The sequence below is a fragment of the Carassius carassius genome, chromosome 1 (assembly GCF_963082965.1).
Source record: "Carassius carassius chromosome 1, fCarCar2.1, whole genome shotgun sequence".
NCBI classification, from domain to species: Eukaryota; Metazoa; Chordata; class Actinopteri; order Cypriniformes; family Cyprinidae; genus Carassius; species Carassius carassius.
This window is the reverse complement of record NC_081755.1, coordinates 9,110,073-9,182,161: the sequence shown is the minus strand read 5'-3', so window position 1 is coordinate 9,182,161 and position 72,089 is coordinate 9,110,073. Positions and strand designations below refer to the sequence as shown.

At 37.8% G+C, this 72,089-nt stretch overlaps 1 long non-coding RNA gene across 1 annotated transcript; it reads right to left on the bottom strand.

Moving 5' to 3' along the window:
- Positions 1-32,504: 32,504 nt before the first annotated feature.
- Positions 32,505-36,031, bottom strand: LOC132105864 (uncharacterized). Its single transcript, XR_009424006.1, has 4 exons — positions 35,900-36,031; positions 35,454-35,521; positions 35,315-35,358; positions 32,505-32,664 (listed from the first exon to the last, which is right to left on the bottom strand). It is a non-coding gene; the product is annotated as an uncharacterized LOC132105864 (long non-coding RNA).
- Between the last annotated feature and the right edge of the window lie 36,058 nt (positions 36,032-72,089).

Genomic DNA, 72,089 nt, shown 5'->3' with positions numbered 1-72,089 from the left:
CTGCAAACTATCTTCAGTAAAACTTTTCTTCTATTTTTTATAATTCTGACTCCGGGTCTTCTTTCAAACATCTGGTCCTTGGGTCCTAAACTGTTAACCCCTAACAATTCAGAGTTGGTTCATGTTCAATTTATTTTTCAGTAGGACAATGAATCACTGATAGGAAATAATTTTGTATTACTTTTCAATCTGATACAAAAATTTACTTTGAACAATTCCATTACATTTGTACAAATAAATGCAAATTCTTCCACCCACAATTCCTCTACTTAATATTATTTTAATTTCCAGGATATTCTTATAAATCAATTTCTCAGTTCATCACCCCTTTGACACAATTTAAGGTAATGACTGTGCTGTACATGTGAATTTATTCCATACCTTTCACAGTCTCCATGATATTTTCTATTTGTAAATTTTTTCCCCATTTCAGCAGTAACACACGATTGGAACAAGCAGCTAGGTTCCTAGAAATGGCCAATAATTTGCTGCTAAACCCTACCTCTACATCTTTGTCTCAAGTGCCATCTACTGCACAACCACTGGCTTCCACCCCAGCAACAACCAGATGTTTAACATCATCCCCATCTCCCATGTCCTTCTCTTCAAACCTTTGCACACCCTCTCTCTTCAGCCCCTCTTCTGTGCATACAGCATCCGCTCTCCAGTCAGCATCTCTATTACAAACTGGCACACCTGTAAACATGCGCACCAGGCCAGCCCTTAGTAGACTCTTTCAACCATATGTAAATATAAGGTCCTCAAGAGCCCATCACAGGTTAGGCCCTTCTGCATGGGAGCATGAATTCTATTGCATGGCAAGTCCATCATGCAATACTGTACCCACACCAGAGGAAAACATTATTTTAAAATTAAGCGGGCTTGGGAAAAAAAAAGTGAGATTTGAGGATATGAATGGATCCTTTGCAGATTTTACCAAAAAAATTGGAGAGGAGTTCCCTGCATTAAAGAGAGCAGGTCCATTTAAAATAATGCGTACAGCCAGGGGTCGTCAACTGGTTGACATACCAATGCCACCAGAAGGGTACAGTATCCCATATCTTAGACTGGAGAGTGGCCTAAACAAAGCGGTTGCTTATATTGTACCGATTCAAAACAGCATTCCTCTTGTACGTCAGGAAGATACGGCAGAGGTAACTGTAATAAAGTTTATTTTATTTAAAAAAAAATTTAGAGTGAAATAATGAATTTCTTTGTATAACAACATCACAAATTAAAGCTAATAATATTGTTTAATCTATGTTTTTTCCCCCTTTTTGTACAAATACAATTATTTGAAATGTGATCTGTTCTGTGTTTTCAGAATGTTGTAATGGAAAGGTGCAATATTTGTTGCTGTGAGGTGCCTCTGCATAGACTTGAAGAGCATGTTAATCTGTGCAGCAACAGGTGTGTATACCTGCTATTGGTTAACCAAGTAAAGTTGCCTATTCAACACTTACTGTAGTATCAACATTTAATTAGGCTGCTATAGATCAAGGCTGCTATATTTTATGTATAGGCAGAATGTTTTTTTTTTTTTTTTTACTTATTAACACCAAATAACACGTTTGCTTCTTTTTTAAGATCATCTGCTCAAGGCGATGCAAATGGAGGGTAATATGGAAGAAATTGACAGCCTCTGTACATTAAATTGTATTGCTTTATTAATGATATGTTTTGTTTCATAGGAAAGCAAGAAATGATCCTCGTCCAGCTTTTAAAATTCGTGTGGCTTTGTTGCTTGACCACAGTATGGTGACATTTAATAGCAATTTTGGTAAATTAACCTCATTTGATATTCACAAAATATTTTATTGGTAAGACTGTGGGATGCTTTATTAACATCATTATCATTTTTCAGCCACAGAAATGAAAAGGATAGACATTCCTTGTGACATGCCTGAGGCAGACCTAAAAGATCTGCTCTGGAAGACGTTTCCTAGACTGAATTATAGAGACTTTGAGTTGTGTAGAGTTGACCGATTCAGACGTGTGTTGGCTCTTACTTCAAACACTTCATCCCCAGTGTCAGTTCGTAAAGAGCTGGGCCGGTCCGCTCTTTACATACGGCCAAAGGTAATTAGTTATCAAGCATGCTTTTTTATCCTACATCTGTGGTTTTACATGCATCATACAAGTATATATATGAAGGACAATTACCCTTACAACAAGCAGATGTAAAACATTTGTTCATGTTTTTTACTTTATCAGTACACCCACTGGAACACTTAATTTCAAAACGTTAGTGTTAGCTAATTTACTTACAGAATGAGTTTATTTTCTGTATTGTATTCATATACATTTATTTTACAAGTATGATTTAATGACCATTTACTAGCATTAGTTTAAAGTTCCTGTGAACTGGAAGTTGCGTTTTTCTCCAATGTTGTGACGTATTTCCCAGTGAAAGGGAATATTGAACAGATGGCCGGGTTTACTTTAGCGCTCCTCCTCTCAGTCTCTCTGCTCATAGCAGACTAACGGTTTGAGGAGTGGTTTAGCGTTTTCTACCCAAGCCATCAAACTGACGTCATTAGAAAAGTACACATTCATCAGTATGAAATGTTGTGCTATAATGGCGACAGAAACTTTTATTTGTAAAAAACATGTTGTCTTTGTTAAATAGGAGCCCCTGGAATTGTCTGAGGACAGCGTCTCTTCAAATACATCAGTAAGCCATTTTTGTGCCTTAACGGATATCATGATGTGAGAGCAAATGCTTTCTTCTTTATGTTGGATGTATATTTCACTTAAGGTTGGTGACATTTCATCTGAGGGGTCTGAGGAAATAGAAAATCTGCAGGTGGATCCTGAGGAGGAGGAAGACATTATACCTGTAAGTTTTGTACATATGAAATGTGAATCAAATTACTTTGTCAATTTTGCAACTACATCATACTGAATGATTGTATATATCTTAAACCTAAAGCATTTAGATTAGGGACGTCAGATTGTCAGAGCCGGGATTAGAATTCATATCTCATCTCTCTAGTATGTTCCTGTTTAGTATCAACTATGTATTGCAGAAATCTCCAGTGGGAGGTTTTAGCAGTGCCATATCTTCCGTTTTGTATCTGCAATAAGGCTCTGTCCCAAAAACATAACTATGGTTTAAAATTGCCACTAGTCGCTGCTGAAGAAGTTACCTTCAAGAAATTCTTCTCACCAGAGGATCTGAAGCTTACCTGTTTTATTTATCAGAGAAATCTAATACATTGGCAAGCCACCCCAAAAAAATCCATCAATACAGTATTAACTATTTACTCTTTTGTGCACTTCACCTAAGGTTGTTGTCATTGCATCTGAGGAGGAGGAAGGACTAGAAAGTGTGCAGATGGATCCTGAGGAGGAGGAAGACATTTCCCCTGTACGTTTTATAAATATTAAACGTGATCCAAAGTATTATGAGAAATTTGCAACTACAGCATACAGTACTATTTACTCTTTTGTGCACTTCACCTAAGGTTGGTGACATTGCATCTGAGGAGGAGGAAGACATTTTCCCTGTAAGTTTTATAAATATTAAACGTGATCCAAAGTATTTTGAGAAATTTTCAAAAACTTGCTTTATCTGGACAATAACTTTATTCTAGAGCTGCTGTAAAGCCTAAACAATCTCTGTTACTTTAATTAAGTTGGCTTGAGAGAGCCAACTTACTGAAATCCTATTTAAACTTATTATTATTATTCTAACTCCTCCTAGAGCTTTAACTCTTTTTTTTTCTAGTTTCCTATTATCACTGTAAATCTGCTTTAAAACAATCTATATTGTTAAAAGTACTATATAAATGAAGGTGACTTGACTTATCGATTAACTATTCTCTTTTTGTACATCTCACCTAAGGTAGTTGAATTGTTGTGTCCCTGGCTTTACCACACCAAATTTTTCCTGACCTGTGTTTTTAATGGAGTCGTTACAGTTTTTTTATTTCTGTTTGTCTGCCTGTTCCTGTGAAGGTCATCAATGAAAGTGACATTTTGCTTCAAGGTCATCATGCTGGTGGTGAAACGGTAAGCATAGCATTGTAATCCTTAAGATAATCTTGCTAGCAATATGTATTTCACTTCACTTCAGTATATAACTATAATCTACAACTTAATTTATATACCTTTCTATGGATAGAATAGGTTGGTGGAGCACTAACCAGAACAAGTTATTCAATAACACACTGACAGTCAGTTTAAATATGTTATAGTGAAATTTTGTGCCTTTAAATGGTTGTCTGTTTGTTTGCCACCATGTTGGATTTGTACAAATTCTATAACTGTTTAACAGGAGAGTATAGAGGACAGGAGGCGACTCATTCAAGAGCAAGATTCAGCTTATGAAGAATCATTGCTCTTGGACCAACAGAAGGTCATTTCAGTTCCACAGAAACACAATAGAAGTTCCGGGGGCATAGTTATTTAACTACAGTAATGACATGTATTTTACAGCTGGAAAATGAGAGAAGAAGGGAAAGACTGGAGGAGAGACGACTACAGGCAAGTTCAGATAATCAACTGTGGTCCATGTTTGAGCAGCATTTCTTCTTCAGCATTCAAGTCGTTATGAAATAAAAATGTTCCCTAGTTACTTTGTTAGATCACATTACTAAGTCTTGTAGTGACCAATTAATCTGTGCAAGTTAATACATAGAGAAAAAAAATGTCTTTGTCGTGGTAGTCTTTAATTAAAATCAGAACATTTGCTTCCACTCTGGAATTGAATTCCTTCCCTGATGACATCAGTTTGAATATCCCTAACCAATCCTCTCGAACCGTCTGCTATGAGCGAGGGATGGAGAGTAGGTGGGGCAAAAATAAACCATTTCCTCTATTCAATATTCCATTTCAAATGGAAATATATCACAACACTGATTTGAAGTTGGTTGCAACTTCTGGTTCACAGGGATTTAAAATGGAGAGAAAAATATGGACAAAACCTAAAAGGATGCAGTCAGTGTAATTTCTTATGTTCTTCCTATTGTCGCGAGGCTACAAAAATGCCAAAGCCTAGAATGCGTTAATCTCTTCCTAATGGTGGTCCATCAAACAACACGGTATAATACCTCATATCTAAAAGTCATTGCTGTTCAAAATGAATAAAACTACTCAAAGAGACATAATGTTTGCTTTGCTGAATATAATTAATCACTGCTGTGATCAAGGCAATTATGACAGCAATAAATGGTCAATATCTCTAAATAAAATACCATGATAATTGAGGCTACAAATAAAAAGATGATGCTGTTTTGGCTGGAGTAGTGAACAGAGTGTCCATTTATTTGATTAATTGAAAATTATTTTCTAATGTGCCATCACATTAGAACAAGAAAGTAAGCTTAAATTTGTTTTGTATATAAAGAATTTCACTGAAGTAAATAATAAAGGCCTGTCGTTACACAGGTGATCAGTGAGAGGAGGGAACTAGTAGCAAGTTTCCCTTTGGAGTCTGGAATCACCTTCCAGTTCCATTACCCTGACGGCTCTCGAACACGGAGAGATTTTCAGCTGCAAAACAACATACAAGTAAGAAGAAAAGAAGACGTACCAGCCAGATATATATGCATCTTGTTGTGAGTTTTATGATTTACACAAGTTTTCAATTGTTTCTTGTCCCCCTTTCCTAGAATCTTATATGCTATGCAGGAGCTGTAGGGTCTGCCACTGAATTCCTCTGCCTGAGATCACATAATCCAGATTTGGCCATAACGGCCTCATAAACTGGTATTATTGCCGACTTCATCACCCAATCAACTACCTTTTTTGTTCAATGGGTTGGACCTGAAGAGGTAATTTCTACATTTGTTTCTTTTTGGACTGCAAACTGTGATTATTTAAAGGGGTGATGAACTGAGAAATAAAATTTTCCTTCAGCTTTTGACATTTAATATGTCATCATACTATAAGAATATCCTATAAATTTGAGAACTGAAAACATTCCTTGTTAGTCCAATAAAAGTTTTTATTGACACCAGGCACAGCAAACGACAGGTTTTTCACAGAGGGGATCTAGGAGGTCAAAGCAAGGGTATCAAACACCATCTCCGCAGAAGATCAACGCCTACTTCAACACGGCTGGTTTAGCCCCGCCCACTGATTCCAGCATTACATGAAACTCATAATAATATGCAAAACTGTTATCCAATCATAGCAGTGGGCGTTTACTTCCAAGTCTTCAATGCGGCACGCCCATAAAAGCGTTTCAGGAGCTAGGCTCAAAACTAGGGTAGAAAATAGCCTATTACTTGTTCATTTTGGTGTTTTTGAATGTAAAAACCAAGCGAACATCATAAGTTGACCTCAGACAACAATATAAAAAAATGAAAAAAGCCAGTTCATGACCCCTTTAACATTAACTTTGAAATAGCCAACACCCACAACTTTAATCTCCTTTAACTAATAAATGTTGTAATTGATTTAGACATGTCGAAGTCTTTTAGGAATGCCTTTGTAAACTTTTATAATTTGCATTGTAGACATAAAAGAGAGAATACTTTGAGATAAAGAATACAAGATGAGCACAAGCTCTATTAGAATTGATTTTAATTACATGGCCTGACAACATTAAAAAAACAGATTAAACATGCACTGTTCATAATGTTCAAAGATGGTTCAACATCTGTTTAGCACAAAAGGGTAATACATATATTAGTCTGTCTGCCTTTTTTTTTAGTTTTTTTCCAAACGTGAAATTGCTGAAGTTGAAGTTACATTAATTGTAAGTAGTGTTTGTGTAATGCACTCTAATTTACATAGTGCATATTGATATACCATTTACAGTTTGATGAAACTATGAGTTGCTTAAATCAAGCCCAAGTCTACAGGTCTATGATGTGAAGTCTAAGCTGTTATTCAAGAAAGCACAAAATGGTGACTTTATTACATTATCACTTTAAATAATGATGCTGCAATAGTGAATAATAGTGAAAAACAGGGATCCATTCAGTTCTCTCTACACAGCTCAATCACTTTTTCTATCACACACAGTTTTAAACTACCGCTTCAGAGTAAGCCAATGCAAGTACTTTATCCAGCCTCCACAGCTAACAATTTTTCGTCTGCATCCACCAGCACAACAGACACGGATACTAGGTAACATTTTTATTTTTTTATTATTAACATAACCATATTGTATGCCCTCTCTCTACTTATTGTATATATTTATTAGTAGTGCCAATTTTTACTTATGCATTCTTTTCCACTGTATAGTGCTTTATGAAGCCAAAAGCTTGAGTGTGTGTAGAAGTTTATGGCTATATCTCTGGCCTGATGCAAATTTAAATGTGCATAGCTGTCAAACTTTTTACAAATATAAAAGCGCCTGAGTGTGATTTACGTATTTAAGATGCTGATAATATGGCTATATCACCAGACAGGGATGGCTTCCCCCAAAATGCAGTATTTTTATTGTACATTTTTCGAATAACAAACCTCTTTTAATTAGAACAGTTGCATTGCCTTTCCCAACAACATGCCGTAAGTTAATTAGTATGTATTAGCATATGTATGCCAGCTTGGATATCATTGCTGTGATTATTTTGTTTTCCAGTCATGACTTGAGGGGATTGTTGTTAGATCTACAATCAGCGGCTGAACTGTCTGAGCCTGGACCCACGTCCAATTGTGTAAATGTGGTAAGGTCCAATGTTCTGGAAAGTGCCATGAGGACCTTCAGGAGGCGGGCCTTTAATCCATTAAAACGGTTGGACGTGGTGTTTGTTGACACTTGTGGAAGTGGGGAGGGCTCAGTCGATAATGGTGGACCTAACCGCGAGTTTATGAGGCTCCTAATGAAAGCAGTCCTGGCGTCACAGTACTTTGTGGGGCCCCAGAACTGCAAGAGCCTTGCTCTTGATTCTCTTGGTAGGTACATCTGTTGTGTAATAAATAAGTATAATTTTTTAGTATATAGTATATTTTATATATATATTTTATATATATATATATATATATATATAAGTATAATACACAATCACGACAAATGTGATTGTCACACTCCACAATTACATGTACAGGCAATTGCCAGTCCATATATACACTTCTGCATGCTGGCAATTGCCTGTACATGTAATTGTGGAGTGCACTGCATAATAAATTGCTGGGTAAAAAAAGAGTTTTCATGTAAAATGCTTTGCCTTTTACCACATGTAATTCAGACTTACTAGTATAGGACATAATTTAAATAAATCTTGGGGGACAATTCAGATATTTCAAAGCTTAAGTTAGTTACCACAAACTCTAAAACCCTTAATTGCAAGAGAGAAAAAATAAAGTATTTTCATGCCAATTGTTCTAGGCTTGTCCAGGGGAACTTACAAAGTCTTGGGTATGATGTCTGCCTTGTCCATGGTGGGGTGGGACCCCGTGTGCTATCCAAACGGCTGTATGCACAACTGGCAGGGCTCCCTGCTCCCCCAGTGGACATAACAGAAGTGGATGACAGAGAGCTGCATGATCAACTGGACAAGGTAATTTACAAATCTGTCTTTGGTCTTGTTGATGTAAAAGAGTATTGTTTTTTATTGCCATTAACAGTTCACATTGACATAAACAAAAAGACTATAATCTTAAGAGAACCTCTTATTCGACCAACTTCAACTTTTAGATCCAAAGGGCAGAGACCGTAGAAGAGGCCCGCACAGCCATGGTGGAGGCATCAAACAGCCTCCACATGCTTGGTGCATTGGGTAGGGTTTCGACTCTACAAGAGAGGGATGACCTGGTCCAGGCAGCCCTAAATTATTATGTGGAGGGACGGATGGAGATGCCCCTTAAACAGTAAGATGAACTGCTTGATCACTCATACATTATGAATATATTTATTGACAGATGAAAATTAAAGGTAAAAATAATAAACACTCACTGTAGGGGTTTCAGATATTTCCCTTAATTTGTTACTTGTATGTAAATTTGTCTTGCATGCCAAATATTGACATAACTCTTCTGTTGATTTTACAATTACTTTTTACATGTGTTATATAACCCTACATGTTTGCATCTGAGAACATATGTACTTCTTATTGAAAGATTGAAAGAAGGACTGGAGACGTTAGGGGTCCTAAATGCCTTAGAGGGGCACTCATCAATTCTGGAGGAGCTGTTTTGTGGTGGAGCACCCACCTTGTCGGCTGCCACTTTACTGGACCTCTTCAAAATTGAGTACTCTCAAAGAGGAAGCAGTAGGAGGGCTTTGGAGGAGGTCGCAATTGGCTACTGGCGGGACTGGGTAATTCAAGTTGAAGGTGAGTTCATATAATTATAAATTTGCTATATTATCTTGTTATTGAATATATTTGCAAGTTGTGCTATAGGAATGTGACTAAGTGTAAATATGAATATGAATAATGCATTCTACAGAGCAAATTATATAAAATGTAATTGCAGTGAACGGGAAAGACATTGAAATACTTCATTTTTTTTATTTTATTTTTTTCTCATATTTTACCTATCATGTAGGCGCTCTGTAGAATGCTTAATTGTCTTTTCTGAACATGGTATTTGAGCTTCAGGCTTCTACTATTAAGTCAGTGAACTTGTATTAAGGATTGCTCTAACACCTTTTAATTGAAAGTATCTATTGATACAAATCCAACTATAACGGGAAACCGGACTCTGAGACAGGGTCATTCATTGCAGAGAGTGAAGATGACAGCAAGCAGGCATGTAATGCATGTATTGTTATGGAGATGTTTGTAGATTCTACAAGCATGTACATGTATATGCTAACTTAAGAATTTGTCAATGGATTGTACTAGATGACATGTTTAATTGTCTATATGGTCAAATGTGTAAATGTGTCAAATGTCAGGTTACAACTGTAGTTGTTAATGAGTAAAATGTTTAGCAATCTGTTTTTTTGGTTTGTTTTTTAAGATTGTTTCTTTGGTTTGTATGTTACAGATGGAGATGCAGCAGTGGAGGTAGAAGGTGGAGGGACCCTTGATATCACCCTGGAAGATGTGCTTGTGTTTGCTTCTGGGGCATCTGCCATACCTGCATTTGGATTTCAAGAGAATCCTGCCATTACTTTTCTTCATGAGGAACTGAATGGCAAACGGCGGATGTTCCCAGAAGCAAACACTTGTGCCATCATCTTGAAGTTGCCCATTGGGCATACATATGAAGACTTTTGTCATTTTATGACAACTGGAATCATTCAGTCACCAGTATTTGGGGTAGCCTAAAACTTGGGGTAACTCCTGCATGGCTGTTCACTCCCCAGCTGTCCTGTTGTTGTTTTTACGTTGTTTATACTATGTATTGTGTATTGTTTGCTTGTGTTAAAGTAATAATCATATAAATATTACTTTGTATGCCCTAAACCTTGACTGTCTTTTATTCTTTATACCTTATTTATTTTAGTATGACATGATAAAAATAATTCATTACATTTATATAGCGCTTTTCTAGGAACTCAAATCGCTTTTACATATGGAAGGGGGGGAATCACCTCCACCACCAATGTGCAGGTCATTGGTTTTTAATGACCACAGAGAGTCAGGACCTCAGTTTAACGTCTCATCCGAAGGACGGTGCTCTTTGACAGTATAGTGTCCCCGTCACTACACTGAGGCATTAGGACCCACACAGACCACAGGGTGAGCGCCCCCTATTGGCCTCACTAACACCTCTTCCAGCAGTGACCTAGTTTTCCCAGGAGTCTCTCATCCAGGTACTGACCAGACTCAACCCTGCTGAGCTTCAGTGGGCAACCAGTCTTAGGCTACAGGGTGATATGGCTGCTTTTGGATATTGGATAATATTGGTTAATCATATAAGTAATATAAACATGATTATGCCATAGCATTTAGTCAGTTTTATACAATATAACTGCAGTGTTGACTACTAATTTGACTTTTAATTGATGTCAATCTGCTCTTACAAGAATTCCAGTGATGACAATACAGATTGTGCAAATGGAGCAATATGGAATGAAAAACATGTACTTCAATAACTGCAAAATTGTTAAGAAAATGCTTTTTACTGTTATTCTTATTTATGTAACAAACTTTATTTCCCATGATTTAAAGATTTAGTGTTGCATTTATGATTATTGTGTGTGCTTAAGAGCAGGGTAAAGGTATGGGTATCTCGTGTATCAATAAGTAGACAGGAATAGGACCAGCATGCAGACAATACCACAGAATAAATCAGTCATACTCTGACCATTTAAGTCTATTATTCTGTTATTAAAAGATGCTACAAATGACATTACAAACGCTTCGTTTTGACATAAAAATAAATTTAAAAAATCATTCAGTCATACATTTCACTCATTAATTATCTTGTGTTAGTGGAATATAACTTTTCCAAAGACGCAGAACCCCCATACAATACAAATCTGTAAGACATTTAAAGCACTGAAAATATTTTAGAAAAGCAAATGTATACTATATCGAACATTGCTCCTTTATGAAATTGTTAATGCACTGAGCCCTTAATGTACAGGAATAAATGACCCAAAACTTACTGAAACTTCCTTACAAATAGATCAAGGAGTGGACATGGCTAATGAGCAGATAAGTGTCCCTCTGCTGCCACCTACTGACTTTAGTGGTCATTTACTGTCATTTTTGTTTTAACTGTTTGTTTTTCCTGCAGGTGAAAACAAGATGCATCCGTTTAAGCCTGTTACAGTTTATTTATCAGGGCTCTTAACATAGTAGTAAAAAATGTGCAGTATGACTAGGCTCAATTTAATAGAGTGCTAGGCTTTATATTTAGTGTAGCTCTATTAAATAGTATTTATGTTAAACGATTTTAAATTGAATGATTGATAATTTATTTTAGTTTAAAATCCAATACGTTTCTGAATGGTTAATTAAAACTAAATGCAGCATCTATGAATGAACTTGAGGCATGCAGACCGGCTGCTGCAGGGCTTTAACAAATCTTAAACAAACAAATAATGATATGACCCACTTTTTCTGAATTTTACTAGCCCATTTTATTTGTCTCTCATAAGATCGTATATACATGACAATAGACTCGTATATCATTGGGATACCAAATGTATGTAGCCTACTTAACATTCAGCATTATAAAAATAAATAAATCCAATGTAGTTCTAAGTAAACTGCCAAAATAAGATTATCTAGAATGTCTATAACAGTAAAAGTATGAGAAAATAAGGAAAATTAGGCGGGCAGACGTTAAGACGTGCAGACGTACAGACGGGCAGACGTGCAGACGTTAAGACGTGCAGACGTTAAGACGTACAGACGTAATCCACACGTTAACTTCTAACGTGACGCCGCCGTCACGTCTGTAAAAATCAACAGCTACACGTTATTGACGTGTCTACGTGACGTGATATTTGCGTGTACGTCTCCATATAAAACAAATGGAGACGTACACGCACGTATACACGTGTGTTATCTGTCGTGCTTGTCAGTCTCGTCGCCGAATTACACAAAGCGAGCGCCATACGCACCTCTCTCTCTCTCTCTCTCTCTCTCTCTCTCTCTCTCTCTCTCGCTCGCTCTGCGTCTCGTGCGCGCACCTCTCTTGTTCTCTCTCTCTCTCTCGCTCGCTCTTCGTCTCGCGCGCACGCACCTCTCTGTCTCTCTCTCTCTCTCTCGCTCGCTCTGCGTCTCTTGCGCGCACCTCTCTTGTTCTCTCTGCGTATCGCGCGGCAGAGGAGCAGCGTTTTAATTTAGTTAAACACAGATATTATGTTGCTTTTCTAATTTTACATGCAAGTATGTAAAGTATATCATTCAGTCACTATTTCATATTTATGCCGTTGTTCTTTCTCCCTTTCCCCCCGTGATTTTGTCTATATCGCGAATATAAGACGACCCCACATTTTTTAGGACAAAAACGCCTATCTTTAGGACAAAAAAAACTTGTCTTATATTCGGGTATATACGGTAATTATATATTCAAAAGTCATAATATTTAACAATATTACTGTTTGTTGTTGTATTTTTCAAAACTTGAAACTGTGTGTGTGTGTGTGTGTGTGTGTGTGTGTGTGTGTGTGTGTGTGTGCGTGTGTGTGTGCCTATATCAAACAAGTAGCCCTCAAGACTATTTTATCCCTTCAGGGAGCCCTCACTCACAAAAAGGTTGGAGACCCCTGGTGTAGATGTTGCCCCGGGACACTCTGTGAAAGGCTCCATCAGTGTGCCTGTGTCACACGACACACTCCTGTTAGGCACTCTGGACTGGGTGGCTGCACAAATTAATAATAGAATATTTATTATTAAGCAGCGAAAGTACAAAACAAAATTATATAATCTTTACTATATGATGAAACATTCAAAAGCTCCATAGTATTTTGAAAAACACCTTTGCTTCTCCTCATTGGCTTTATGTTAGCCTGCACACCTGCAGACCTGGAGCTGACTGGTTCAGTCTGACACCCAATCTCTCTGGTCATAGGAAGCTTAAAAAAAATAAAAATAAAAAAATAAGGTGTTATGGTTTACAATTAAGTTACAGTGTTATATTAAGTCATTTTAGAGATTTTAAATTGTTTATAAATACTATTAGTTAATTAACTCACAAATTTCTGAGATAATTTTCTTCAGAATTATTACGATTATGTTATTATTATTTATCACACGGTTGAAAGACGACGTACATTACATGAATATGATTAGTTTTATCGAGTTAATGTCAATAGCGCGCGCTCTCTGTAGGGATATTCAAATTTTCCCGCTATGTGAAAAAAATCTAGCAAAATGTTTATTGACCCCAGAGGCTTAACTTTAGACAAATCATAAATTGTGTAAATGTATATATATATGATCACTCACCTCAAGATGCCTCTGCGATGCGATGGTGGAGTCCTTGCAAGAGGAGCAGCGTAAGGCACTGCGTCGATTTTCAGCGCGAGCTGTGTGGAGAAGCCCATTTCCACCTCCATTGCGTTGGAGAAGCAATCCCGCGTAAAATGCAGTTTGCACACTCCAGCTCTAGACGGGAACTCGCGGTCTTCCAGGCCAAGTGCATGCAACCACTGGCGCCTAATTTTCAAGTCTGCTGGAAAACTATGCAGTCCAGCAGTGCTGTCGCAACCAGCTACACTACACCTACGTACCATCCTGACCACTGTAAATAAATCTACGCTAATTTGAAGCTATCCTAACTGACGCAATACTATGTTACCAACTAACTATGCTTCTAACAATACTAATGTTACACTAACAACTATGCTAATTAACTAGGCTACACGAAATAATCTAAATAACTATATAAATGCTATGATAAATAGATGCTAAAATACTCTATCCTGATCGTTTTCAACACTCGCAAATCCAACTCCTGACTCGCTACAGTGATTTTGACGGAAGAAGATCGTTTTATACTGCCAAGGGCGTGGTTTTATACTTCCAAGGGCGTGGTAGCTCGTACCAAGGGGCGTGGTGAGCTGGAAACTGCTTACGTCACCTGCCACCGCTTACGTCACTTGCCACCGCAACATCCAATAGGAAAAATCAACTGCAGTAGCCACCGTTCAACCTGAAGAGGGCAGCACTCAGACGTTTTTATACCATATATTGTAGAAATAAAACACTTTATACTCAAATGTCAAAAAAGTTACTCGAATCAATGAACAGCACTGATAAAGCCCCATTCTTATAGATCATTAACTAAAAAAAGTTGGTTTAGGGTTTAGTTACTCTTTAACAAACAAAATATAGCCTACATTTTGCAAGGATTCAAATGGACATGATAATTCTGATGCTAGCAAACACTGATGCCACAAAGATACAAATGATAAACACTAAAGCAAATACAACATATATGTTTTTCAAGTACAGTAAGTCTGTTTAACAGCATTATTCAAGCAATAAAGAAAATAAAAAATCTAAATAAAACTTAGCATTTTAGTCTTGAAATAAACATGGATTCTCATTAGAGCTAACTTAATCTAATTCAGCACACATCTAATTCTTTTCCAACTGCTTACATTCACTTACATGACCTGACCTACTGTGTTCATTTGAATATAATAAACAGTACAGACAAGGTTGTAATTTTTTCCAGTTTATTGCACCCTTTTTAACATCAAACAGTTTCCACTATTTTCTCGTTTATGGATGTTCCTTTGTGGCTATATTTACACACTGCAGTGCAACAAATATAACAAATGATGCCTTTCATTTATCCATTTTGATCAACTTTCCATTTATATACCTTGTTTGATATAAACAAATTACTTATTTACATAAATGTGGTTTTAGCTGGTCTCCCAGCCTGGCCAGGCTGGTCAAGTTGGTCTCTGAACATGGCCAAGCTGGTGTCTATGGCTGCCTTTACACTTGGCATTAACATGCGATCACCGTGATCTGATAAAGCAGATCGGATCATCAATCAATCAGAACACAGCACGTTTACACTTGGCAACATCAACTGACTTTTCTATCTAGGTAACCGATCAGATCGGTCTTTCCTGCGCAATATTTAAATAAGTCTGCAGAGAATGGCCTGGTGCAATGTCAACCTGAAATGGTGGGTTTTCTTTTGAAAAGCATTTTCAGTCGAGGGACAATTTACAAATCAAAAAGATAAAGGTAGAAGTCTCAATAGACTCCATACAGGGGTTCTCCATCTTTTCGCTGACAGTTTGGGCGAGTGGATGCATGATGTCTTTTGCATGATGTCGACCTGCAAATGCAGACATGATGGCTGGATTGCGTTTACATTGCGCTGAAATTCGCTTCATGCTGATATCTTTTTTATGTATATTTATTTATTTATTTATTTAAATAGTTGTGTGGCTGATCTTCTATCTAAATGTATATGGTAGGGGTGTAACGGTACGCAAAAATCATGGTTCGGTACGTACCTCGGTTTTAAAGTCACGGTTCGGTTCAGTTTCGGTACAGTAAGGGAAAGAAATGTAAACTTTAAAATGCAGGTTGTTTATTAATATAAACTTTTTTTTAAATACTTTTTAATAAAATATATATAAAATAAAAAAAGAATAAGAAATAAAACACTGCTGCAAAGTTCTCCACTAAATAAAATACTCTCAGTCTCAAACCAATATCATATAATAAAATATAATGAAAAATATAAATAAATAACTATGATTACAGTGCAGCATTACCAATCCCAGCTTGTAGGCCTGTTTCACCAGAACCGTGCCGTGCCTGCAGCTGTAGGTGACAGGGAGACCGCCGAGGCGCCGACAGACCAGGATCTTGTCTTCATGACAACAATATCTATACTTCATGTTGAGCATAAATATAAAGCCTACTGATAAACGACACCGTCAACAGTATTGACGGCAAAATAGACTATGGTTGCGTCCGAAATCGCATACTTCCATACTATATAGTAGGCGAAAAACAGTATGCGAAGCCAGTAGTATGTCCGAATTCTTAGTATTCGAAAAACAGTAGGCGAAATGTACCCGGATGGCCTACTACTTCCGCCCGAATTCCGTAGTATGCATAGGATGGGCACTACTCTATCCCATGAGGCCACGGGAGAGGACTCGTCATACTCATATTCGAAAATAACGGAAAATCGTGACGCCGCTGTTTTGAAGTGTAAGTACCTTATGGATAAACGCTGTTCATTGTGGTTAAAGTGTACTTGTTTAACATAATCCAAGTAAACGACTGACTTGTTAAAGTTTTACACATTGTAAACTGATGAGACTATTTTGTAAATTGAGTTTAAAAATATCTGAAGACAAGAACTCCAAGGCACTCGAATATGTTATATATATTCGAGTGCCTTGGAGTTCTTGTCTTCAGAGAATTATTATCCCACAACCAAAGAGCACCGAGACTTTATACCCCATGCAGCACTTTTGTTTTTGCATTACTTTGAGTTTAAAAATATGTTTAATAATCATCATCGATCAAAGGCTGTGCCTCAGCTTGTCAATGCTGCTTTCTACAGATGACTCGTAAAGTAATTTAATGAGATAAAGTTACAAAATTTTAACGAGTTAATTGATATTTTACTAGTGTTGATATTTTGATAAAAAAATTGTTGGATAACTTACATGGCAAACTATTGTTAATAGGTGCCTCAGTTTGATCATAAATCATCAGTATTGTGTAAATCCTGTTCTGATGTTACAGATGAATACACTTTTGTTCTCATCCACTGATCAAACCCTACTCACTGGAAAGCATAATTCAGTAAGTATATAAATTAAAATTAATCTTAACTACACACACTCTTTACATGTATTTATGTTAGGATCATCACTGATTTATGCAGTTTTGTTTTTATTATAATACGAATTTCCAGGTATTTCCAGTTGCTATTTTGTCAGTTGCAAAGTGCTTAATAGCAAATAACTTTTGAAGCAGTTGTGTGCACACTTTGTAGCAGTTTCCAGTTGTTTTTTAAACAAGCAACATCTTAACATCTGAAGAATGTTGTCTTGAGAATGGGTGCCACACTTTAGAGAAATACCCATACACCAGGTCACATTTAAAATTATTCTCTTTATTTATTTTTCATTTCTACATGGATAAGAGCACAAAGCTTCAGACAAAACCACATTAACATTTTCATAAAGTAGTATAATAGAGCTTAAAGCAACACCAAAAGGGAATTTCTTAAGACGTTTCTATAATAATGTCAGGAAAATAAACTTCAGCAGCTTCAGTTCAGTAACTGTATGTGTACAAGATGAGGACTTTACATTTGGGTATCAAAAATGAGTGAAAAACTGTGGAAATCTAAAATTTACCCCAGGGATACAGTAATACATTTGTAAAATTAAACTTGTAAATATGTTGGTATGATATGTTATGTGATATGTTGCTAAATTTTCAAATAACTGTAATATTAATTCCCAGTTATGAGTGTATTATATTTATGTGTATGAAAATAAACTTCAGCAGCTTCAGTTCAGTAACTGTATGTGTACAAGATGAGGACTTTACATTTGGGTATCAAAAATTAGTGAAAAACTGTGGAAATCTAAAATTTACCCCAGGGATACAGTAATACATATTGTTAAATTAAACTTGTAAATATGTTGGTATGATATGTTATGTGATATGTTGCTAGATTTTCAAATAACTGTAATATTAATTCCCAGTTATGAGTGTAATATATTTATATGTATATAAATACACACACGTTTAAATTGAAATATTTACATGTGTATTTATACATATTTATGTGATTTTATAGTATATATTTATATGTATATTTCGAATTGACAGTCTTAAAATTACCTTCATAACTTACACAAGCTTAAACAATAGCACTATGAGAACATGTATTTTTTGCAGAGTCTTAACCTGTTCAACTGTCCTAATCCTGCTCTTGAAGAGCTGCACACGGTCGTCTGGTCAGATTGTCCTACACATGCTCTCCTGTGCTGATTTCTGTGTTTTGGGGTTCCAGTGTATAATCGTCATGATCCTCTACAATTTGTGGATCCGCAATGTCCTCATTCAGAAGATGGAGGTTGTGGAGCACTACACAGCATGCAACTACATCTGGCACAAAGACAGGACTCACTTCCAGGGCCTTGAAGAAGAAGAAGATGGAGCACAGCACAGGCTCTCTGTATGCTGTGATGAGACAGATGAACACTCACACAAGGACACACACTATCTCCCAGGATGTGTTTTCCTGCAGGTGGATACAGGCCTTCAGTGTAAATAGGGCTGTTCTTCAGCAACCTGGCATCATACACAGACCCGGGACACTCAACAAACATATCAAGGTACTTCCCCTGGTGGTGACCTGCAGCTGAACAGAATGAAACCGCTTCCTGTTGAAATAACATTGGGCTTCACTTGCTGGAGGTTCAATTTGTATGTGACAACCATCTATTGTGCCAGCTACCAGAAGAAAAGCTGCTTCCACTGCCTGTCATCTGTGGTGGAGAAGGCAATCAGCCTCCTCAAAATCCCCATGACTGACCTGCTCATTCTGTGCACAATGTTATGCAGCTCTTGGATGTCAAAGGCCAGTGACAGCAGCCTGTATGATGCTGTTCACAGTCTGTAAATATGTAGTTTTTGTTTTTTAGAATAAAATTTCAATAGGTTACACATTTTTGCTGATATCTATATCTATCTATCTATCTATATATGTGTGTGTTGGTATATTGTCTATAATGTATATATTATGTATGTATTTATGTTTATATTGTGATGTGTGTGTGTTTCTGTGTATATTTCTATGATGTATTTATGTGTATATGTGTGTGTATTTGTCTATGCATTCATTCAAGTTTATTAATTAAATCATGTTCCTTTTGTGTAATTTTATTTGTATTTATTTATTACAATAAATTACTTTACATCCTTACATCAGGCTGTCATTCTGTTCACAGAGGTAGCTGCTGTTATTCTGAGGTAGAAAATTAAAAGCTAAATTTATATTTAGTAAAGGATTTACAAGCTGTCAACGAAGGCGTGATCTGCGAACAGCTGACCGACGCTTGCTTTGAATTGTTAATTCAAACGACGTAAAAACGCAGACGAAAGCGGTAAGAATAACGAAAAACATCACCGATTTTATATCATGTTCGCTCAGTAGATTGGGCTCTTTAAATTTACGCGCTGTTGTGACGACGTATGTCACGTGACAATGTCAACATGGCGGATGTACTACCCACATTCATACTATATAGAACATATTTTTCTAACGGTCGAGTAGTACGTTTAAATTCAAATGTAGTACCCAGTACTCAGTATGCGATTTCGGACGCAGCTTTTGTTTGACAGGTGCAATATTTGAAAATTGATAATTATTAATTTATTTTTTAAATACATTTATATCTGAATTTATGTCAACCTATAGACTTTCAAACATCAAAGTATCATGAATTAATATGTATTTGTGTACAAAATGACATATAAAGATATTTTCCTATTCTATTTTGCCTGGAAACGCTTCCAACATGCTTGCGTGTCGCGTGAAAAATAGGCGTCGGTTCTATTTCTAGCATGCACGCGTTTTTCGTGTCACGTAGGCAGTCTGCAAGCTCTAACCTGTTAACATGGGAGCCGAATTAAAAACGGATACGCCACGCAGCTGAGACGCTTGCGCCACGCATCCAGTGTGTCGCCGGCCTTAGAATCAGCTGCAGGGCGGGATATGCGCTGAACGCGGAGACTTCCGCCACTTAATATGTTCGTTTGAAAACACGAAAATGTAATTATATTCCGCGCACAAAATATTTCATTCCGTCATTCGGTACACACGTGCACCGTACCGAAAGCCCTGTACCGAAACGGTCCGGTACGAATACATGTACCGTTACACCCGTAGTATATTGCTATATTTAGCAGCTAAAAACAGCTTACTGTCAGGATACTACCACTAAAGAATTTAACAAATTAGTTGGGTATTTAATTATTATAATTATGAAAAATGATGAATGCATAATTTGGCTACCTCTGAGTCTAAACTCAACTCATCTAGGACCAAAGAAGCTTCAGAAGTGTACCATACCATGGGATCTGGTATGAATGTGAGGTTTTTGCCCATGATGGATCTCCCGCCTATAAAACAAAAAGGGCTTTAGCAATATGTACTATTGTAACAGTTTACAATTTACATACATATGTTTATTTCATATGAAGTTGTTATTTGGATAATCTATAGAAACATCTATAGCTACCCAGGGCTTAATTTGTGCCGGAACAAGCCGGATCCGGACCCGGCACCTCTGAAATCGGAGCCGGCACCTTATTTGGGCGGATCCCCCTCCTCATACATCAATGAAAAATATTAGCTGACCTATAGCGTGCACATAATGATAATGCCAATAACGTTATCCCCTTTAAAAAATAAAACGATAATAAATGTAAAAAAAAAAATCAGGATTTGGAGGTTTTATCTCTACGGTAATAAACTTCTGTGATTGGAGGATGCTGATTTGTACGTGTCTGTGTCTGAGGGGGAAGGGAGGTTTCAGTGCTTAATTGGAAATGTGGAACAATGGTGAAAAGACTTAATTTACGGAATTATTTTAGGCAGGGCCCAACGTCTAAAACTAAACAGGCCAGAATTTTTACAGATACCGATAGCAAGGGTTCAAGTTAACCATCTGGTGTTAACACAAAAAAAAACTAAGAAACCTTAAATTTACGCGCTGTTGTGACGACGTATGTCACGTGACAATGTCAACATGGCGGATGTACTACGTCCGAATTCCATTCATACTACCCACATTCATACTATATAGAACATACTTTTCTAACGGTCGAGTAGTACGTTTAAATTCAAATGTAGTACCCAGTACTCAGTATGCGATTTCGGACGCAGCTTTTGTTTGACAGGTGCAATATTTGAAAATTGATAATTATTAATTTATTTTTTAAATACATTTATATCTGAATTTATGTCAACCTATAGACTTTCAAACATCAAAGTATCATGAATTAATATGTATTTGTGTACAAAATGACATATAAAGATATTTTCCTATTCTATTTTGCCTGGAAACGCTTCCAACATGCTTGCGTGTCGCGTGAAAAATAGGCGTCGGTTCTATTTCTAGCATGCACGCGTTTTCCGTGTCACGTAGGCAGTCTGCAAGCTCTAACCTGTTAACATGGGAGCCGAATTAAAAACGGATACGCCACGCAGCTGAGACGCTTGCGCCACGCATCCAGTGTGTCGCCGGCCTTAGAATCAGCTGCAGGGCGGGATATGCGCTGAACGCGGAGACTTCCGCCACTTAATATGTTCGTTTGAAAACACGAAAATGTAATTATATTCCGCGCACAAAATATTTCATTCCGTCATTCGGTACACACGTGCACCGTACCGAAAGCCCTGTACCGAAACGGTCCGGTACGAATACATGTACCGTTACACCCGTAGTATATTGCTATATTTAGCAGCTAAAAACAGCTTACTGTCAGGATACTACCACTAAAGAATTTAACAAATTAGTTGGGTATTTAATTATTATAATTATGAAAAATGATGAATGCATAATTTGGCTACCTCTGAGTCTAAACTCAACTCATCTAGGACCAAAGAAGCTTCAGAAGTGTACCATACCATGGGATCTGGTATGAATGTGAGGTTTTTGCCCATGATGGATCTCCCGCCTATAAAACAAAAAGGGCTTTAGCAATATGTACTATTGTAACAGTTTACAATTTACATACATATGTTTATTTCATATGAAGTTGTTATTTGGATAATCTATAGAAACATCTATAGCTACCCAGGGCTTAATTTGTGCCGGAACAAGCCGGATCCGGACCCGGCACCTCTGAAATCGGAGCCGGCACCTTATTTGGGCGGATCCCCCTCCTCATACATCAATGAAAAATATTAGCTGACCTGTAGCGTGCACATAATGATAATGCCAATAACGTTATCCCCTTTAAAAAATAAAACGATAATAAATGTAAAAAAAAAATCAGGATTTGGAGGTTTTATCTCTACGGTAATAAACTTCTGTGATTGGAGGATGCTGATTTGTACGTGTCTGTGTCTGAGGGGGAAGGGAGGTTTCAGTGCTTAATTGGAAATGTGGAACAATGGTGAAAAGACTTAATTTACGGAATTATTTTAGGCAGGGCCCAACGTCTAAAACTAAACAGGCCAGAATTTTTACAGATACTGATAGCAAGGGTTCAAGTTAACCATCTGATGTTAACACAAAAAAAAACGAAGAAACCTGCGACGAACAGAGTATGTCGACAACTAACGTTACAGTGAGTTCTGGAAGACCGGGGAAAGAAGTGTGCGGAGGTGAGGAAACAAGCACTGAGGATGGAGAAAGCCAAAAAACAGGTGCAATATGGACCGAAGCAGAGTTTAAAACAAAAAAGACATTATATCCTTGGCTTGTTATGGAGGGGTCGCATCTGGGCTGCACATTTTGCAAAAAGGTTGGAAACCTGGGTCCCAAAAAATCAGCGGGGATGAAACTGTCCAAAGAGTGGGTGACATGCTCTGTAACGTCATCAGGCAAAGATCTTAAAAAGCAACAGCGGGCATTCAGGAAAAAGGTTTTTGAACATTCTCAGACGAAGGCACACATCGCAGCACTTAACATTATCAAAAAGGCAGAAGAAGACTCGTTACAAAATACAATAATAAATAACCTATCCGATGAAGGGAAAACTACTACAATAATTTTAATAAGGAGTTAAATGGTCTTGACATGAGAAGAATTCTGCACTCTAATGTAGCATATGCAAACATACAGAGGCATATCACTTGAAATGAAAAATAAATTATTCGAAAAGATAGTTGCTTGCGCTCCTAAAATTGGTCTGATGCTTGATGAAGCAACTAGTTTAAGCAGAAAGAGTGCTTTAATAATTTACGTCAGATTTCAGCTGCCCGACATGGAGTCGCCAGAAAATATTTTTGTTGAACTTGTTGAACTAGAAGACCAAGGTGCCCAAGGAATTGTCCATAAACTGTTACATGCTTTGGAGGGTGTTAATTTTACAAAGGATTTTTTGTCTAAAACCCTAATTGGTCTCTCGGGCAATGGAGCATCAGTTATGCTCGGCCGCAAGTCTGGAGTGGCAGCCAGACTTAAATCACTTTCCCAAATATATTGGTGTGGCACTTCTCCGCGCATCGACTGGAGATCGCAGTCGGCGATACGATGAAAGAATTGGGGGAAATAAATCACTTTAGGATTTTCATGGATAAACTATACACATTGTAAAGCACATCGAACAAAAACAGAATTGAGCTTAAAAAATGTGCTGATGAATTAGTGCAGAATTGGCCGGGTCTTGGACAACAGATGGGTTTCGTCGAGTTTGAGATCTGTCGAAGCTGTATGGAAAAATTATCCTGCACTTTACAATCATTTCAGTCAGGCAGCAGAAGATTCCTCAGCATTACCCATGCTAGCTACAGTGGCCTAGCTAACCGTATGTCCTCATTCAGTTTCATCCAAAATCTCGGCGTCATGTACGATGCACTTCAAGAATTGTCTGAGCTGTCTTTGGAGCTCCAAAAGCAAGACTGTACAATTATAGCAGCTCTGTCGCGAGGCAAGGGTGTTTGAGGCAATGTCTGAGAGACCTGGACGCCATAGACAAATCAGTCAAAGTGCTGTGAATGACAGCATCTTCCAAGGCGTTCCTCTGCATCCAGAGATGAAAAAGGAATGGACCACAAGGTGTTTTTTAGGAGGCTGGCGAGAAGCCTAGAGAATCGCATGCTATCGTACGGAAGTTAAAAGTGCTTTTTCCTGAATACTGGCCTCAGGATTCCAGAGCAACGTATGGTACAGTTTGGCATTGACAGCCCTCGAAATCCCCTTGAGGGAACATCGAGAGAACGGTGGTCGGCTCATCCCAGCAGGATTAAAAGACCTGACTGCTGTTACCATGGTTCCGATTTCAAGTGCAGAGTGTGAGAGGGATTTTTCTCAAATGAACTTCATTTGCAGTCCCAACCGATCATCTCTCCACACCTCCACAATTTCATTGCTTTTATTTCTCTGCCTTGTTGGACCACCATTATCTCAGTTTTACCCCATTCCATACCTGAGGTCATGGATTTCAAAGGGACACAGGACTGCCAATGACCACAGAAGCAAAGCACGATCTAGAGAGACCGAGGGGAAATTGATGCCTGTTTTATGGTCCATTTTAAACAACTAGAATGGTAAGAATGACATTATCTTAATTTTATGCGTCTCTGCAGTGTTTAAAACATTGTTGATTTCTGTTTTTCGTTATTTTCTACTGGGTTAAAAAAGTTTATATTGATTATAAGAAACTGTTTTATAGATTTAATAATATACTTGACCAAAGAAATGCAAGTCGGCGGCACAGAGAACTACTCTTTAGGTAGCAAAATATCAGCATTCATTAGGACCCCTCTGTTGATGCGACTGTCCTGTCACAGGAGCTGGTTTAAAAATAATAATAATAACCCATGGTATATTTTTAAGTGCATGCACAGTATAAAAGCTACTCTAGCAAGCTGTTGGTCCACCTCACATGCCGGATCCGTCACCCCGCTTTGTCCCGGAACCTCCCAATTTACAAATTAAGCACTGTAGCCACCTCAAAACCAGCCTTCTTCTCAAGCCTTTGTCTGGTTTTGGCAGGTATGATGGACACACTGCCAGGCTCCAGATATTTTTTTTATATTTTCATTTCGGCATCTATACAGAGAAATTTAGTAAGCAACCATGTACATAGACTCAACATGTGAGCACTCACACACACATACACACATATACACACACAAATATATAAAATTGATCATTTATTTATTTGAAACAGATTTGGGTGATAACTGCCACATGCTACCAACGTGAGGCCATAAAGGAAGGCTTTGTGCCAACAGTATTTTAAAAATAACGGCATTTTACCTGAAATGTTTGCCTATGTGCGCTATTCGGATGGGCACAAACATGTAGTTCCCATAGAAGACATTCAAAAGATTTGACCCTAAAAATTATAAACAGGATTTTTTGTATCTTGTTCGCTGGGAAAACACATATTATCAAGCACATGTACTTCTGATAATTTTTACTGACGTAAAAATGTCTGTTTTCGCTAACGCTAACTTACATTATCTAACATTGACATTACTTACACTACCTGTGGTTTAATGTAACACCTCCAGAGACCCGTGAAGAGATAGAGGAGGAATTAGCCAACCCAACGCTGTAGCGTTATTTGGTTAAGAGTCATATCGCAAATCTGTTCTTTAGAACTCTTCAGTGAACCTGGCTTAAATATGCAGATCAAAGTTTGTTTTCAATTAATAGACTTTAACTCATTGTATATATAATTTATTCTTAATATTTTAAATAAATTTAATACATTCAAAAATGAATTTTACGGCAACATATATTTCTGAATTTTAGGCCTACTTATGTGTTATATAACTTTCAATATATTTAAAAAAAAAATTTTAAATACAATCAACAAATTTATTTACAAAGTGTAATGCCTTATGTTTTTGACCCTATAATGCACTAAATTCCATGAGCAATATATAGCATGTAGCAATATAATGCATTATAACTTTTGATAAAAGAATGAGAATATATAATGCATTGTATTACTAAAAAACAAAAGCAAAAAAAGCCCTTCTAATGGATATTATAGTTTGTAAAGTTGTCAAGAAAAGTCTCTAAAAGGATAGCTCTAAAATGCCTTTAATCATTTACTCACTGGTTCCAAACCTGTATGAATTAATTCCTTTCAAACTCAGTCACAATGTTTTTTCCATTTGAAAGCAAATAGTGACTAAGTCCGTCAGTCTTTAATATTTAAATATAATATAGCTGTATTTTTTGATGACCACTACCTTTAAATATTTGACAATGTAACATGCACCGAAAGCTGACGATTTATTACAATTTTGTACAACATATTACATTTTTATCAATAATCATGCTTTACAGAAAACACTGCTGAAGCTTCTGAAAAAAGAAAAAGCTTTCTGAAAATTCTTGAAGAAAGAAAGGCAAAAAAAAGAGAGAGAGGAGTTTTCTGACAGTGAAGACGAAGATGATGGAGGAGTTGTACCTCAAAAAACATACGAGGATTTGCAAAGAAAATAATGATATATAAAGAAACAAAAGCAAGACTTACAGGAAGAGCTGGGAGATTTCAAACATAAGTCTATGAATAATTAATTTCCATATGTTTACTAACTATAATAAGAAATTCTTAATGAAAATATATGATACATTTCAGAATCTTTGTATGAAAATCTGATGAGAAAAACTTTTCTGTTTCTTGTTCTCTACAACACTAAAGATCAGCTGATTTAGAAAAGCAGAAAGGGGATCTGGTTGTAGAGCTGGCTACATACGAAGCCTTAACATTACACTGCAGCAGGACTTAAATGAAATGCTATAAAGAGCCTTCTCAAAAACAGGTATTGTTCCAATCCTTTGATGGATGGCCATTTTAAGTTCTCTCCAGTGATGTTAGATTGGGTTCTGACTGGGACATCTATGGACATTCACAGAGTTGTCCCTACACTTGTGTTGTCTTGGCTATTTTGATTATCTAAACTCTGGTTTGTGTTTTGTCATTATGGAGTATCTAGAGTGTGGAACTTTAAGGCATTTTAGCATATGACTGAAGCATAACATTATGTATTATTGTAAGTAAAAAAAAGTTATAAATAGAGAGATATATAAAGAGGTAATACATGGTAATTGGTATGAATAGAGAGAGAGAGAGATGCATACTGCATCTACAAGTAATGAAGGGACACTACACTCAATTAGAATATGACTTCACCCTTTTATTTTAAAGTATTAACATATTTGTCGCTACCATTGTTTGGTTGGTTGCAGGTCTATCTCTTCTTAACAGACCTTCTGCACCTTTTGAGAGCACACCTTAAGGAAGATCAGATGAGCTGTTCAATAGTTCAGAGGGCAACAACCCACCTCTGAATAAAAACACTTCTGAATCAACTCTGAGCCTTTAGGAATCCATACTCCATAAAGAACGGCATGTTACATAGAACAATTCTTAACCATTTGTTTTCACACATCAAAAAGTTCACTTTCCCCCCAATAATAGTCACAATATACTTATTATATTACATTATATTATATTACATTATATGTTAACAAGTATATTATTAGCATTATTATATAATATATAGTAAATATATATTTGAAACTATTTAAATGTAATATTTTTTTTTTTATTAAAAACTTGTCATAGCACTTGCATATTATAGCTTTTTTTGTTGGTCTGATTGCTTCTATTGGCCTCATTTGTAAGTCTCTTTGGATACAAATATCTGCTAAATGACTAAATGTAAAAGTAAAAAAAAAAACATAATCCAATTAAGAAGCATGTGATAATCTAGAACATTTATATGGTATAACCTTTTAAACTGACTGAATGCCTATCCCACACAGCCTAATTTTTAATCGCAATTGCAAATATGCCATCTACCCTGATTAAGCCCATTTTACACCTACTGAAAGGTTCCACTTGAGCTGTTAAGATCCAATGACTAGAGATTTTGGTATATTAAAATTACATCACCATGTTTTTAATATTAAAATCTTTCAAAACAAATGCAGGTCTTATGTGGTAGGCAAAGTACTACAGTCAAGGAACAGCACAACATTTGGTTGCCTTATGTCACTAAATAAATTAAATAAAAAACTTGAAATAGAGCATATATAAAAACACTTTTCAATCTCCCGATACTAACGTCTGAATTGTATAATGCCCTTTGTGCTCTGCATGTCCTTTGCACTTAATATTGTGTATGTAATTTTGTCATAACGGTGGCAAGACAGCAGGGATATCATCTAAATCTTGCACAAGGTTCTGTGGTTGTTTTCAGAATCAAAAATAGTTTTATTTTAACAGTCATTTAATTAAAATAATTTTTCAATAGATTTTGCCCAGGTCCCTTCTGTGACAAGTGAAGAAAGCTCATTGCAGAATGCAAACTATGAATCTGATGACAGCAGTCTTCTAAGTGATGGAAGTCCTTCTAGAAAGCAACAGAGGGTTGAAGATGAAGCCAGAACTGTGAGTCTGTGATTTTTGCATTGTATATTATTCTACATTTCAAATTTTTTAAATCTGACTATGAAAAACAAGAAATTTAACTGTGTGACTACTGACTACACAATTAGGGATGCATCGATCCGATACTCGGGATTGGTATCGGCTCTGAAAAAGTTTGCTGTGGATGGATCGAGACTACAATAAATACGAATAGATAGGAATAGGCTACAATAAATGATCTATGCCGATCTATGTCCCCCATATCATCTTTATCTGGCCACACAACTAGGTTTTAATGTTAAGAAATCCCTCGCAGTCTGATATCAAAGCGCCCTCTGAGAAATAGGGGGAGCGTTCGTCGTGTTGTTTAACAGCATTCAGCGGTGAGTTTAACAACGCTTTACTGCAGGTAGAACAGCATCCAGATGTGAGTTTACCAAAACAACGCTCAACTGCAGGTAAAACACTATTCAGAGGTGAGTTTAACAACGCTCTACTGCAGGTAGAACAGCATCCAGATGTGAGTTTACCAAAACAACGCTCAACTGCAGGTAAAACACTATTCAGAGGTGAGTTTAACAACGCTCTACTGCAGGTAGAACAGCATCCAGATGTGAGTTTAACCAAAACAACGCTCAACTGCAGGTAAAACACTATTCAGAGGTGAGTTTAACAACGCTTTACTGCAGGTAGAACAGCATCCAGATGTGAGTTTACCAAAGCAACGCTCAACTGCAGGTAAAACACTATTCAGAGGTGAGTTTAACAACGCTCTACTGCAGGTAGAACAGCATCCAGATGTGAGTTTAACCAAAACAACGCTCAACTGCAGGTAAAACACTATTCAGAGGTGAGTTTAACAACGCTTTACTGCAGGTAGAACAGCATCCAGATGTGAGTTTACCAAAACAACGCTCAACTGCAGGTTAAACACTATTCAGAGGTGAGTTTAACAACGCTCTACTGCAGGTAGAACAGCATCCAGATGTGAGTTTACCAAAACAACGCTCAACTGCAGGTTAAACACTATTCAGAGGTGAGTTTAACAACGCTCTACTGCAGGTAGAACAGCATCCAGATGTGAGTTTACCAAAACAACGCTCAACTGCAGGTTAAACACTATTCAGAGGTGAGTTTAACAACGCTCTACTGCAGGTAGAACAGCATCCAGATGTGAGTTTACCAAAAAAAGTTGTGTTTAGAACTTTTAGACGTGTAAGGCAGCAATTTATTAGGACGGTTAATGATAGAAAACTTTATATATATATATATATATATATATATATATATATATATATATTTAAATTACTTGCTGCACCACATGTGCAGTAGGCTAGCAAAGTTAGCTAATTCAATTCAAAGTTAATTTTTTTCCGCATATAATCATGAAGGTGCAATCATGGGGAATACAAGATTTTCAGTACTGATGTGTTTCCAGTTACCTATTTTATATAGCTCAAACTATTAAGCCATTTTAGCTAACATTATAAATGGTCAGGCCAGTAATTGTTTAAAATCCACGGATAATTTGATAATAAATGCCTAAATATTATCTATAATAAACAGTAGAAACAAATTCATAACAACAACAGTATTGTGTCTCAGCACAATTTCTCACTATAGAATAAAACCATGTGTATAATTAATGTAATAATAAATGATGTTGTCATAAGTTATTGATTGATTCATGTACTTTTTTACAGTGAGTTCTGCTGTGGTTTTGTTTGGAACTATTTTTGTTGGCGAAATAGAGCAAAACTTACATTATTAACAATCACAATCAATTAGCAATTAATAAAATCAATTTTACATACATTCAAGCCCAATCTGGCAACACAGGTGAAGAGAATACTGGTGTAAAATGTTAAATTCTGTTTTTTGGTTTGTTTGTTTGTTTGTCTGTTTGTATGCTTTTTCTTTATCATTAGGTCCCTCAAATTTGCCAGCAAAAAATATCTTTATTCTAACACTCCACCACATACACACACACATAAATAAATAACAAAGGCACTTTTCAGAGCCACGTCCGTCTTGTTAACCTGTACCCATCACCTGTACTCTCTTCAGCTGTCTTTCTCGCTCCCCTCTCTTCTCTTTGTCTCTCTTTGTCCCCCCTCTCTGTATATTTGTTTTATTTGTCCATCTCTTTGTTGCGAGTCTTTCTGTCTGTTTGTTTTTCTGTCCATCACTATGTCCATGAGTGATTCAGAAATCCAAGAAAATCTAATGGTCTTGGATAACTTGGTTGATCATCAAGAACTGAAGGATGAGCTACAAAGTCTTGATGACTTTCTTGGTGAGCTGCAAGAAGAGGAGGCGGCAGCAGCACCAGCAAAGACACCTGAGCCAAGGCAACCAAAGGTACACTGGAGAAAAAGAGACGTGCATGGAAATATTGTCTATGCAAGGCCGAGATCAAGCAGGGATCAGTCAAAAAAGGGTCAGTATTGTTTTTCATTAAAGATGTTTTGAGAAATCACATTGTTTAGGACCTTAATTTTGTAATAAAGGAATTAAGAAAATGAAGGAATACATGTTTAGCTTGATATTTCAGGGAAAAAATCAAACCAGAACTAGTCATTTGATTTCTGACATAAAAAGTAGATTTATTAAAGATGTCACTAGTCTTAAGTGAAAGTGAAAAATTAAGTGAAAGTGGGACATTAATGTTACTATTAGATATTTTTGTAAAGCAGTATGAACTACAAAATTAGCACATAAAAAATTGTTTATTTGTGGGCTGTTATGACATTTTAGGAAATCTTGTCAATATTATAGTTATGCAGTAAAATGTGCCTGCCTGGTTACCATCATAGTAGATCGCTCGCAAGTTATTGGTCTTGGGAAGGCTGTATTTGAAACGACTTGTGCTTCTGAGTGTGTTGTCAATGGCCAACTAGCTTGTTTTATTCTAATCTGCTTCTATATTAGCATTCCTATATGCTGTTATCAAAACATAGTTTGCAACATTAATCGCTTTTTATTTTGGCCTTAAAGTTACTCCAATCACAGCGTGTCCTGTTAGAGCTGTGTCACGTCATACTTGTCCATATATGGTAATTACAGTACAGCTACGGCCGGAAGTGATGCAACGTTTCAGGGTAAATAACGGTGAAATAAACTTGTTACTTATCAAATTGTGTTTTATTAACACCAACCCCTACCCCAACCGTAAACTTACCATTACAATACTGCAAATACAGTTATTAAATTAATTAAATAAATATTAAATGACGCAATATTGATGTGCGCATGTCCAGTTGCCATAACTATATCCCATTCCGTTCTAGTCTTTCTCGTTGAGTTGACTTGCGGGTATCATGGAAGTACATGTGATTGGCAGGTCTACAGGGCCCTTTTGTTTCTGTACTATGTAGTAGAATATTAAAAATAATTATTATATAATTTATATATAAATATAAAATTCACTGAAATAGATTAAAGTGAAACATTTTTTCCAAGTCCATTGGTTTCCATAGCATGAAGCAGAGGGTAACTAATATTAAAAATTGTTGCAGCTGTGCACTGTATGTGAATTAAATAATTCAATATATCAAAATATTTCATTTTTTATTACAAAATGAAAATTAGTCATAGTTATTCTAGCATGCAGTAATTTTTATAAGAGGTAAGTTAATCTATTAAACATAAAATACTTATGTGACATTTGCAGGTATGTGACCCAACAGGCTTTAAATAAACTTTTTAAAGCCTTTCTCTCTTTTTTTTACAAACCAGGAGATGCAAGTCTGCCATCAGGAAACATATTATTTTCTTCCCTTTAAAGAAGCTAGACTAAAAACTAGACTAAATGCAAGGAAAACTTATAATAAATTGGCAATTACAATTATGACTATAAATAATAAAGTAATTCATATCTATTATTGTAATCAAACACTTCAAACATGACTACAAAACTTGAGTGACAATTTAGTAGCTTTTGGAGTATTATTTGGTATTTATGAGCACGGACAAGAAACTTAAGATCTCGCAAGGTACACTGTTAAGCAGTTCAAGACCAATGCAAAAAGTTGTTAAAAAGACAACTGTAAGAGACTAAACACTAAAAGAGACTGGGTACTGTGCAAAAACTTTACTAAAGAACAAACAGCAAGCAAAAACACTCAAAAATAAACTGCATTGAAGGGTGCTTGATGAGTCCAGGTGTCTATGGTGACTATGTTGTCATGCTGAAAGCTGGTTGGGATGTGGGGACTTTGGCACAATGTGTTGGAATTCACTCGCAGGCTCCCATGTGTCATCCCAGGTTTTGCCACTGTAAAACATCATAAGTGCACATAATGTTATTAGAACAAAGAGCAAAAATCAAGATCACTGTCAGGTTTATAATTACTGTCTGGCATATTTTCATTTTACACAGTTTTATACTTCTATAACATTTCATCTCTTTTTTCTCAAGTACAAGGTCTGGCAGCTTTATTTACTAGTGTTACTAGTTACTTTTAATATTACAATTTTCCATACAGTTCTTGTACACTGAAAGCAATGTACTTTAAAATTTAGTGATTTCAAATTGTTTCTGTTAAACTGAGGGATTAAGTTATATTAGTGGGTTGAGGAAAATCTCCTATTTGTTAGGAGAAAAAAACACTCTTGGATTAGTTGAAAAGTGGCTACTTCTGACTTGCAGGGGCAGAATAAGTTTAGAAATTTCAGCATGTTATCATATTGTGTTCCAAGCAGATTTGGCAGTTCTACCAACTCTGGATAAGGGTAGTGGCTGCATCTTGATCCCATTGCCTTCATTATTCTCCTCTTCACTAATATTTATTACTGTTCTTCTCTGTCTCTGATCTTCCTCATGTATTTTATTATCACTGCTATCTCTGCTCTCATCTTTAATGCAAACGAATTCCAGAATCATCCTATTTAAGAAATTAGGGCAAAACAGAAATATTAATTATTGGTCCAAAAAACCTCCAAAAGCAAGTTTATTAATTTGACTTTCAGTGGATGTATTGTTAAGTCATCCAGAACAGTTTAGAACACAGATCTTATGCTCGACTGCAATCTGTCCTTTGAACATTTCCAGCACGGATACAACAGATTTTCCATCTTAGAACTTTTGCTAAAATATGACACATGCTAAGTGTTTCAGATACTGAAAAATTTTGGGGATGAATCAATGCTACTATTGTAATGCATTGGGTGGATGTCCTGCAGGCTCAATAAGCTTCAGCTAGTTTAAAATGTAGCCACTAGGCCACTTACTAGAAGTAGAAAATTTGATCAAATCAGCACCATCTCATTGTCAATACATTGGCTGCTTGTCAACTACTTTAAAATTATAGTAATTACTTGAAAAGCACTGGATGGTGCAGCTCCTCATTACCAACCATACCTTGTGTCCGCTCCAATCACAGAATTCCAAGATCTTCATATGATATTCTAAATATAGATCATTCTCCCATTTGTCTCTGAAACTATGGAATAGTCTTCCAAGCATTCCAAATTTAGACACACTCAGTTAACAACCAGACTCAATACTAATAATTTCAGTTACACACACACACACACACACTCACACACGTTTGTTTTTGTGAATTGTGGGGACATTTTATAGGCGTTATGTTTTTACACTGTACAAACTGTATATTCTACATTAGCAAACTGTATATTCTGCCTCTATAGCCAGGGACACACTTAACGACTAGCTGAAACATTCTGAGTTCAACACACAAAGACAGTTTTCTTTGACTAAAGCACATTTAACAAGTAATTTAAATGCAACTGTGAACACTGACTAAACGCAACTGGCTATGAATTGACACACTTGGGCATGATCCGTCGTAAGTATCAAATTACAGTCATAACAAGCCTTACAATCCTTAAGTGTGTGCCTGGCTTAAACCTACCCATCACAGGAAACTGTCAGCATTTTTGAATAAAAAAAAACACTGTTTAGTGTGTCCTCATAAACCATGTTTATATTGTAATACCCATGTCATTACACACATTTGTGTCCTTGTATACAACCATGTATACAAGAACGCACACACAAACACACTTTACATACTATAACTCTTTTTTTTATGTAAATGGCACCTGCACCAATCCCTTTATTTGTTTTTCTGTCTGATCCTCAGGATTGCAGATCTACCTCTTCCCAATGCCTCTAGCTCATCGCTATTTAAATCAGAGTACTGACCATCGACCTCACACCAGTTTTTCTACAGGCTACCTCAGAGGATTATTTACCAAGATCTGGGAGCTTATAACAAAATATCTAAGTTACTTTTCCACATTTATTGACTGACAGCTCTCCTGTCCTAATGTTGAGAGAAATAAAGTGCTAAAGAGGTGTTGTGTGCGCTGTGTGAACATGATGGTTGTTGTAGCTCTCAGTCCTGCAGAGTTTAGCTCCAACCCTCATAAGAACTCACCTGCCTGTAGCTTTCTAGCAACCTTTCAGACCTTGATGATCTTGTTCAGGTGTGTTTGATTAGGGTTGGAGCTGAACTCCGCAGGACTGTGGCTCTCCAGGACCAGGGTTTGCCACCCCTGATCTAGACTAAATGTGAACATTTACTCACATTTACGCCCTTCACTGTACAGGAATGGATATGCATTTCCTTCTGCCAGAGGCTTATTAATTTCATGTTTGGTGTGAAAGGGCCTTAAACATTTGCCAAAATATATATTTTTTGTTGTTATTAAAAACAAACAAGCCCAGGTGAAAAAAGTAATGCAAATAAAAAGTAACTAAGTAACGCAATGAGTTACTTTTTTAGGGAGTAATGTAATATTGCAATGCATTACTTTCCACAACACTGGACATCACTGACATGAACCTCCATGCTGCTTGCAAGAAAGCAGTTGAAATTTGCCAACATTGTATTGGGTCATGGAATGGACTAATCCATTGCATTGAAATGGAATTAACTAGGAAATAAAACATGACTTACCACACAGTGCAAGGCAACCAGTGAACTTTCAATTCAGCTTTCCCCTACACAAACACAAGTAATAATTACTTTAACTGTTTAAGCAATCACTGGATATTACATTTGAAAGGCCAGCACATGGCCTAATAAGACATTTTACCTCATTTATTCGTTCCCCAGTTATTTTATCAAAAAGGAAAACCTTCTGCCTACTACATTTTTGACAACCTGAAATAATGAAAAGACGTTTTATTATAATAATGAAAAAAGTTTTTTAAGCCACAAATGCCATGCTTTTTGTAGCTGAATCACACAAGCCCATATTTATAAATTCACATGTGAGGAGATATGCAGTCTTTTCCATTCGTGTCAAAGTGAATTTGTTCCTGTTTTTGTCAATCAAGCAAAATGTACAGGATTGGTTTCCCAATGCCCTTGGACATTGGCCACTAACACAGAGCTAAATAGCTATGTAAATAACAAAATACTGTGAACTGGCTATCAATGTCCTGGTTAGCTGAATGAATCCAATTTAGATGAAGTCAGCTTTGACTGGGAGCAAATTTATTAATAGTGTGGAGTAAGTTGTACCATGCAAAAAGTTACCTTTTCTTCTGTTCTTTACCAGTGGCACCTCCTGACTCAAAGGCTTGGAAATGGAAGAGGCAAATGGATATGGAGGAGAGACAGGGGTGGTAGAGTGTGACGCGGTAAAGGTCTTTAACCTTCTTTTCCTCTGTCGCAGTGGAGGTGGAAGAGGGGAAGAAAGTGAGGGTCCGGCTGGACGCTCTCCGGCTGCTCCACGGCAACGCTCTCCGGCTGCTCCACGGCGACGCTCTCCGGCTGGACGCTCTCCGGCTGCTCCACGGCGACGCTCTCCGGCTGCTCCATGGCGACGCTCTCCGGCTGGACGCTCTCTGGCTGCTCCACGGCGACGCTCTCCGGCTGCTCCGGCGCGACACTCTCCTGCTGGACGCTCTCCGGCTGCTCCACGGCGACGCTCTCCGGCTGGACGCTCTCCGGCTGCTTCACGGCGACGCTCTCCGGCTGGACGCTCTCTGGCTGCTCCGTGGCGACGCTCTCCGGCTGGACGCTCTCCGGCTGCTTCACGGCGACGCTCTCCGGCTGGACGCTCTCTGGCTGCTCCGTGGCGACGCTCTCCGGCTGGACGCTCTCCGGCTGCTCCACGGCGACGCTCTCCGGCTGGACGCTCTCCGGCTGGACGCTCTCCGGCTGCTCCGCGGCGACGCTCTCCGTCTGGACGCTCTCCGGCTGCTCCACGGCGACGCTCTCCGGCTGCTCCACGACGACGCTCTCCGGCTGGACGCTCTCCGGCTGCTACACGGCGACGCTCTCCGGCTGGACGCTCTCCGGCTGCTCCGCGGCGACGCTCTCCGGCTGCTGTGCTGTGGAGGTTGCTAAAATACAAATTTAATATGTACATAGTAACAAAGAAATATACATGTATTCTAAACAAAAACATTACTCTTACCGTTTGTTAAGATAAACTCATAAGCCCTCCGCATCTTCTCCAAAAACACTTTGGTGACAGGAGTGGGGTGCAGATGCGTGATAATATCTGCCACCCACTTATTTGAAGCCCTTTTATCCTGTTTCCCAATAAATAAAATTGGCTTGTATCCGACAGCCTCAAGTTTCTGCACCTGAAATTAACAAAAGCAGTTATTACACTGCATTAGTTATTACACACATTAGTTAGTTACAGTACACCCACTGAAGTATTAGAAACATCAGTACTGTTAAAGAAATTTAATTTAATGATAAACAATTCAAGAAAATGAGCCATAAACTGTTTCATTAAGATTATTTTAGAAGACACATTACTCTTGAACTGTATACAATCGATCATCAATATAAGGTAAGGCCAGAGGTACTGCTACAGTTTCTGCCATTGCCATCATGACTTACTTAATACTTGACACAGAATACAATTTTGTAACTCTTTAACAAAATGTATAAGATGGATTCTTCCATGTATGAAATAAGATGTATGTAAATATGTTTGTAAAGGCCAGATCATATTAGTATGATATTCAGTATGTCAAAAACATGGCCTTTCGGTTTCACTTCACAATAATGTATGAAATATGAACTTTTTAACTTACTGCAATACGGGCAGAATCAATTATACGCCCAGCATTTCTGCTTTTAAGGACAGATTTCCCCCACTGGCTATCCAGTGATGCCACTTTTTCTTTTATTTTGTTTTTGGTGGAGAGGCTTCCAAAGCAGACATGACAAGTTTTCCTGCTTGCCTGATTGGGAGTCTGGCAAGAAGGGCAGGGCCTGAATTTGGACCTTGTCATGACTAGACAAGAAATATACACTAAAACAAACAACAGATGGACAAACTGTTACGATAAAGAGGATTTTTAGGAACTATTAAGAGAACTGGAAGGATGGTCAAATAAAACAAATAAAGATGAAAATAGAGATAAAGATATAGAGATAGCTAAAAAGAGAGTGACAAGTAAACTACAGCACAGACGTGGCTCTTAAAAGTGCCTTTATTGTGAAGTGAAGTGACCCATACTCAGAATTTGTGCTCTGCATTTAACCCATCCGAAATGCACACACACAGAGAAGTGAACACACACACACACTGTGAGCACACACCCGGAGCAGTGGGCAGCCATTTATGCTGCGGCGCCCAGGGAGCAGTTGGGGGTTCGATGCCTTGCTCAAGGGCACCTAAGTCGTGGTATTGAAGGTGGAGAGAGCACTGTACATGCACTCCCCCCACCTACAATTCCTGCCGGCCCGGGACTCGAACTCACAACCTTTCGATTGGGAGTCCGACTCTCTAACCATTAGGCCACGACTTCCCTTGTGTGTGTGTGTGTGTGTGTGTGTGTGTGTGTGTGTGTGTGTGTGTGTGTGTGTGTGTGTGTGTGTGTGTGTGTGTGTGTGTGTGTGTGTGTGTGTGTGTGTGTGTGTGTGTGTGTGTGTGTGTGTGTGTGTGTGTGTGTGTGTGTGTGTGTGTGTGTGTGTGTGTGTGTGTGTGTGTGTGTGTGTGTTTGTTTTGGGGCATAGAAGGACAGATTTCAAGACATTTCAACGAGCAATGAGGACCCTCTGGTATGGGAGGACAGTTGGCTGTCCTCATAAAAATAAACCTTATAAAACCTTTTCTCAGCATGTTTTAATACCTAAAAAGTGGTTTTCTCAAAAGTCTTTGTGTACCAAAAACCTGACATATTTTGTATATTTGTGTGTCCGCCACTGCCCCCTATCTGTCGTCGCGGTCCCTGCATGTTGCGACACACATGCGCGGGAAATTATACACAAACGCGGGAAATTATACACAACGCGCGAAATTAGTCGCCAATTCAACACTGCGCATGCTCATATTTGATTGACTCATTTTGATTGGCTGGATAGGAGAGAGCTACTCTGTCATCAGCAGATTCATTTTCCCGGGAGATCTGCAAATGCACGTTGTGGAGAGCAGGTAAGAAATCAATTACAAAATGTTTTAATAGGTTCCAATGACAAGTATGGTTATGTTTATGGTATTTAGCAGACGCTTTTGTCCAAAGCGACATACAAATAACAACAATACACAGTTAAACTTAACAGTAAAACGGGTCATTCCACGAAATCAGTGCCTTTTCAACTTCGACAAATTAAAAAAATAAGTTTAATCGATTTGTTTTAAATATCCATGAAATGAAGACAGCTTAAAAAAAGCACAATAAATTGTATTGTGCCATCTCAGGCTATGTATTTTTTTGTTTTATGACTATTTACCTACCTCATGTTTTTTATATTTTTTTCATGCTTGTTACAGACACATGCGGTATAGGCCTACTATAGTTTTAATTAGAACTATGTTATAGTTTTCACGGTAACACTTTGCAATAAGGTTCATTAGTTAACATGAACTAATCATGAACTGCACTTGTACAGCATTTATTAATCTTTGTTAATGTTTTTAACATTATCTTTGTCATCTTTGTTAATGTTTTTAACATAATCTTTGTCATTCAGATGACCAAGAACATACAAATTATGGAGGGTGTTCATATGTCAATTAAGAAAAATATATATTTTTACAAGAGAGATATTAAAAGAAGGGCTTTGTCAAAACTACAATATAGATAGGGTTACAATGGAAAAATTAGATGGCCATTACAAATATAATTATAATACTTTTTATGATTTTACTGAGAGTAATAGGATTGACGTCATAGTAACAGGACTGACAATAGTAACAGGGATGACAGGACACATTCTTTAGTATCTACTGCACATATTTGTTTAGATAATATTGTAAAGTTTTACCTTTTTAAATTGCATTATATTGTTTTGCACTCTTATAGTTGTATTAGTGAAGCACATTTCTAAGAGATCTAAAGCCTGGTGTCACAGACAGGGTTTAGATTAAGCCAGGATTAGACCTTAGTTCAATTAGGGCATTTAAGTAGCGTTTATAAATGTGCCTTAGAAAAAAACATTACTGGTGTGAGACAAAACAATGACACTGACATATTTTAAGATATGTCAGTCCAAGTTGCTTTCAGTTAAAACAGCTCAGACATGCATTTTAGTCTGGGACTAGCTTAAACCTTGCCTGTGAAACCGGGGGCTAATGTTTTAGGGTATTGAAATTAGACCCTTGTGTCCATCTGTTTGTCTATGTATGTCCCCTCACAGAACTTAAAATATATTGATCTACTGACAGCAAAGAAAAGTTATGTGAATGTTATGAAAGCATAAAACTCAAGTGAAACCGTTTGAATATCCATGGTATTAGTGAGATGAAATGTGTTGAAGTTGTGTTGTGGTTTACATTTTTATTCTCAATTTCCTTAGCAAATTCTGTCATGCCAAGGAGAACTACGCCCCTTCAGGATGCCACTAATCACATCCTTGCAGGAAGAGACAAGATCTCAATGTTGCAAATAAAATATATTAATCCATTTAAAGGTGAGTGACTTTGACACACTGTAGGCTAGACTGAGGGGTTATACGTCTCTGGTTCTTGAATTGATGTTATGGCCAGTGGTTTTCAGTCTATGACTATTAATTGTACAAACATCAATATAAATTAAAGTTGTTAATAGTATTTTAATAATATTTTAGTTAATAGTGGGCCTGTCTGTTGCTGTATTCTACACTTGGACATGTATTCATTATTCTACATGTAGAACTGAAAAAAAAATGCACAGCGTTGCATTGTAGCGATTTATAGGAATAATTGAATTTTATGTGATTTATTTGTAGTGCTGCGTTGTATCCAATAGATAGTCTGCTAGCCCTGTGTCTCTAATAAGGTTGTGTCTGCAGGTCGTGGTATCTTCACCTTAGATGTTTTTAATCAAGGAGACTTTGTGGTGGAGTATAGAGGGGAGCTCATTGATGCAGCTGAAGCTGAACATAGAAGAAAAGTGTACCACAATGCATGTTCAGTCTTCATGTTTGACTTCAAATGGAAGCGGAAGACATGGTGGTAGGTTCAGAATGACTATTATGTTTAGATTTCTATAGTGAGAAGTCAGGATTTCTGAAGTAAAGATCTCATGTTGCACTTTAACTTTTCAACTGTGCATCGAACAACTATACTTGTATTGGATGTTGGCATTAGTGTAGTTGCTTACAAATTAAAGTATACAATTCAAAAGTGTGTCACTATAAACTTCTGTTTGGTGCATGATGTTTATAAATTTGCAGTATTGATGGGGCACTTGAAGATGGGTCATTTGGACGTCTGGTAAATGATGAGCACAAGGCACCAAATTGCAGAATGAAGTTGATCGAAGCAGAAGGGAAGCCACATCTCTGCCTTTTTGCACTGAAGGAAATTACGGCAGGAACTGAAATCACTTATGACTACGGTGGGAAAGAATGGCCCTGGCGTAAAGAGGTGGGTTATTTTGATTATTATTTTTTTTTTTCTTCTGAATTGGTGTCAAGGTTTAAAGCCTATATTTTGACATCTTGATAACAATGAAATCATCTCTGTCTTAAAAGCTACTCTGTGTTAAGCTGTGTCAGCTTCATGAAGCCACAGATATTACACAATACCTATCACTTGTTAGTGCCAACAATTATAACCAAAAAACAGAAGTCACTGCTTGGTGGTATTCAATCCGGTTTTCAGTCAATCTTGTCAGGTTAATCTTGAACTTGCTTGACTCTCCCAGGGGATGCCAGCAAGCTTATCTGTATGTTTTGTCCTGTATTCTTTGTAGATTCCCCCTACTGTTACAAGCACTGCTGCCCAAGAGTCTATTAAAGACTGTTTCCAAGACAAAATCATGATATCCACAGTCTTTATTGAAGGTCAGTGACTGTTTGACTTAATGTTTTATCTAGTTGTCAATGGTGTGCTGTAGATGAGTGAGAAACATTTATGCCACATATGGCCATGTTTACTGAGATGGTTTTACATTAGTTATGGTGGGCATATAAACGTATTGTGTCTATAATGGATGTGAACCAGTGATTAGTGTGGTTGCTTCTAGAGTGATACACAACCCCACCCTCCCTGGCCTTCCTCATATTCTTTCCTGTATTCTACAGATACCAGAGAGAGACCAGAAGTCCAGTCCTGCAAAATGACATCAGCCAGTTCTGCTTGTGAGGTTAGGTTGAATACAGCTGTCTGTTAAAGCAATAAGTCCCATTGTTTTACAATGGCTAAGTAAAGAAGTAGGTCACAACGCAAAGCATCACCACGTACTCCTGGCATAGTTTTATTGAATGAGGGCACAGCAAAATGTAGTGAATTATTCGTAAATAACAATTCTTCTGCAAAAGGTATTTTCTCTTGCTGAATTGTTGGCAAGTAATTCACAAATGCAGACAGCATAACTTTTTAAGGTGTACTAACATAGAACAAAATGCAGCCAGAGACGTGATGTTATGGGAATTTAACAACAGGATCAAATGTGATCCAGCCAATCATATTCAAGGGTCAGAACATTTTAAATTGTTGTCTTAGTCAGTTCAACTGTACAATAACACAATTGTGTAGGTGATGTCCAAGTTCACATGTGCATTTTTCTGTTTAACTTGTTTAGACACAGCTCAGTGGTGTAAGCATCCCTTCTGGCCAACACTCTGTTGCAGAGCTTGGTGACCATGACTTGGAACCCAATTTCTTCTCTACACACTTATTCAGAGGTGAGTCCCTGCTTGAATAAGCAATGTCTGGTAAATACTGGGGTCTTGCAAAGCACTGTGCCTTCATGTCCTGTGTTCTCTTCAACAGACACCGAATTGAGAGCAGAGTGTCAGTTGTCCAGTTCCACACCAAACAGCCCTGCACATGAGGTTAGTTTGAATTCAGCTATTTTTTTCGGGATGTATGACTGTTAAGTAATGATGTAGTTTCGTAAGGGACAGATTTATCAATTAATTACAGTTATACTGCAGATACAGTCTGAAAATCTTTATCGGTACAGATAGTCATCATTTAACATTTTGTTCCCCTGTCTACATCATTTTGAGTGTCATAAACTTAAAGGTTTGAGTGAGGGTGTCCCTCTTGGGTGAAATGGACACTGTACCAGTTGATGCCTGTTCATCTTTGCATATTGCTGTTTTTTTTTAGGTGGACTGTTTCAGAGGTCAATGTGTCACTTCTTCTGCAAAAGAGGGGATTGGAGAAGTTGGTGTCCAGCACCAGGAGGTGTCACCCCCTGTGTTCTCAACAGACCTTACCAGTGGTCAGTTATAGTTTTGAGTAAATGTTGTTAACTTCAGGCAATGCATGTCATGCCTGCTAAGGGTTTGCAGCATGAAAAACGTGTGGCAATATCCGGCCATTTTTAGATGATTATTTTATGTCTTGATGGATATTTTGAGTAGAATTTTGTCTGTCAGGGATGTGAGTTGAGTATGTAATGCCTATATGTGGGTTTATGACTTAGGAAAGCCAAGCACTGAATCTCCCTGTGTTCCCTTGTACAGAGACTGAATCGAGATCAGGTTGTCGAGCCGCGCCAAACGACACTGCTTGTGAGGTGAGTTTGATTTTTACCTGTGTTTTGAAATTGACCAATGGTCAGAAGTATTGTGATGTTCCATGGAACACAATTTTCAGTGTTTTACTAAACGTCTTGCAGCTACGGTAGAAATGTCCTCTATTCAGTATGAATGGTCTTTTCAAACCACGGTGTCCCCCCAACGCTGGTGCTTTTCTGGGTGTGCCATACACTGGGAGTTCAATAGTGGAAGACTTAGAGTTTGAGCAAGGATGTCATTAAAAGTCCAAAGGACAGTGTCCTTGCATACCTTGAGTTTGTCTGCGTTACAAACTGTCCTCACATAACATGAATATTCCTCTGTGTCACACACAGATGTAGAAACTACAGCACATACTTGTAAAGTGGCTAGTTCAGGAATAGCGTTTTCTCTCTAATACACATTCTTAGTTGTGGCATCTATGTGTACCTATATTGTGCATTGTCAGCTGTTTCATGCGGCTTGATGCTGAAATTTGTTATGCAGTGACATGCCTCCTAGGGCTAGGACGGTTACCGCATTACCGCATTACCGCAATACCGCGGTCACTTGACACCTACCGCGGTCTGAGCTTGTCACCGTCATCACCGCAAAAAAACATTGGCCTGTACATGTGTGCAAGTTGTGTCTAATGACATTCATTGATTCTAATGACAATAACGTAATCAAATGTAAAATAACACTGCATAGTTTAATATAGATAGATTAATGCTTATTATAGTTATTCATTAGAGAGCTGAGTAATTTTCTCTTTGCCTTTTAGTTGTTTGATTCACATTAATGGCGCAATCATCAGCAGGTGTATTAGACGCTGCCCCTTTAAGACCGAATGCAGATCTAATAATAGGCTACACATTTTCTCAAAACTAAGACAAACTGTGTTTAAGTGAATCTCCAAACTGGTCATTGTGCCATATTTTTGTGTGTATTTGATCGTTTAGACGTGCACACGAAACCCAAAGTATAGTTTGCTTGTCTAGTTGCGGTCCGTTTCGGAGCGCGCGCCGCCTTGGTAGCGGGTAAACATCGTCTTGCGCGGATTATTGTGCTTTTAATAGCTCTTTTTACTATCAAACATGTCACGCAATTTAGCGACAGCAGACACTGCATTTTACAACAATCACCGACCGTGCTGATTCTGACGTTAAGTTTGGGTTTAGGGAGAAATGACAGCGCGCGCTGTGAAGGGAAGGAAGATGCGCTAGACTGAACGCGGCTAGTTTAGTTTTACCTCAAATATCATCTTTTTATAACCCTTGGAAGCTGAAATCGAAAATGAAAAAAGGCCTAAAGTGTAACCAGACATTTTGAATGTTTAGTTCTCTCCATCATCGTCACTATTTAAGCAGGGAGTTGCGCTCGCTCTGCGTGAGAGATCTTTCTCTTCTGGATTGCGAATAGCAAAAGTAGAATTCTAAGGATTTAATGCGGTTTACCGCAATACCGCGGTAATTCCTTGCTTTTCAACCGCGGTAAGAAAAAATCCATACCGTCCCAGCCCTAATGCCTCCCTTATACAAAATGGTTGCTAAATCTGGTTAAATATTCTCTTTCTTTGCACATATGTAGTATCATCATCTGCATTCTGCACCAGTTGATGCCTGTTCATCTTTGCATATTTCTGTTCTTTTTTTTTAGGTGGACTGTTTCAGAGGTCAATGTGTCACTTCTTCTGCAAAAGAGGGGATTGGAGAAGTTGGTGTCCAGCACCAGGAGGTGTCACCCCCTGTGTTCTCAACAGACCTTACCAGTGGTCAGTTATAGTTTTGAGTAAATGTTGTTAACTTCAGGCAATGCATGTCATGCCTGCTAAGGGTTTGCAGCATGAAAAACGTGTGGCAATATCCGGCCATTTTTAGATGATTATTTTATGTCTTGATGGATATTTTGAGTAGAATTTTGTCTGTCAGGGATGTGAGTTGAGTATGTAATGCCTATATGTGGGTTTATGACTTAGGAAAGCCAAGCACTGAATCTCCCTGTGTTCCCTTGTACAGAGACTGAATCGAGATCAGGTTGTCGAGCCGCGCCAAACGACACTGCTTGTGAGGTGAGTTTGATTTTTACCTGTGTTTTGAAATTGACCAATGGTCAGAAGTATTGTGATGTTCCATGGAACACAATTTTCAGTGTTTTACTAAACGTCTTGCAGCTACGGTAGAAATGTCCTCTATTCAGTATGAATGGTCTTTTCAAACCACGGTGTCCCCCCAACGCTGGTGCTTTTCTGGGTGTGCCATACACTGGGAGTTCAATAGTGGAAGACTTAGAGTTTGAGCAAGGATGTCATTAAAAGTCCAAAGGACAGTGTCCTTGCATACCTTGAGTTTGTCTGCATTACAAACACGTGCACAGATTTTATTTTCTTCACAAAATTACTTTAGTTTCTTAGAATTTTTTTTTTTTACTTTTCTTGCTTTACTTAAATAGGTTGATTAACCTTGGTCTTTTTCCTTGCAGTTTGATGTTATGTAGTGCTGTGGCTAGGAAGAAGAGTTTAATCAATTTCCTTGCCCCTATCAGTTAGTTACCCGCTGTTTCGCTAGTGGTCTGTATTGTAGAACATTTTCTCATCCATCTTCCTACCTACAGCACTCACTGTCTTCAAACAACAGGACTATAGGTTGATTTACCCTGGTGCTGGAGTTTAACTTTTAGTGTTAAGCAAAGCCTTTGATTGGTAGAGATCCCTGTTGCCTTTTTTTTTTTTTTTTTTTTTACAGATAAAATAAGTTAAGCAGGGTAAATCTAAATTTGGCTTTGGACACAGGTTCAGAAACTAGATGTGTTGTGTTTTTCAAATGCCAGATGAAGGTTTACTTCATTATTTAGAGGATTTATCTTCCTTGCCATCATCACAAGAGTTCCAAGTAGAAGCATATCTTTCTCTTTTGTGTGTGATGAGTGACGCCCCAACAGTTAACCAAGCTAAACATAAGTCACGGGAATTTAATAGATATGCTTCACTATTATATCTCAAAAGTAACTTCTTTCCCCCTTTTCATCTCTCCTGATGGATTTGTAGAAAAGGTTGTGTGAAAGTAAAACAGCCAAATGTTTTTTTTTTTTTTTAATTCATGATATAATTTGTGTGTAAAGGGTTTTATATTTATTTCATGTTTTGAAAACATTTTTTACAGTGTACAATCCATAAGCTGGTTTTTGAATTGGTGAGAATTGACAAATGCTGGATATGCCATTCACCTTTATCATCTATCAGATGACACGGTGTAAGATGCAAACGTAAGTGTGTTATTCATCTCCTCTTAATTAATGCATTTCTCAGTATACCATAAGTAGTTTCATTTCATGCCATGGGTCAGTCCCAGACTCCCTCCTATAAAGCATAAAAACATGTTGATTGAATGTTTTATCAGTTCAGACCATTGCAGTGGAAAACACTGGAGTGGCAGATACTATGACGTACCAGGCAAGTGAGTTTGTAAGCTGAGGCACATTGCAGAGAACAGAGAGCATACCTGCAAACTAGTCGCCTTTTGGCAAAGTTTACCGTTTTGGAATCAAAATAGGTCATTTACCTGAAGCAAAGGAGGTTTTTTTTTATTGGTGGCCGCATCACAAATCTATCATGCAGGGTTTCCCTATCCCTGGAGACTTTCTCCTTTGGATGTTGAACAAGTCTTTAATTCCTTAGCCTAATAATATAAATGATAATAGCAATCTATATTGTCCTATTGCTCTTTGTTGATTAGAGTTAGGCCTAAGTTAGGCTACAACCTTGAATCCTCGCAAATGTTTTGCTCTTTCATCCGGTTCTCTGCAGCTCGGCTAAATATGTCTTTCATGGACTTTATTCATTTGCGTGACTCCGAAATAAAATTACAACTTATAGATGAGTTGTTTGCAATGTTAACCCAATCGCACAATAAGCGAAACACCACTTTGTTTGAATTGTTGTATAAACAAATTTCAACAAGCCCATATTTGTGACGTTACCAATGCAAAAACCGCAGTTGTTGGTTTGATGCGCTATGTGAACATAGGACAATGTTTGTGCTTCTTCGTCAGCATTTTTAAAGATTGGCTTAGCTGAAAAGCATAATGCACAAACGTTTCATTATGTCTAAGTGAGTATCAACACAAGCAAAATGCCCTCAAGTCCGTGGTGCGCTCAGGTCATTGCTGAAGTCATTCTGTAATTACGCTCACAAACTTCGAAGATGATGTTAAACCCTTTGAGCAGAAACTATCAAACTTGCAAATTTCTAGAATGTCTTTGTACTCAAAGTGTCTGTCCGATAAGCATTTCGAAGTGCTTTTTTTCTTCTAACTTTTTCTAACTTCGTGCCTTCCAATAAGTCACTGGGCCTATCTTTACGCATCTGAGTTGATAATAGATCGAGTGGGCTTTTCGAGTGGACTTTAAATTTAGTTCGTCTGATTGAGATGATGAATATACTGTATATAAAAGGTCATGATGAACAAAAACTTTAGGCCTAATAAATCCAGACCTAAATCAATAGATCCACCAAGCAATTGGCAATCCAAATGCTTGTAGGTGTCTCCACACCTTTCCAATTACTTTCCTTTTATTCTCACAAGCCTTATTAATTAATGTAGGATAAACATTTCAGCTATTGTTGTTCCACATTAGACCATTATGCCAGAAGTCTTTGGGCCAAGGATGCAATTCTGATTCTGAAACATAGCCTATATGGCCTCACACCTTGCACATTACACATTAAAAAAAGAACCAGTGTTTGGTCAGGTCAGGATACTAATGTCTCTGTTTTTACAATAACAATGTTTTATAATCAGAATCTCAAATCTCTTGATCGTTAGGACGATGCCATATATCATATTAGTTCACTTTATGCTTATGTTTAGTGGCGTTAGTGAATTTAATGTGTAGGATCACTACATACTTTAACTTTTGACTTTGAATGGGTAATGTAAATGCTCTGCCACTCCAGTGAATTCTACCTTAATGGTCGAAACCGGTGTACTTTTTGTCTAAATGGAAAATTTTAGCCATCAATCAAACTGTGCATTTGTACTGAACAGTTCATTTTGTTAGCATTTCTTGGTTTTGTATGTTTCATAAGCGTGAAGCTGTTTGAATTTAATTAGAAAATAAGTATGTAATTGGTCAGCATGGTAAACTGATCCATTTTTGTCTAATGCTGTGGTTTGCCTAATTTTGTCTGTGAAGAATGCTGTGGTGTGTGGCATAAAATCTGCCTCCAGAAATCCTCAGAAGACTGGGATATATCAGATGTAAGTGTACATTGACGTATAATATGCTTAATATCAATATGATGGCTTTTAGTAGGTTGTTTTTGACATCCCTCCTCCCCATGTGTATTTCTGTTATTTAAAGTATGCTGTATTTAATTAATTAATTTAATGTACTTTACAGGATGAGGTCTCATCTGGTGACGATTACATCCCAGATTCTGAATCGGATTCAGAAAGCTCAGGGACAGAGTTGAGCGTTGAGTTGCCTGAATCATCCAAAAAGTCCCATAGGCCTACCACTAATATACCTGATTTAGGCGCTACTTTTGTTGAACAAGAACAGACCATAGATATACAGGACAACTCAGAGGATATCTGTAAGAATATCCTGATGGATCTAGAAACTACTGGTGATCTCCAAAGTGACTCCGAACCAGAACCAGAAAGCTCAGAGTCATACCTGCAGAAAACAAAAGATGCGAGTAACGAAAAGGGTACTGTGGATATTCTTGGCCAAAGTAAATCCCCAACCAAATCAAGAAAATTCCTTAAAAGCCATGTCAATTATTGTTTTGTATGTGGAAAACCTCAAACAAAATTTGCACGTCATCTCGAGAGGCATGTAAATGAAAATGCTGAAATCGCACAGGCACTCCAGTTCCCCAAATCATCGAAGGACAGAAAGGTTCTTCTTGAGAAATTCCGAAACCTTGGCAACTTCAAGCATAACTCAATTGTTAAAACCACAGGGTCAGGCTGTCTTAAAGTGAAAAGGAGTTCCAAACAGAGCAGCAGCCCTGAGACGTATGATTACTGCTTGTACTGTAAGGGTATGTTATCTAGAAAAGAACTTTCTCGACATATGAAAAGATGTGCTCTAAGACCCGAGAATAATGTTGCAGAGGGACCTGAGTTCAGAGAGAGAGTCATTGGTATAGCATCTGCTCAATCTACAATGTCCCAGCCAATTTCAAGTGAACTTTGGTCACTGCTGGGCAAAATGCACAAGGATGACGTGTCCACTGCAATAAGGAATGATCATTATCTCATGCAGTTTGCCCAGTCCCTCTTTAATAAGCATGGGAGTGACAGATCAAAGCATGAGTATATAAGACAGAAAGTAAGGGAACTTGGGAGATTACTTGTGACTTTGCGCCACACAACTAGAATCCATAACATGGAAGAGGCAATAAAACCAGGCAACTTCTTTATTCTTACTAGTGCTGTCAAGAGAGTTTCAGGTATTGATCACGAAAACAACACATTCAAAGCCCCAAGTTTGGCCCTGAAAATTGGGCATTCTCTCAGAAAAATAAGTGACCTCATCATGTGCCGTGCCCTAATGGAAGAGGACCAAGAGGTGATCGATTCCATCAGGAGGTTTCATACACTTTATGAAACAAAGTGGTCTGAATTGGTTTCCCATTCTGCCTTATCAAACCTGAGTGAGGCAAAATACAACAAGAGCACCAGGCTTCCACTGGCCAAAGATGTTCAGAAGCTACAGTTACATCTTGGTCAGCAAGTGGAATTGGCTAAGGAAAAACTAGCCGATAACCCAACAGCAGGCACTTATGCAGCACTATCAAAGGTGACCCTCTGTCAGGTCATTTTGTTTAATAGAAGGAGGGAAGGTGAAGTGGCACGGATGACTGTAAAAAATTTTGAAGATCGTGACATGTCACAATTAAATGATGACATAAGCACTGGGCTTACAGAAGTTGAGAAGAGACTTTGCAAACAATTCGCCAGAGTGGAATTGAGGGGGAAAAAAGGACGAAAGGTTGCTGTGATCCTGACTCCTGATATGACTGCTAACCTGTCACTCCTCATTAGTAAGAGGAAAGAGTGTGGAGTAACTGAAAACAACAATTACCTCTTCGCTATTCCTTGTAGTGATGGTCACTACAGAGGGCAGTTTGGTCATTATGCAGATGCTTGTGGAGCCGAAGATCCTCAAAACCTCAGATCAACTAACCTTCGCAAACAGATCGCCACAATAAGCCAAGTCATGAACTTGAAAGATAATGAACTAGACCAGCTGGCCGATTTTCTCGGCCATGACATTAGGGTGCATAGGGAGTACTATCGACTGCCACAATCAACAATTCAGCTGGCTAAGATCTCAAAGCTGCTTATTGCTATGGAGAAGGGAAGTGTGAAGGATATTCAAGGAAAATCTCTGGACGAAATTGGTGGTATGCATCATTTATATGTTGTTAAATCTACTTGGTGTATGTGTATATGGTTGGTGTAATAACATTTGATAACATTTTTACAATGTCATTTAATAGATGACATAGGCGATATGGATACAGTATCACAGCAAGTCCCTAATGTTTCCACATTGCAAGGTACTGTTAAAATTGGGTCCCAAGGCTATTGAAATTGTTGTATTCCGTGTTGCGGATTTTTTAATTGTATTGGTGAAATATTTATACATTTAGATAACAGCCTACTGTTATTTCAAACATGTATGAACTTTTTATTGCCTACCCTCCTTGCTGTGTGGTTGATACCATTGTTTTTTTTGTCTTGTTTTGTTTTTAGACAATGAAGAAATGTTGGCTTCTGGCACTTTTGGATCGCCTCACCTCTCCCAGACTGCAGCTCAAGGTATAATCTCAATGATGAACCCAAAAAAATGTAATGAGCTGGGATCTGTGGGTTCATTAGGGTATATTAAAAATGTTTTAGTCAGGAATTTTACAGTAGTATGCTGGTTGGAAACTTTGTTAGAAGCTTAACTTTTTGCTAGTATTTTGATGTGTTCTGTAGTTTGCATGATAATTTTAAAACAACAGTGAAGACTTAGCCTGTGTAAAATCTACATCATTGCCTAGTAAAATTATCACTCAAGGTATTGTTGCACAGTCACACTCTCCTGATTTCATCCGGTTCAACAACTTTGCCATGAGTATAGTTATTATAATATAGATCTGGCTGTCTGCAGTTTTACATGTATCCCCTCCATGCCCATGGTGTTTGATTGGTAGGCAGACAGGCTCTTTAAGCCCATTTATACTGTGCAATATTTTTTAGATGACCAGGGGAACGTTGCCTGTGTAACTTCTGATTCACCTCATCTCCCTGACTCAGTTACTCAAGGTATTATTATGCGGTGCCATGTCCATCACTAGGCATGCTAATGTGCAGTCGACACTTACATTATGTTTGGTTAGACATATAAAGCATAAAGAAGCTGGATGTATTTGTTTTTAACAAGCAGTGTAATGAAATGTCATTTTATTGAAAACAATCTAACTTGATTTTTAGCAGATCTTAAGTCAATTTATTACACATTTTGTCTACACAAGTTCCAGCTTGTTTGGCAATTTTGAACAGCAACATTCCTACCTGCAAGTGCATCTTGCAGGATCTTTTATCTTTTTTTTTTTATCTTCTAATCTTTTTTTAATTGTTTAGGTTGCCGTGTTTCATCTAGGCGGTGTGTGAAGAGACCATGGTCTGAGAAGGAGATACAAGCTGTGATGAAACATATGAGGCCTTTTATTGAAAACGGTGTCACTGCCACCAGTGAGCAGTGCCTGAAGTGCAAGGAAAAGGAACAACCTATCTTGGAGACCAGATCCATTCAAAACATTCGAGACTTTGTTCGCAACAGAGGCTTGGCCTTTAAAAGGCATTCAAATGCTAAACACTAAATGCACTTTTGGATAGCCTGAGCCTTTAGCTTTCTAGGCATGTTTTACATGTTGATGTCCTGTGTTCAGAAATTGTTTTGGTCACTTCATTTAGTTTGCTTGCATGCTTTTTTTTTTTTTTTTTGCTATGTGGTTAGCCTGGGCATTTTAATGTCAGAATTCACTTTTATTTTCCTTTTATTAATTTTTACAATGCTGTCCTTTTAAGGAATGGACTCTTGAGGTGACCAAATTAAATATAGTTCAGTGATTCAACAAATGTTGTGTTGTGTGTTAATAATGACAAACCTAGATTATTATTTTCAACATTTTTAGCTTAAATGCAGATGAGTTAAGTTTAGTAGTCAAACATAATGAAATCTACTGATGAGCTAAATATACTTGGTGAGACCTCAGCAACTTGCGATCCTATTTGCAATCTCCACAAAACAACAAAAGAGCATACAGTAATTAGAACATAATTATAATAATGTGATTTAGGTTATCTGAGAGAATTGAGGTTGTTTCATTGTATTGAGACTAAGCCTACGTTCCACAAACAGGACTGGTTGAAGGGGAGTGGGTGAGTACATTTTCTTTTACAACTTTGACAATGTCAATCAAGACAAAGCATGGAGGCCTTCACGTTACTTATTAGGCTATTTAGGCTTTGTTCTCCTTTATATGTTGCTGCTTTTTATGTTCTTGTTGCATTCTATAAACCCTTACTATTAAAATTGCTAGTAAAGCCAATGAACTCTGATAGAGATCCATTTTAAGTAGGTTTTAACATATACCCTCACTTTGTGTAATTTGTGACAATATCCCAAAGTAGATAAACGTTTTTGAAGAGTGGGTTGGTAAGGATCAAGTGTAGTTAGTTTTTTTGGAGAAATTAGATTCCTTTATGCATGTTGTTAACGTGAGGTTCAGGTCACTTCTAAAGGTAGATTGTATGGGCTATGGGCCAGTAAATGTATCGTGTTTGATCAGAAAGTGAGAGAGGTGATTAAACTTCTTTCTCTGTAATGCTTTTATTGTTAAACATTTTGACCAGTGACAATGTTCAATCATTTGGAACAATAGAGTTACTCTGAAAAGGTCATGTATGATCCGGTGCAGTGGGCAGTGGCAGACCCTGAACACGCAGATTTCAGTGTGTATGTGAAACATGATTGCAGGTTGGCAGTTGGTTCAGGACATGGAAAAACTATTTAATATAATACTAGGGAGCAAGGATGCAATGATATGTGCTGGTGGGGTTGAGTTCGTCCTAGTGGATGCAAGCACTGTTTTGTGTTATGCTCCTAGTTTATTTACAGACACTTGTAGGTAGTCCCCATCAGATAAGAGCCGTGGTGTTATCTGTAAACTTTTGTAGCTTGACAGAATTTGATTGGAGGTGCTGATGTTTTCTAGAGGAAGAAGTGTAGAATGGAGTGATTGTGCTCCTTATGTACATTATCTGCAAATTATGTCCCGATGTGATGAGTTATTTACAACTTATGTGCCAAATTGTAATGCACAACAGGTCAACAAAGAAAACAGAAATTACTCTTAATATATTCCATATTATTGTAATGGTGTGCCTCAGTCACTTTGGTCTTATAATCCATGTGTCCTTTCAAAGCAGGTTATACTTGGTGTATGTGTATGGTGACCCGGCCTTACAGACTTTGTGTCCTTTTAAAGCAGGTTATACGTAGTGTATGTGTATGATGACATCACTGACCTTGTACACCACACTGTCCTTATAGACAGTGTTACAGAAAAGTCTTTACAAACCACCAGAAAGTCTGAAAAAGAGCCATTTTTCATATCTCAGTTGTGCAAAGAAAATCTTTTAATTTTAAGTCTTGTATAGGTTCGCAGATTTTTTTTATGATTTTTGATATGTTTTTTGTAGCTCTAGCACCACTGGAACCCGGTGTCCCCGCAGCCCTGTGCCCAGTCTGATTTGCCAAAAATGTCAAAAATTGTCCCTCTAGTCCGACAAACGGGTATGTGTGTGTGTGTGTGTGTGTGTGTGTGTGTGTTTGTCTGTGTGTGGTCGGGGTTTGGAATAAAGAGCAGGCAAATTTGAAAGACCTGATGAGAGAAAAAAAATATATTAATAATTGAACACCTTACACCAGAGGTGTCAAACTCAGTTCCTGAAGGGGCTCAGCCCTGCTCCAGGAAACATACCTTTAACTTTCAAATAAACCTTAAGGACTCGATTAGCTGAGTAAGGTGCATTTGATTAGGGTTGGAAATAAACTCTGCAGGGCTGCGACCCTCCGGGAACTGAGTTTGACACATGTGCCTTACACTTTACACCAGTATTCTTCATCAATGTTGCCAGATTTAACAGTTTATCCACCCATTTGGTTGATTTTGGGTTGCACCATGTGTGAATAAATGGGCTTGGGCAGGTGGAATTTTGTTATTTTAATACAAAAGAAAGAAATAGAAAAGTTGCAATGTTTAACATAGCCTCCTATATAACCTCTGAAAGAACATTTAAATTATTTATTTTATAGTGAGAAATTGTGCTGAGACACAATACTGTTGTTGTTATGAATTTGTTTCTACTGTTTATTATAGATAATATTTAGGCATTTATTATCAAATTATCCGTGGATTTTAAACAATTACTGGCCTGACCATTTATAATGTTAGCTAAAATGGCTTAATAGTTTGAGCTATATAAAATAGGTAACTGGAAACACATCAGTACTGAAAATCTTGTATTCCCCATGATTGCACCTTCATGATTATATGCGGAAAAAAATTAACTTTGAATTGAATTAGCTAACTTTGCTAGCCTACTGCACATGTGGTGCAGCAAGTAATTTAAATATATATATATATATATATAAAGTTTTCTATCATTAACCGTCCTAATAAATTGCTGCCTTACACGTCTAAAAGTTCTTAATAAAACTGTAGAATCAGGACAAGTTGTGTTATGTAAATTTAAGAATAGTCTCGATCTCTATTAATTAACTTTTCTACTTACCGAGTGGAAAGGGAAAAACGCAATGGACCTTGGGATCACGATCGCGCCATACAATGACGTCAGAGTTATTAATTTAGAGGATATTTAATAAATAAATAAATAAACAAGACATTGATTAATCGAACACAAGCATATATACATTTATTTATCAATACCAGACTCCTATTAAAAAAATAAGAAAGAAAACGCTTAAACTCACATCTGGATGCTGTTCTACCTGCAGTAGAGCGTTGTTAAACTCACCTCTGAATAGTGTTTTACCTGCAGTTGAGCGTTGTTTTGGTAAACTCACATCTGGATGCTGTTCTACCTGCAGTAGAGCGTTGTTAAACTCACCTCTGAATAGTGTTTTACCTGCAGTTGAGCGTTGTTTTGGTAAACTCACATCTGGATGCTGTTCTACCTGCAGTAGAGCGTTGTTAAACTCACCTCTGAATAGTGTTTTACCTGCAGTTGAGCGTTGTTTTGGTAAACTCACATCTGGATGCTGTTCTACCTGCAGTAGAGCGTTGTTAAACTCACCGCTGAATGCTGTTAAACAACACGACAAACGCTCCCCCTATTTCTCAGAGGGCGCTTTGATATCAGACTGCGAGGGATTTCTTAACATTAAAACCTAGTTGTGTGGCCAGATAAAGATGATATGGGGGACATAGATCGGCATAGATCATTTATTGTAGCCTATTCCTATCTATTCGTATTTATTGTAGTCTAGATCCATCCACAGCAAATTTTTTTTTTTTTTTTTTTTCCATCCACAGCAAACAAAGGGCTGCGTGTGCTTACCCAAAACGTCAAATTTCGGCGCCTCAGGCTCGGGTTCAGGGTTCCATAGAAGTCTATCGGACTGCCCTGCTCGTTGAAAAATGACGCCAAAGGGATACCCAGTGCGTTAAAATGTGACGCCAAGGGGTCCTGACCAAGCGTCCATATGTGACGAGTTGGGAGTGAGAACGTGTTGTCACAACATAAGCCTGGCCATTCACAAAACCTCATGAAAGCATCTGCCATGCTTTGCCCATACAATAAACTTGATTGTGAGGGGTGGAATCAATGTAATCCAAAATACACTGAATAAGGGTGTACTCACACTAGGCACGGTTGCCATGAACCGGGCCCGAGTAAGATTGTCCCCCCTCCCCACTCCCCCTCTGGCCTGCACTCACATAGGAGGGTTTCAGCATTAGTGCCGGAGCACGCTTATGTCATTATGGTGCGCGACGGTTTCGGGATAAACAGGAAGAGTGGCGCTCTCTGAACACAATGGAGTCCATCGCTCTGTTTTCTTTGTGGATAATTTTGTGTCGTTTGGTCCACGGTGGTCCACAGCCCTCTCACAGCCTGTTGTTAAACAGATGTGTCGCCTTAGTGGCGCGAAAATTTCCATGTAATCGTGCTGCTCGTATGAGGAGGTTTGTAAGGTACCAGCTGAGCTTTTGGAGCGTCGCAAAACCGTGACGCCACGCGTCCTGTTCCGTGCTCCAGCACGGTTAGCGCTCACACTGCATGCGAACCGCGCCCGAGTCCAACTGAACCGTGCCCTGGCCCACCTCTTCCAAGCGGGCCAGGGCCAGCCAATCGAGCCGCGCCCGGGCACGGTACGGAGCACTCACACTAGTCAAACGAACCGCGCTTTGGTGGTCAAACGCACTCGGGCACGGTTCAAACTGGCTAGTGTGAGTACACCCTAAGATAACAGCAATTATAGAGCACATGCACCAAAGCACAGTGGCAGCTGGAACATAAAGCAACTCAGCAGCATATGGGTTTGCCTTAGTTAAAACTGAAACAAGATTGCCCAACACAAAATGAACTCCACATTTAATATGTTACAGAGATTTCTTGATAACAAGGATGCCACGACCACACTTGCACTAGTAAATGCCTGACTGGAAACTGACTGTCACGAATATTCCAAGGACGAAGACAATGATGAAAATGAAACAAGGTTTACACAGAATGCCAAACTGCGAGACAGCTGTGTATTACACAGAAAATACCAGACAAATGAAAAACCACACAGAAGCAACTTTAAATGCAAGACATAAGGGCCATAACGATGAACACCTAAGTAAATTAAATGAATTACCATGGCAACTAAAGAGTGGCGGGAAAACTGAACAAAAAGGAAGACATATGACTGAAGAAAACCAATTACAAGTCCATGAAAACACAAGTCCATGATGAAACTAAACAAAACTCGCACCGCTGATGAAGAGGTAAGGAAGGGATGGTGGGGGCTTTGGAGAAGGTCGAGGAGTTGGAGAAGAGCTCGAAAGTAGGATCAGGCAGAGGGCTGGTGAGAATAGGCAGGCAGAAACTCCATGGTGGCACAGATGGTGGGAGCAACCATAGAAGCACTGATGGGTGTTGTGGCCCGATGTTGCAGCCCCAGAGTACAGCAAGAATGACAACCCATGGCGGAGTCGATGGAGGGAGGAGCCAAGGTATTGTCCGCATGGCCGTCAACATCTGCAGGACGACCGAAGGAGACAGAGCTGATGTCAGGGGATCCCAGGTTAACGACAGAGAGTTGATGGAACTAAGGGACAACGCTGGCACTGAAGACCTAGGTGGAGCCGTGGCGACGAGCATCCAAGGTGGAGCCTGAGTGCCCGAGGAATAAGGATGAGCTGGTGTGACCGAGGACTGAGGTGGAGCCGTAGGGAAGGAGGAGCCCGCCAAAGCCGTAAGGGTGGAGAGAAGCAGTGCCTCCGTGTCCCAGTCAATAAGCCAATCCTCCCCAGAATCAATGTCCACCAAAATTCCCACAGGGACAGCTGTAGCCGGCACACACCTGGTCAGACTTACACAGGGTTTTAGTGAGTGCTGTCATCACAGATTCCATTTTTGCGGTGGGCGGAAGCTCCCCGTCTCCGACGGCCCCAGGTTATTACTGTTTCACTTTCACAGCATGTTAAACATCACTCTCTTACTTGATCTGGACTAACTGTGCATCAATTGAAAGTTTAAAGACTCTAGCTTCGATATTTGACCAATGATTTGATAAAACATTGTTGCAGTGACAGTTATATAGTAATTTATGTCAGGAGTGCAAAATAATAAATCCATATTGTGCCACATTTTGAATAGAAATTCACCACTCATTCATATTCAGTCACGTCTGCAGCAGTTTATTTGTGTTCACATAGACTCACTGAACAGCGTCAATTAGGATTTATAGACCAAAGATGCATATCTGCGGAGATATATGGATATATTTACTGATGTTTACTTCATATTTCTTCAGACAGAATCATAATTTCTATTCATTTTCCACTGATTTAAGCAATCTGATGATAAACAGCCTCTCCCAGTGATCTGTGTGTGTATGCAGTGCTGTGTGCTCATGCTGTGTGTCAGACAGACTCTGATTGGTCCTTCACCTTGTCAATCTTTAGAGTGTCATAACCGGACACCGCCGCATCATATCACATGCTTCCTGTACACTTCCTGGTAGTTATCTGCCTATAACAACACTGATACACCTCTGTAGACACGAAATATCTGAATAATAAACCCGCGATTACGATAGTAAAGCTTGGTATGAGATTTTCTTGAGATCTGGGGCATTTTATAAAAAATATAAAAAATTTACATCTGAAATGCTAACTTGTGCAGCGATGTAAAAAGGCTATAAATAGCATATTTTTACAACAGTAAACGGCCAAATTCCACCCGTGATCGCAAAAGGATGTTATTACAAACACTTGATTGGGGTTTAAAGTGAGTTTTGAGTAAAAGTATACTAATAATTTCATAAATTGTCTGATGTAGCTTGATGCTAATGTTAGCTCTAATGCTACTAATAGCAGGTGCATTTTTTCTTCATAAGGCATTTCTGTCACAATAATTCACGTAAGGTCGTAAGAAAATGCTTTGTTGTATTTTTATAGTAAGACTTTTGATAAATACGGGGTAAATGCATACTGAGACTGAAGTGAGATTGCAGTTTAGTGTCTTTGTAAAGCTTGAAATACCACAACAAAGGCCGATAAAGGCAGACATCCCAACCTGCAAAAAGTCATTTCAGGGAGGTACCCCCCCCCACCCCCCGTCCAAGAAGGAAATACATCTCAGCTGTAGTCACCTTCTCACCCCTAACATGTTGTGGTCCCTAACAGATATAAAAGCATAAAATATCATTTCTATAAGCTATAGGCCTATGTAATTATTCGTTAATTATGTTTAAATATGTAGATTACTTTTACTATTTATATAATCTGCTTATACAATTTATGTAAACTGCTTTTATTTATTTTCCATTGCAACTTTAAACAGGTCTAAGGAGTTGGTTGTTTTCATGTAGCCTTGGTAACTAGCCTGAATAATATGCAGATAAAATGAAACCTGTCAACTCACCTCAACATGCCTTTTGCAATCATATAACCCGCCATGGGCAATGCTTGAGCAAGACTGTCATTATGTTTGACACCTATAAGACAGGGGTACACTTTCATGTAGTCTGCCGTAAAATGTGTCTTATACTTTTTTTGTTTTGTGGCACTCTCCCTCTGCCATGGTGCTCCTGTTTCTAGATAGACATAACTGATAAATGTTGTTCGGGAGAAGAGATAAAAGCCCGCCCACACTGACAATTGATTGGTTGATTTGCAGAAACAGGCCAATCAGGATGCTCTCTGTCTTACATGCGCTTCGCACACACGCACATTAGCACGCACACGCAAGGTCTCTCGCTCCCTCTCCCTCTCTGCCGTGCGTGCGCTACACGGTTTGAAACACAGTATCTGTTTCGCATGCGCGCTTTTGCTCGCTCGGTCTAGATTCCGGGAGATTTTAACTAATTTGCGGGTCTCAGGGAGCCGCTTTCAATATGCGGGAGACTCCCGGAACTTCCGGGAGACTTGGGATGTCTGTAAAGGTGAAATAAAAACAAAAGAATAATGATAAATGAATAATGCGGATAATGTCATACCTGGCGGAGGTGTGAAAGACTAGTTTGGTGAGAACAATAGAATCATGAATGGGGGAGTTTTCAGAGACAAAAACATAGACAAAGCACACAGGAGTGTTTACATGTGAGATCTTAGAGAGATGACAAGTGCCATAAATCAATCTGATTAGCCTTCTCTAAAAACACACATGACATGACCTTAGAAAATATTTAATATAATTCTCAGTTTTACAGATTGGATTATGACATTTCAATTGAAGCTTTGATAGAATTGTGGCTTTTAGCTACACTGTGTTTCTAAAATAATATCCTACATCAACAATTTTTTAAATACATTTAAAAAGTTTTTTTTTTATATTTTTATTTTTGTTTTTATGTTTGAGCTTATATATCTCTATTATCATAACAGTCTGAGTAATTCTGATCCCTGAACAGTAAACTTTGAAGTGTCAGCTTTGTGAACAAATGTTGATTATGTATCTAGTCAAAAATAAAAATGAGCAGAAACCTTTTTATTTTGGGTATGTCATTTCTATCTCTATGCCAAAATAGGGGGTGACCGGTAAGGGGTTAAATAAATCCACAGAATGCTAAACTGCAAGACAGCTGTGTATTACTCAGACAATACATGACAAATGAAAAACCATACAGCACTGACAGCAGCAATTTAAATGCAAGACAAATAAGGGCCATAACAATGAACACCTGAGTAAATTAAATGAATTACCATGACAACTAAAGAGTGGCTGGAAAACTGAACAAAAGGATGACATGTGACTGAAGAAGACCAATGACAAGTCCATGAAAACACAACTAAGTCCATGATGAAACTAAACAGAACCATGACACTGACAGGATGAGTGGTGTAAATATTTTGAATGTGTTATACCACATCATTGGTGTTTGTGATCATTTGAGGTATTAATGTATCAATAAGCTGTAAATATATGGAATCAGATTTGTGCCAAATAAAACGAACGCAACTTTTGCGAAAACGAACAAAAAATATACATTGATAAATGAGAAAAACACTCTGAAAATAAAAACAATAAACTAAATAGCAAAAAAGTAACAGCGTCTTCAAATAAACTGCATTCTTCGTTGATTTCACTTTAAGCTTCACGTTTGCTGACCGCAGTTTTGAATGCGCTGCCAGTGTTTTCGTTTTTGCTTTCAAAGGTTTTGTTTGCGCTTCGCAGATTTACGTTCGCCATTCTGACACAAACCTCACGTGAGGGCGGGCTTAACAGCGGCTCGCTCTGATTGGCTCGTGAGATTTTGATCTGCGGCTCATTGAACCGGAAGTAGTGTTTTAGTGGCGCGGGCGCATGTTGGGAGATGTAATGGCAATAAGAGGATATTAAAGAACATTAATGATAAAACACAGATATTTTCCACATCGGAAGAAGTATAGGCTTATTCGAGATGAGTAATCGGGAGGCTCACAGAGCGTCGTCAACACCCTCCTCGGCAGGACATTCGAGGCAGCCTGAGGTAAGTTTGTTGTAACTAATATAATAAATAGAGAAATCGAGATATAACTGTTATTCCTGTGCAGAATGCAACAGTTGGTCTTTATTTAGATTGTTCGTTACTTTAATGAACTTAACTGCCTTTCTCAAAAGCATTGCGAGCTAAGATTGTTACGTTAGAGACCATTGGTGCCAAAGTAAGTTAAGTTATAACGTTACTTGGGCATATTTTTTAGGTTTAAAATGGATATGTGAAACACAACGTTTCTTAACGATCTTTCTTTAATTGGAAATCGTCTTATTTTGTATTTACGTTAATGATAACGCCGTGTCATTAATCTGGTTAAGAAAACAATTCTGTTTTTTCATAGAAAAACAAATATCTAATCCTCTTTTTTTTATATTACTTATCAGGACCAATGATGTCACTTCTCCAGGTAGGCACTGAACCAATTCATGTTGTTCTGTGTATAAAAAATGCCAATAAATGTGCATATAATTTTTCATCTTTTATTTTTATTCATGATTATAGACTGGGTAGCTGGCATGGTTCTGAACTATTAATAAACAAACACTTTAATACATAGTTCTTTTTTTCTTTTCCACTTTTTGCACTATCGTCATGAAGCTACTCCTTGTCATAGTAAGGGTAGCATGATGTCCCCTTTCCCTTAAAGTAAAAGTGATCTCAGACTCATTTCAATGCTATGTTGTAAATAGGGCCTATGTTACATGAGATTTGAACGATGTGAAGTAAAGTTCAGGATTTTCATTCTTGACCTATTCATGTACTTGAATATAGTTACTTTAAGATTATGTAAGATCCTTTAGCAATTTATCAAACTAAACATAGTTCAGGCTTATCTTTTGTGAGATCAACGCAGTTAGTATTGTAAAACTACCTAATTGTTTCTTTTTCAGATGGTAGAGCAACTTTTTCAAGAGGAAACTATTGACAATGACCCAGAGGATGATGGTGTGGTGGTGCCAGAGATCTACTGTCCTTTATCCCACCAAAAACTTACTGTCCTGCAAGGAATGATGAATCCTTTGTCATCACCATTGAATGACCGGGCTCTATATCTACAGACACTTGATGTCATCCAAAGATTGTGCTCTATTTAACATTTGACTTGTGAAAGTCCTACAGGTTAGAAAGAAGGCAGAAGTTGGTTCACAGCTGAATTCTTTCTTTGAAACAATCTCCCACCTGAAATCACAATAAAGGCAGCTCTGACTGCTGGGATTCCCCTCTCATTGTGTTCAGATCAGTGGCGGCTGCTGGTCTTTCAAAGAGGGGAAGCTCATTTTCGGCCTACATTATAACCCTCTGATGGTCTTCATTTGTAGTGACACTCGGGGTCTTTTTGACCCCAGACAATAACATTTAATTTTGTAATAGTAAAATATTTTAATTTTTTACAAATATAATTTTACTCTGTTCATTTATGTTTTTACTAAACATTTGTACAGTTTTTGGAGGATTTAAATCTTTTAAAGTTCTATAAATAAATAAATATTTATTTAAATAGGCTTTTTTTTTTTTACAAAAAAAGAAAAAAGCATTTCAGGTAAAATTCACTTCATAAAAGACCCAGATTTCTAACTTTCATACATGGGGATACCATGGATAATTTTATAAGGTTTAATGTAAGATTTTTGCCCATTTCTTGGAAAATTCAGTTTAAAAATTTTAATAAATCACTTTAACCACTAGATGGCTATAGTGTGTGTGTGTGTGTGTTTGTGTGTGTGCGCGCGCGCGCGCACATTTTCAATCTGTCTTAGTTACCAATTTAATTTTGTGGTGGTTCTGCATTTTACAAATATCAATAAATATTGCCGCAGTTTGTCTTTCGAATACACTTGAGAAATCCGCGATCATGGGACTGAGCGTGAAACAGCTTCAGCGACTTCTTATGGTGCAGACCGCTGTCAGTCAAAAGGAGATCGACAGATCCTCCAATCATCACGTGGAAGCCCGGAGTCCGGGCCAGCCCACTCCTCATTCACCTCCAGAGACGCTGAGCGTCCGTAGGCGGGACATAATCGCAGCATTTATCCAATGACCGTCTAGCTTCAGAGCACTGAAAAAAACTGTTCAAAGCAGCCCCATTGAAGTCAATGGACGCTCGGCTTCAACAGGGAAATGCACTGTGACGCTACGGGAATGTATGAGAAGAAAATCGAGTCAGCCGACATGTAGCTGATTAACACAATACATAATACACAATAGTACATATTTGACCGTTGTTGTTTTTTACATTAGAGGGGAAGCTGAGCTTCCCTTGCAGTCTTAAAGAAATCCCCACTGGTTCAGATGTATCTGCGGGGTTGTTCAGATCAACACTTCATGAAGTTATGCTGCCAATTTATCTTGATACCTTGTGCCTTCTCACTGTGTCTGTCAGCCTGTGCTTTGCCTATCTGAAGATGTTGCGTATGTTATTTATCGGCACATGAATGATTTATATTAGAAACCACTATCTATCTGTTGGTGTTTAAACATCTTCTTTTGCCAAGGAGTCACATGACCAAGACATTTTACTGTCTTTTATTTTCCGGTGTATAATAATTCACTAGAAAATCACTTTAAATTGCCATTCATTTATTTTGAACAATAATGTTTTTTTGTAAAATACTGTAACAAAAGTATTTAAGACTTTGTAAACCATTCAAAAGCATGTAAAATCATTAACAAGTGTTGTTGAACAGTATCTATGAATTTTAAAAAAGAAATTAAAACTTTTGGGAAGAACATTAGACATTCAAGTTCATTTTGAAATCTACACTAAAAGCAAGCACCATGTTGCACTGCTGTTTTCATGATTACGTAAAATTGATTAAAATCTGACAGATGTGCAGTGGGAAATGTAATGGTTTGGGTTCATGTGTGATCAAACTCAACAGTAATTTAAAGGCTTGTCTCTGACAGAAGCAGGTGCCTAGGGCAGTAAAATATACAATATGTATTTAAGACATTTAATGACATCATATAGTACAATAATCATTCAAGACATTTGAAAACCTACAATTAGTTTATAACTAACTGCTGCTTTACAGAAGTTTACAGATAAGGTTAACATTAGAACAAACGGTATTAACAAAGCCATTTCTTTACCTTTTTCCTCTCTCCATTTCCTGTACATTAAAGTACCTGTCAAAGGTTGGAAACATTTAATGATTTTGAAATAATTCACTTATGCTCACTAAGGGTAAATTTATTTAAAAGTACAGTAAAAACAAATATTGTGGCACATTTAAATTTCAAATAAGTTTTCTATTTTAATCATGTAAAAAACAGTTGGACACTGTCCCGAGCACCGAAAACTTGGAAAGCGAAAACGAAAACACTGGCAGCGCATTCAAAACTGCGTTCAGCAAACGTGAAGCTGAAAGTGAAATCAACAAAGAATGCAGTTTATTTGAAGATGCTGTTACATTTTTGCTATTTAGTTTATTGTTTTTATTTTCAGAGTGTTTTTCTCATTTATCAATGTATATTTTTTGTTCGTTTTCGCAAAAGTTCGTTTTATTTGGCACAAATCTGATTCCATATAAATATCATTGATAATAAATGTGCTGTGTAGTAATTGTGTTTTTTTATATATAAATTACTACTAGTATTAGTGACCGTCACAATAATGTTAATAATGTAATTTGTATAAACAGCATACTTACTTTTATATTACAGATGTGAGGATAACAGTCCAAAAGAACCTGTTGCAAAGCGAGCCAATGCAAATAAGCAGCCCACTAAGGAACCTGGAGCACAGCTAAGACCAAGCGAGGCACACACTTCCATGAGTCTCTTCAAAATGTTTTTATTTTGTTTATTAAGTCATTGAGGGCACATAAACAGTATACACTTTGAAAAATGCAAGGTATGTGATGTTCATTTATATATTTCAACATGACAATACCAGTAAAAAGCTTTTGAACTGTAAGATTTTTCATGTTTTTGAAAACAATTCTTCTCTGCTCACCAAGCCTGCAGTTATTTGTTCCAAAATACATAGTTGCGTTTGCTAAAGCAGTAATATTGTGATTTTTTTTCCATTTAATATAACTGCCTTCTATTTAAATATATTTTAGCATGTAATTTATTTCTGTAATCAAAGCTTAATGTTCAACATCATTACTCCAGTCTTACTCCAAGTGTAACAATAAACACAATACCATTCAAAAGCTTGGAGTCAGTATATATAGAAATTAAAACTTTTATTTAGCACACAAGTGATGATAAATACATTTATCATGTTACAAACGATATTGTTCTTCTAAACCAGGGGTAACCAACCCTGCTCCTGGCGATCGGCTGTCCTGCAAAGTTTAGCTCCAACCCTAATCAAACACACAGTCATTTTTAAGTGATCCTGTAGACCTTAAAGGGTTAGTTCAGACAAAAAGGAAAATTATGTCATTAATAACTCACCCTCATGTCGTTCCAAACCTGTGAGACCTCCGTTTATCTTCGGAACACAGTTTAAGATATTTTAGATTTAGTCCGAGAGCTCTCAGTCCCTCCATTGAAGCTGTGTGTACGGTCTACTGTCCATGTCCAGAAAGGTAAGAAAAACATCATCAAAGTTGTCCATGTGACATCAGTGGGTCAGTTAGAAGTTTTTGAAGCATCGAAAATACATTTTGGTCCAAAAATAGCAAAAACTACAACTTTATTCAGCATTGTCTTCTCTTCCGTGTCTGTTGTGAGAGAGTTCAAAACAAAGCAGTGTAGTGATATCCGGTTTGCGAACGAATCACTCGATGTAACTGAATCTTCTTGAACCAGTTCATCAAATCGAACTGAATCGTTTGAAAACGGTTCTCGTCTCCAATAAGCATTAATCCACAAATGACTTAAGCTGTTAACTTTAATGTGGCTGACACTCCGGGTTTTTGAAGCATCATTACTTACACTTGAGAACAATAGAAGCAATCAGAGAACAACAACAGTATACAAGTGCCATGACAAGTCTCAGTTAGTCTAGTACAGAACACGTAGCCAGGTTTTTTTTTTCAAGAATATGATAGACAAGAAAATAAAAGGTAAGTGCTAGTGTTAGTTGGTTAAGTGCTGGTGAAAAAGATGAGTCGAGTTTATTGTAGAGTTTATTAATTTATGCCATTTCCTCTCTGCTGCCCTGAGTTTAGAATGACGTTCATTCTCGTACAGCCAGGGGGAAGATGGGGTGGTGCGCCTTGGTCTAGACGACAGTGGGCAAAAGTTGTGTAAATCACAATAATTTTCATGATAGTTGATGCCTACTTGCACCTTTAGAACCAAAAGGGTCTTAGAAAATGTAAATCAATCTATTATTTTCTATGAGTAAACGAACTAAAAAATCTAGGCTACAAAATCAAGGTTTGACAGTCTAGTGAACAAATCTTCTGTATGTGTTTTATGACATTATTTCAGTGACTTTCTTAGTTAAATCTTAAAAAAAAAAACTAAACATAATTTAATTTTAGATTTACACACTTTTGTTTGTTAATGCCATTGTTAGATCATATTTTTCTGCAGTCCATTTCCTGGCCTGTAGACGATCTTGAGGAACCTCTTTCCAGTGATCTTGAAGACCTCACTGTGTGTTCACACCGCCGCTGTCGAGATCGTTAAAAATCACTCTGGCCGCTCTGCTCACAACTCTGCAGAAAGATTCATGATCGCTCTGACATAGATCGAATGCTGATCTTGTATTTAAAGCGGCCACAAAGCAAACAAGCTTGTTAAACTTGTGCAGACAAACCGCAATGGGGAAAATGTTGTAAGTTAACCTCATTAAATATTTTTGTGGACTAAGTATTAAGAACCTTGTTAAGCATTGTTAAAATACTCTGATGCAAGTAAACGTCCTGCATTGAAAATGTCACTTAAATAAGTATAAAGTATAGACATCAAGTATCAAGTATAAACATTACTTAATGTAAGTATAATCAAAGAAATTTGTTTGAAAGTAAAATGGGACTACTGTACTATTATTTATTATATCATTAGATTATTATTCCTATATCATTACTGCACATCAGCAACTCGCCAGGAACATGAACAATCTCAAACACCTTTGTCCACGTATAATTTTTATTTAATTGTTTAAGTCCCTGTACACAAACAGGGACACATCATAGATTATTGAAAACCCGAAACAGCAATAACCAACCTGTCCTCTATTTTGCTTGGGAACTAATGTGGTCGGAGCTGCATTCTCTGGAATCCTCTCAAATGGTGGACTTCTACGTTCCGATCGGTTGCCGCCAAACTGCTTCATAGCTCATTATCATAAAGTTACCCTGATTTCAACTCTCCTCGATGCTCTCAACGACCAAGTCGCGCCGCGCCGCTCCTCAGCGCTGCTCAACGCCAGCTCACATTGAAAATGAACGACTTTCGGTCATGCTTGGAGATTGGCCTTTAGTTACTGTCATGTTCTTACAATATTTTATTCCATTGATTTGTCTCACTATTTCCATTATACGTTATCTCAGTCTATATTAGCGCTCTTGGTATGTTGTAAATGCAATAAAAAAATGTGTCAGTCAGGTGGCAGTGAAAACTGCCAACAAGCCAAGAAACTTGAAATACATCTAAATTAGGTAGGTTGCGTAAACATACTGACAACATTTTTGTCCAAGACTGGACTAAAGTCCTTACTTGGGAAAGTGGCTGCATCTAACAGTGATCTTTCCTCTAGCCTGGTCATCCCGCACCCCTTTTCGTTACAGGGTAGGTCTTTTACTTCTTGTTAATAAGGAGTTCAGAGTTCCAGAGATCATTCAGATGCTGGACTGGATTGGACCCTGCAAAGATCTGTGTGATTATACAGTGGTTCAGGGAGGCTTTGTCAGCGAAGACACAGCACGGTTTATCATGTAGCAGGCAACAAAGGCCACTCACATGTGCTGTCAATGAGGAGTATTTCACCGGGACATAAGAGAATCTCCTGATCAACCCAGAACCGCTTAAGGTCAGACTGATGGACTTTGACTTTGGGTATATGGGGATCCCCTGCAAGACTCCAGCTTTGAGCAATGTAGAGGTGTGTATCATGCTTCACACCTGTAGTTTTGACTTAATTTCAAGTAAAGAGTTTAATTGGTATTCTGTAAACCATATCTCACTTTTTTAATCTGAATATCTGATCACACAATATATTTTTTACAGTGAAAATTCAGTATTTCATAAGCATTTATAAATGCATGAATAAAAGGGGTGATTTTAATGCAATACTCGCCAAATAGTGGGCAATTTCTAACTCGCGTTACAGATGCTTAACATATTTATAAGTACTTATTTCTCAAAAGCAGATTCCTGATTTATTTCAAGATGCAGTAAAAATTTTGAAACTTGCTCTTTGTTGCCGATAATGAATGGCTACATTATATTTCTACATAGCTTAATATTTTACTTACAAAAGACTCCACAGAACAATGCTATACATGAAATGCCCTTAATGTTTTGAAAATATTTTAAATGGCATATTTTATATCATTACTATACATTGGCTATATTATATGAGACTACTTTTAGTTTTGTTAAACTAGTTTAAATGTAATTGAAATTTAATCAACCATTTTTTTCCATTCCATTCTCGCTTTTGTCACGGTTTGTCTGTTCATTCAGTGTGTACTGTTCTGTCAGCTGTGCTGACGAGCAATCAGATCAGCGGAAGGTGCATCTTGTTTATGGGTCCTACAAATAGTCCTGTGTTTGTCATGTTCATTGTCAGATTGTTGTTACTGGTTTTCTGTGTCTCGCTCTGTACAGTTCACCTCCAGCTCCTGTTCTATTTGGACTATTCTGCCGCCAGTGCCTTGGACTGTTGCCCGAGCTTTGCTTCTCGCTAGTGATGGCAAAATGAGGCTTCCTGAACCACTGAGACCTCACAGCCCATTGCTTCACCAAAAGGTTCATTAATCGAAACTTCATACATTATTGCTCACTAGTGACACCTAGCTACTGCGCAAAGAAATGGCAGACCAATAAAAAAAATACTGAATCAATGACCTGAGCACACATTTGTCCGATGCCTGGGTATCAAATAAAATATGTTTCTCTCTCTGTCTGAATTTACTTGTGCAGAGACAACTGTCACACACAGTTCATTATTCATAAATTGTTTGGATAGTGAAAGTAGGAACAACAAAAGTGAGACTGCGTTGAGTGTAGTTCTTATGGTGGAGGGAGTGTAATTACGCAAATTGCAACAGAAAAGTGTGGGGTGGGAAAGGTTAAGAATTGTTTCTGGTGTGTTTTGTGCATTAAACTGTTACTAGTTTTAGTGCAGTGTTGTGCTTATGGGACTATGGATTTAGAGGAACAAACTGCAACACTGCAGTTTGGGGTGGGTGAAGGAAGGATCACACATTCTTTTTATTGAGGAACAGAATTTTTTCAAGTGTGTTGGGGCTTAGACGATTCCTCCTTTTGGACAGAACCTCTCCAGCCTTGGAGAAGATCCTTTCGCATGGAACAGAGGAATGTCAGTGCCAGCTGGTATAAATGGGGATACAGATGTTTATGTTGAGCCCAATATACTAGTGGATCCTCAGATCTTGTGAGATTCACTTTGGATAAATATTGATTTGATTTGATTGATAAAGATTGTTATTAGTCTGTGCATGCTTGTGCAGTGCTCGATAATGCCTGAGCATGGAGGAGGTGTTATTGTTGTATGTCAGCTCCTTTAGGCACAGCAAGCATTTCACCTAGAAACATAAACGAATAGACATGAAATATAATACAGCCTTATAGTAACACCCACAAGGTGGCGTGAGTTTCGAACCCCCTTTATCCGTAAACGGCACTCAGACCAAACCGATGACGTGTCCACATAAACCAAGGCCTCGTTTGTCATCAGTCACGTGATTCCATGTTAACAACACAAGCATCGAATCACGGCTTCATCTGGCATGCCCCTTTGTTCTTGACACAAGCTCCGACGCCTCGGTTCAAATGTCACATCACTACTTTTCACCATTAATTTAGTTTATCGTTTCCTGTCTTCGAAGATATTAAGCCCACTGCAGTCTCTGCGCTACCAAGGACCTACTGCCGACCAGATAATTTTTTTTCTCATTCGCAAGTGGATCCAGTGTCTTCGTACCTGACAGCTGCAATGTTGCAGATCTCACCTTTTGAAGAAGATAAATCTGGCCTATATATATATATCGTCGCTGTCGGGCAGAAACCTCCTATGTCCACATTTTGTAAATTACATATTTTTTCATAAATCGATGCTATTGGTCAGTCCCCATGTGGGTCTGTTATTTTTACAAATAATTAACCAATCTAAAGTCTTGAAAATAGCTTGAGAGCAAATCTCGTAACTCCACTGGGCACTTCAACTGTCTGAAAAGTTCACCTCTTCCTCACACTGCGGGAGAGCTTCGCAGCATATTTCTCCTCAAGACTGAGAGTCACGAATCCTCGTTGAGCAACACGTCCTCTGAGGTAAATGTCCTCAAAACATTGGTTATTCATGATTCAGTTATATGAATTATATAATAGGTTTATATATTATATATAACAGTTTTATCTCAAAGTAATGGTAGTGTTAAGGTTTAATGTATCGTTTCTGAGGCTGCTAAATTTTTCTTTCTGCTAGGTCCAGCATTGGACGGTAACATTAGATATCTTGTTGACTGAAATCTTCCATGGTTTTGGAAGTTAGGAACTTAGCCACTGTGCATTGGTTTTGTCGTCATGTTTGGTGAGATAGCTAACGTGATTTTCGTGGGGCTTAAAAAAAACAAAAAAAAAAGACCCCCGCTAGTTCTGGCACTCGTCTGAGGATCTGAACTTAGCGCAAGACAATCAATCCACTTTAAAGCGGACTAAACCCTGTTCATTGCAGATAAGACAGGATAGTAGCTTACAATGTCAAGGCATGTCGTCATGTTCAACAAGTAACTGTTCGCTTGGTCAATGACAAATAAGATTTTCAAGAAGAAAAAAAAATATATTTTAAGCAAAACAGTTTTAAAATGCATTTTTATGCCCAAAAAATTTTATTGCGTTGATTTTATATTGGTTTTTACAGCATTTTAGGCAGCATTAATTCATTATTAAACAAGATTTCTGATTTTACCACCCAGAAAATGTCAGGTGGGGTGACCATATATTAATTAAAAATATTATACATTTAATTTACTTAGCACTACTGAGACTTGTAAATATGAATCATTGTAGTGTCTAAAATGCATATCACATGGTAATTTCCCTTTATATTTTTTTTTATTTAGTGCCCTTTTATTCCAAATCATATAAACGGCTGCTTTTCTGTGTGTTCAAACACCAATTTTTCCATAAGGACTTTTTGTTTTGTTTATAACTGTAAAAATGATTTGTATACGTTATATAAAAGTTTACATTTATATTTCTTACTTCATTTTGCAATTGCAGTGGGAATTGATACATTTAAATGTAAATTTGCTGGTTGCACCACCAGACCATGACCGGTCACACCACCTGACATTGTGATCAATATTGATTGATATTCACAAAATAAAAAAAGATATGTCATTGAATTTTATTCAGGTTTAAATTGGCTATTTTATTTATATCTCAATCACA